Source organism: Henckelia pumila, chromosome 4 (genome assembly GCF_033568475.1).
Source record: "Henckelia pumila isolate YLH828 chromosome 4, ASM3356847v2, whole genome shotgun sequence".
In the NCBI taxonomy this organism is placed as follows: domain Eukaryota; kingdom Viridiplantae; phylum Streptophyta; class Magnoliopsida; order Lamiales; family Gesneriaceae; genus Henckelia; species Henckelia pumila.
Genome location: NC_133123.1, coordinates 125,525,582 through 125,597,670, shown reverse-complemented (window position 1 = coordinate 125,597,670; position 72,089 = coordinate 125,525,582). Strand labels below are relative to the sequence as shown.

The following is a 72,089-nucleotide window of genomic DNA, read 5'->3' as shown; positions in this document are numbered from 1 at the left end:
GTTCGTTCATCAGTTCCTGGGATATACAACAAGAGCAGTTTAATCTATTGGTGTCCACAATCTCGTTTCGAGATTTTAAGGTAAAATTTACATTGTTTAAATTTTATGTTATCAATTTTAATCGTAGGAATTTGATACCCATATGGAATCGTTCCATATAAAAATTTTAAAAATTCCGCTGCACCGGGTATCACTTTCTTTTTCGATCTGGAGAACGACCGTGTTCCAACAGTGGTATCAGAGACAGGTTGTTCTCGGATTTTACGATTAAAATTTATTCGATTGTACCGGCCTCGATTTTTTAGAAAAATAAAACGAAAATTTTAAATTAAATTTCAAGGCAGCGATTTGATCGCTGCCCAAATTGCTGCCCACCTCCACGTGGGCAGCCCTGTCCCACGTGGAGGCCGGGCTGCCCGGGATTGTCTCGGGCAATCCGGAAATTTTAAAATTTAATTTTTTTTTTATTTTTTGAAATTTTTGAAATTTCAGTTTTTGGTCCGATTGAAAATTGTTTTTGATTGGTTCACGAGGCATCGGATCAAATTTTTTGAGTCCGAAATTTTAAAAATTGATTTTTGGATAAATTTGAATTTTTGGAAAATTTATAAATTTTATCCATTAAATTAGATTTTATAAAATTAATAATTTTGGTACAATTGATAATAAAATATGATTTTATGTATAAAATTGGATTTTATATGTAAAATATGATTTTATGGATAAACTAGATAAAATATGATTTTATATATAAGATAAGATTTTATGTATGAAATATGATTTTATCTATTTATATTTATTGCCATTGCATGATATCCAATAAATTAATTTTTGAATTAAATATTATTGGATAAGGATGATCGATTGGCATGACCAATATTATAGGTGTATGTTAGGTTGTTTACATTTGATTTTAATTATTGTTGTTGGATTTATTAATGGGCCTGTTTTATGGCCCAATATGAATTGTCATATGTAATAAAAGTGGGCCTGGTTTATGGCCCGTTCCCACCCCTTAAATATGTATCCCCTGCTTGTCATCGAAATTTATTGTAAATTTTAGACTTAGTGGGAGATGAAGATTTGAAGACAAAGGTGGGCCCAGCAGACAATAAAGACCGAAGAAATGTAAATTGAAAGCTCAATGTAATAGGATTGCATTGCATACTTGCATATTACCTAGGATTGGACTTAGACTCGTGATTGGCAACCACGGGTCGATTAGTAATGGAATCGATCATCCTAAAATAATATATGATATTATTATTGTATGCATGTTTAGACAAAATTGTATGAATCCCGCAAGCATACAAATTTTAAATGATGAGACAAATTTTCGAAATTAAAATCCCTCATTTTAAATATGATTTAAAATTGATATCAAGATAAACAAAAGGGCATTTAAATATTGTTTAAATGTTCCTACCTTCCATCAACGATCAATGTATGAGATGCTACCCGCGGATACGGTCCGGCTCATATTATTGGGGGGGCCCGTTCGTCGGAAAGCTGTACATTGGATCGACACATGTTGTAAGTTGGGTGGAACTCCCATGTGATTTGCTCATATTATTGGGGATCCACATGGCGACCGTCCATCACAACTTAATATTGATGGGCCATCTTGACGTGTCACAATAAATGACGTCATATTATTGGGCCCTTATTGGACATGGGGTAAAAACATGGAGGTTGCTTTGGAAGCAATTGGGCTCTACCTTTTGAAAATTATGGTTGACTGATATTATTCGGGACTATAGTTTGTCAATTGGACTCCATGTTTCCACTAAAGAAAATGTTTTTCGTTTTCACTAGAGGGTAGTGAAATCGTTAAAATAGTGGGAGTGAGATTCATAAAATAAATTTTGCCTTATTTTATGTCTTAGTAAATTAATTTAACAATCACTGATTATTGTCTGTTTCTTTTCAGTATTTCATTAAGATGAATTCGCGCAATCCACTATTCTCGAACAAAACAAACTGACTGGCGCAAACTATTCGGAATGGTTCCATAAGTTGAAGATTTTCTTGACCTCGGAGAAGATGTTCTACGTGTTAGAAAAATCTCCTCCGAAGGAAGCACCAGCTGATATAAGTCCGGAAGAGTTGGCCAAACTTTATAAATGGTGGGACCATGATATCAAGGCCAAATGCTATATGCAAGCTTCGATGTCTGATGAACTCCAGAGGCGATTTGAGGATACCGTGAATGCTGCTGACATTCACGCACAACTCAAGGAACTTTTTGGGGCTCAATCGAGAGCTGAAAGGTTCGCTACTGTAAAAAAGTTAATGACGTGTCGCATGCGTGAAGGGACTTCGGTCCGTGATCATGGGGTACGCGTGATTTGGCTCATTCAGAAGTTGGTAATGCTTGAATTGGTATTGGAGCATGAACTCAATATGGACTTATTACTTCTCTCTCTTCCTTCATCGTTTGACGGTTTTGTGGTGAATTTCAATATGAACAAGATAGAGGCCTCCCTTGAAGAGATGGTCAATATGCTTGTAACTTATGAAGCCACTTTAAAGAAGGATAAACCGGTTCTCTTGGTGGGCTCCTCTTCTTCTGCTAAGAAAGGGCCAAGTACAAAGGGTAAGAAACGTTCTGCCCCATCCAAGAAAACCGGACCCGAGAAGAAAAACAAGACAAAGGTTTCAAAAGTGGAAAAATCCAAGGATGTTTGCCATCACTGCAAGAAACCCGGTCATTGGAAACGTAACTGCAAGGAATATCTCGAGCAGTTGCGAACTGCGAAGGGTATGTTTTATATTGAAATAAATGTTTCACTTAATACTACTTCTTGGATATTGGATACCGGATGTGGATCTCACATTTGCAATGATTTGCAGGTGATGACAAGAAGTCGCAAGCTTAGGATGGGTGAGACCCAGCTGAGGCTCGGAAAAGGTTCTCGAGTTGAAGCCAAAGCTGTGGGAGACATTTGTTTAATTTTGCAGAATGATTTTAAGTTATTTTTGAGAGATTTTTTATATGTGCCAGATTTGGTTAAAAACATTATTTCTATTTCTATGCTTGATAGAGATGGTTTTTCTTGCAATTTTGTGAATGAGATTTGCAATATTTACAAGAATGAATGTTTAATTGGATGTGGACAACTTGAAAACGATCTATATAACTTAAAATTAAAAGACGTTCCAATTAATTATGTTGATAAACCGGTAACAACAAATAAAAGGAAAATTGATAATCAAAACCCGGCAAACCTTTGGCATGCTAGGCTAGGTCATATTTCTTCAAGGAGGATGAACAAGCTAGTGGGAGAGAGCATGTTTGATATGTCTGATATTAACTCTCTACCTACTTGTGAGTCCTGCCTCAAAGGAAAAATGACTAAATATCCTTTCAAAGGGAAGCCAGAGCATAGTCAAAATCTATTGGATTTGATCCATACAGATGTTTGCGGATCATTTAGTATTGGTACAAAATTTGGTCACACCTACTTCATTACCTTTACTGATAATTATTCTAGGTATGGGTACTTATATTTGATGAAATATAAGTCTGAATCATTTGAAAAGTTCAATGAATTCAAGGCTGAAGTAAAAAACAAACTAGGTAAGAGTATTAAAGCACTTCGATCAGATCGAGGTGGAGAATACTTAAGTACCGAGTTCTTGGATTATCTAAAAGAGAATGGGATTCTCTCTCAGTGGACTCCTCCTATGACACCTCAGCTGAATGGTGTTTCGGAGCGTCGCAATCGAACCTTGTTGGACATGGTTTGATCTATGATGAGCTTCACTGAGCTCCCACCTTCGTTTTGGGGCTATGCTCTTGAAACGACGATATTGTTGTTGAACAACGTCCATACTAAAGCAGTGGACAAAACATCATACGAGTTATGGAATGGAAAAGCTCCTAAATATTCGTACTTGAGGATTTGGGGATGTCCTTCTTACGTGAAGCAGACAGTGGGAGATAAGTTGGATAGTCGATCCACCTTATGTTATTTTGTATGGTATCCGAAGAATTCAATCGGATATTATTTCTATCATCCTACTGAAACAAAAGTGTTTGTTTCAAGGAATGCCACCTTCTTGGAGAAGGAGTTCTTATTGGATAAGAAAGACAAGATGATGGAACTCGAAGAAATTCGAGAAGAACCCGAGATACAAAATAACGATCCTATACCTCAAGAATCATCACAAGACACGCCTATTACTAGAAGATCCGAGAGGACTTCTAGGCCTCCTATTAGATATGGTCTTCTTCTTGAAGGGGATCAAAGTGAACCCGACATTGGATGTGATCCAAAAAACTTCAAGGAAGCAATTTCTGATGCGGATTCGAATTTATGGCTTGAAGCTATGCAGTCGGAAATAGATTCGATACATACAAACCAAGTTTGGTCTTTAGTAGATCCTCCCGATGGAATTGTTCCAATAGGGTGTAAATGGATCTACAAGAGAAAACTTGGGCCTAATGGTAAGGTACTGACCTACAAGGCACGATTGGTTGCAAAAGGTTACACTCAAAGACAAGGTGTTGACTATGATGTAACTTTTTCACCAGTTGCAATGTTCAAGTCCATAAGAATCCTTATTGCCATTGCTGCATGGTATGACTATGAGATATGGCAAATGGATGTGAAGACTGCATTCCTTAATGGAAACATTAAGGAAGAGATCTATATGATGCAGCCCGAGGGATTCACATCCATGGGAAGCGAGCATAAGATATGTAAGCTTCAGAGATCGATCTATGGTCTCAAAGAGACATCAAGAAGTTGGAACCAGAAATTTGATGAAACAATAAAGGACTTTGATTTCATCAAGAACTCGGAGGAACCGTGCGTGTACAAGAAATTAGTTAAGGATGCTGTGACATTCTTAGTACTTTATGTTGATGACATCTTACTCATTGGGAATGATTTAGGGATGTTGCAGTCAACAAAGATATGGTTGTCAGGTAGATTCTCGATGAAGGATTTGGGTGAGACGTCCTATATTCTAGGGATACAGATCTATAGAGATAGATCTAAGAGAATGATAGGACTTACTTAAGCTACCTACATCGACACTATATTGAAAAGGTTTTCAATGGATGAGTCCAAGAGAGAACATCTACCTATGTGTCATGGAGTCTCTCTATCCAAGTCTATGTGTCCCAAGACTGACGAAGAGATAGAGAAAATGACACACATACCATATGCGTCAGCCATAGGGAGTATCATGTATGGGATGATATCTACCAGATCGGATGTGGCATTTGCTCTGAGTGTCACGAGCAGATATCAAGCCAATCCCGGTCAAATGCATTGGAAAGCCGTGAAGGATATTCTTAAGTACTTGAGAAGAACTAAGAATGTATTCATGGTTTATGGAGGAAGAGATCTGAAATTGGAAGGCTATACCGACTATAGCTACTAAAGTGACGTGGATGACTCGAAGTCAACCTCTGGATTTGTGTTCATGCTCAATGGCGGTGCTGTCTCTTGGAAGAGTTCCAAGCAGGACACCACAGCAGATTCCACCACTGAGGCAGAATACATTGAGGCATCAGCTGCTGCTAAAGAGGCCATTTGGATGAGGAATTTCGTCCAAGAGTTGGGCGTTATTCCTGAAGCTGTTGGTCCAGTCCCGATGTACTGTGACAACACGGGTGCCGTTGCTCAGGCAAAGGAACCAAGGTCTCATCAAAGATCCAAATACGTACTGAGGAAATACCACATCATCCGGGAGATCGTGGAAAGAGGAGACATCACTGTCGAGAGAGTGGCCTCTGCAGACAATATCGCTGATCTACTTACTAAGCCCTTGCCAGGACCATTATTTGACAAACATCGCGAAGCAATGGGACTACGTAGTATGACTAGTTGGCTTTAGGGCAAGTGGGAGATTGAAAGAGTTGATGCCCCGCTAGCCAACTTATGGCTAAGGGCTTTGAGAGTCTCTTTTTGTAAATAATCTTTGATTAATATAATATACATTCTTTAAATGACGTTCACTTTATCTTATTATTATATAATGATATTCTGTTGCTATTTTGATAAAAACCTTGAATATACTAAAGTAAGATGAGATAGTGAATATAGAGAGATCACTGTCATGAAACACATCTTATGTTCACTGTATATTCTAAACAGTTCCTAGTCAATAGAGCCGTCCACAAATAAGGATAAGGATTGCTCGAGATTGAGACTAGCATTTGCGATGCCGAGTACCACGTTTCATTGGTATGGAACATAGAGATGTTCGAAGCATACAAATGGATATTCATATGATGAATGATCGAACTACCCTATTCGGACTTTTCAAGTGGTTATCACTTATCGAGTGGATATAGTCCGCGGTTTTGGTTGTACACCATTAGTCCTTATTACTTGAAACATAATTGAGACTCTATATGCTAGTACTGTACTTTGATTCATTTACCGACTCTATTAGGGTCATCAGGTGTCGGGATTGGGTACAGTTACGACACATATAGGAGTCGATGCTTTGTTGTCAAGGATTCACCGCACACTTGCGAGTGTGGATATCCTATGCAATCTGAGGAGATATTAGTGTGACGAATCTCTGGCCAGAGTACATGATGTGTTTTAGATTACTTGGTTTCCTAGTAGCACATGCGATGTCACTATTTGATCTTCAAGATGAATTTCATAGTTATCGAATCTCGAACGACTCTCGATTTACCAATGGTAATTGATTCGATCGGGATATATGGACGAAGGGACCGTACTGTACGCTAACCAAAATCTATTGGTTCTTGCAGGAACTATCAGTGATACCTAGGGAATTATGGGGCGATGTTGCTAGGCGCTCTTACCATGATTCGTTGGGTAAGTCGGAAATTGTTGTTCCGAGTCACAAGGAGTTGTGAGCCCACGGCTAGCTGTATCCCTGAACCATTGAGGGTCACACAAGTAATGGATTTCTAATCTCCGTTGAGATAATTAAATTTAAAGAGTTAAATTTAGTGGATAAAGAAGTAGGACTTCTTATTTAAGAATAAAGGGAGTAAGATTTCCTAAAATGACATAGTGATGGAAATTTTTGGAAATCACTGAATTTGGATTCAGAAAATTTATCTTGACTTTAGATGCAGAAATGGTTTCTGTGCACATTGGTGAAATTGGTTTTTCAATCTGAGTCACGATAAATTTTATATTAATTTCTGAACATGCGGGCTTTACTTGTCAGGCTTGAACTTATGACTAATGGGCCCTAAGCTGTTAGCAGCCCATATTATAAATAAGTTATTGCAGTGCAGAAATTACACAACACAAGGCATAAAATTCGAAACCCTAGAGCTCTCTCTCTAGAGATTTCGGCCGCTCCCCTCCCCTACTGTGTTCGAGAATTTCAGTCTGCAAATTTCGAATTTGCAGTCTGATTTAACAGATCATAATTGTTCTATCTCTTCGTAGAAACTTTTGATAGACTTTCTAGTGCAGTCTATCAGAGGGATTAAACTTTTGTTCGTGGACCTGATTGAAGAAACGTTCGTTCATCAGTTCCTGGGATATACAATAAGAGCAGTTTAATCTGTTGGTGTCCACAATCTCGTTTCGAGATTTTAAGGTAAAATTTAAATTGTTTAAATTTTATGTTATCAATTTTAATCGTAGGAATTTGATACCCATATGGAATCGTTCCATATAAAAATTTTAAAACTTACGCTGCACCGGGTGTCACTTTCTTTTTCGATCCGGAGAACGACCGTGTTCCAACATAGAATTCCCTAGATCTGAGTTAGAAGGCTAAGGAATTGAGAGAGAAAAGAGGAATTGGTGCACTTCAAAAATGAGCTCGGCACCCCCTATTTATAGACGGAGTTTGGATCGTTCGAACTGGACTTCGGGTCGTCCGAACTGGGCTTCGGGTCGTCCGAACCCGATATTATGTCATTGCTTACGTCAGCATGATGACGTCATCCATGACGACTATTGGCAGCACGTTCAGAGCGTCCGAACCACTCTTCGGATCGTCCGAACCCTGACTTCGGACCGTCCGAACCTTGACTTCGGAGCCTCCGAACTCGATGACCCTCAAACCATTTTCAAGTGTTCTGAATCCAATTCCGGACTCCGTTAACCCATTAAGAGTTCTCTTAATCACGTTTACTCTTAACTAGTAGGATTAATGAATTGATTAACACTTAATCACTGATTTCGGGTACGGGCTACTACATTCTCCCCCACTTAAGATGTTTCGTCCTCGAAAATAGATTTTAAGTACTGAATGTAAAACAGAAATCAGAAACATTCTTTATTCCAGTCAAACGCTTACAGAGTTTACAACTGAATACAACATAAAGAATGAAATCAAAATAACTCAGGATGGTCTTCACGCATCCTGTCCTCAAGTTCCCAAGTAGCTTCTTCAGTGACTCGGCGCTGCCACTGAACTAAAACCAAAGGAATGACTTTGTTCCGCAAAACCTTATCCTTATAATCTAGGATACGAATAGGATTCTCAACATAGGTCAAATCCTTGCTCACCTGAACCTCAGACCGCTACAGAATATGGGACTCATCCGCCACATACCGTCGCAACAGAGATACGAGGAACACGTCGTGAATACTGGAAAGATGCGGTGGCAAAGCTAGTCGATAAGCCAAATCGCCAATGTATTCCAAAATCTCAAACGGACCGATAAATCTGGGAGACAACTTGCCCTTAAGGCCAAATCTGAGAATCTTGCGGAAAGGTGACACTCGCCATACAGATAATGACGCCAGATCTTCAAAGAGAACACAATGGCTGCTAACTCCAAATCATGGACTGGGTAGTTGTCCTCGTGAAGCTTCAGCTGTCTAGAAGCGTACGCGATCACATGCCCATTCTGAGTTAGGATACAACCTAACCCCTGAAGAGAAGCATCAGTGTATACCACATACCCTCCAGATCCTGACGGTAATGCCAACACCGGCGCAGAAGTCAACCGCCGTCGAAGCTCACAGAAATTCTCCTTACACTCGGAGGACCACTCGAAATCCACACCCTTGGGGGTAAGCTGAACGATTTCATACGGGTATCAAATTCCTACGATTAAAATTGATAACATAAAATTTAAACAATGTAAATTTTACCTTAAAATCTCGAAACGAGATTGTGGACACCAACAGATTAAACTGCTCTTGTTGTATATCCCAGGAACTGATGAACGAACGTTTCTTCAATCAGGTCCACGAACAGAAGTTTAATCCCTCTGATAGACTGCACTAGAAAGTCTATCAGAAGTTTCTATGAAGAGATAGAACATATATGATCTGTTAAATCAGACTGCAAATTCGAAATTTGCAGACTGAAATTCTCGAACACAGTAGGGGAGGGGGGCGGCCGAAATCTCTAGAGAGAGAGCTCTAGGGTTTCGAATTTTATGCCTTGTGTTTTGTAATTTCTGCACTGCAATAACTTATTTATAATGTGGGCTGCTAACAGCTTAGGGCCTATTAGTCATAAGTTCAAGCCTGACAAGCAAAGCCCACATGTTCAGAAATTAATATAAAATTCATCGTGACTCAGATTGATAAACCAATTTCACCAATGTGCACAGAAACCATTTTTGCATCTTTTAAAGTCAAGATAAATTTTCTGAATCCAAATTCAGTGATTTCCAAAAATGTCCATCACTATGTCATTTTAGGAAATCTTACTCCCTCTATTCTTAAATAAGAAGTCTTACTTCTTTATCCACTAAATCTAACTCTTTAAATTTAATTATCTCAACGGGGATTAGAAATTCATTACTTGTGTGACCCTCAATGGTTCAGGGATACAGCTAGCCGTGGGCTCACAACTCCTTGTGACTCGGAACAACAATTTCCGACTTACCCAACGAATCATGGTAAGAGCGCCTAGCAACATTGACCCATGATTCCCTAGGTATCACTGATAGTGCCTGCAAGAACCAATAGATTTTGGTTAGCGTACAGTACGGTCCCTTCATCCCTATATCCCGATCGAATCAACAACCATTGGTAAATCGAGAGTCGTTTGAGATTCGATAACTATGCAATTCATCTTGAAGATCAAATAGTGACATCGCATGTGCTACTGGGAAACCAAGTAACCTAAAAAACATCATGTACTCTGGCCAGAGATTCGTCACACTAATATCTCCTCAGATTGCATAGGATATCCACACTCGCAAGTGTGCGGTGAATCTTTGACAACAAAGCATCGACTCCTATATGTGTCATAACTGTACCCAATCCCGACACCTGATGACCCTAATAGAGTCGGTAAACGAGTCAAAGCACAGTACTAGCATATAGAGTCTCAATGATGTTTCAAGTAATAAGTACTAATGGTGTACAAACAAAACCGCGGACTATATCCACTCGATAAGTGATAACCACTTGAAAAGTCCGAATAGGGTAGTTCGATCATTCATCATATGAATATTCATTTGCATGCTTCGAACATCTCTATGTTCCATACCAATGAAACGTGGTACTCGGCATCGCAAATGCTAGTCTCAATCTCGAGCGATCCTTATCCTTATTTGTGGACGGCTCAATTGACTAGGAACTGTTTAGAATATACAGTGAACATAAGATGTGTTTCATGACAGTGATCTCTCTATATTCACTATCTCATCTTACTTTAGTATATTCAAGGTCTTTATCAAAATAGCAACAGTATATCATTATATAATAATAAGATAAAGTGAACGCCATTTAAAGAACGTATATTATATTAAACAAAGATTGTTTACAAAAAGAGACTCTCAAAGCCCTTAGCCACAAGTTGTCTAGTGGGGCATCAACTCTTTCAATCTTCCACTTGCCCTAAAGCCAACTAGTCATACTACGTAGTCCCATTGCTTCGCGATGTTTGTCAAATAATGGTTTTGGCAAGGGCTTAGTAAGTGGATCAGCGATATTGTCTGCAGAGGCCACTCTCTCGACAGTGATGTCTCCTCTTTCCACGATCTCCTGGATGATGTGGTATTTCCTCAGTACGTGTTTGGATCTTTGATGAGACCTTGGTTCCTTTGCCTGAGCAACGGCACCCGTGTTGTCACAGTACACCGAGACTGGACCAACAGCTTTAGGAATAACGCCCAACTCTTGGACGAAATTCCTCATCCAAACGGCCTCTTTAGCAGCAGCTGATGCCGCAATGTATTCTGCCTCAGTGGTAGAATCCGCTGTGGTGTCCTGCTTGGAACTCTTCCAAGAGACAGCACCGCCATTGAGCATGAACACAAATCCAGAGGTTGACTTCGAGTCATCCACGTCACTTTGGAAGCTAGAGTCGGTATAGCCTTCCAATTTCAGTTCTCTTCCTCCATAAACCATGAATACATTCTTAGTTCTTCTCAAGTACTTAAGAATATCCTTCACGGCTTTCCAATGCATTTGACCGGGATTGGCTTGATATCTGCTCGTGACACTCAGAGCAAATGCCACATCCGGTCTGGTAGATATCATCCCATACATGATATTTCCTATGGCTGACGCATATGGTATGTGTGTCATTTTCTCTATCTCTTCGTCAGTCTTGGGACACATAGACTTGGATAGAGAGACTCTATGACACATAGGTAGATATCCTCTCTTGGACTCATCCATTGAAAACCTTTTCAATATAGTGTCGATGTAGGTAGCTTGAGTAAGTCCTATCATTCTCTTAGATCTATCTCTATAGATCTGTATCCCTAGAATATAGGACGCCTCACCCAAATCCTTCATCGAGAATCTACCTGACAACCATATCTTTGTTGACTGCAACATCCCTACATCATTCCCAATGAGTAAGATGTCATCAACATAAAGTACTAAGAATGTCACAGCATCCTTAACTACTTTCTTGTACACGCATGGTTCCTCCGGGTTCTTGATGAAATCAAAATCCTTTATTGTTTCATCAAATTTCTGGTTCCAACTTCTTGATGCCTGTTTGAGACCATAGATCGATCTCTGAAGCTTACATACCTTATGCTCGCTTCCCATGGATGTGAATCCCTCAGGCTGCATCATATAGATTTTTTTCCTTAATGTTTCCATTAAGAAATGCAGTCTTCACATCCATTTGTCATATCTCATAATCATACCATGCTGCTATGGCAATAAGGATTCTTATGGACTTGAACATTGCGACTGGTGAAAAGGTTTCATCATAGTCAACTCCTTGTCTTTGACTATAACCTTTTGCTACCATTGTGCCTTGTAGGTCAGTACCTTACCATCAGGCCCAAGTTTTCTCTTGTAGATCCATTTACACCCTGTTGGAACAATTCCATCGGGAGGATCTACTAAAGACCAAACTTGGTTTGTATGCATCGAATCTATTTCCGACTGTATAGCTTCAAGCCATAAATTCAAATCCGCATCAGAAATTGCTTCCTTGAAGTTTCTTGGATCACATCCAATGTCAGGTTAACTTTGATCCCCTTCAAGAAGAAGACCATATCTAATAGGAGGCCTAGAAGTCCTCTCGGATCTTCTAGTAATAGGCATATCTTGTGATGAATCTGGAGGTATAGGATCGTTATTTTGTATCTCGGGTTCTTCTCGAATTTCTTCGAGTTTCATCATCTTGCCTTTCTTATCCAATAAGAACTCCTTCTCCAAGAAGGTGGCATTCCTTGAAACAAACACTTTTGTTTCAGTAGGATGATAGAAATAATATCCGATTGAATTCTTCGGATACCCTACAAAATAACATAAGTTGGATCGACTATCCAACTTATCTCCCACTGTCTGCTTCACGTAAGCAGGACATCCCCAAATCCTCAAGTACGAATACTTAGGAGCTTTGCCATTCCATAACTCGTATGGTGTTTTGTCCACTGCTTTAGTGTAGACGTTGTTCAACAACAATACCGCCGTTTCAAGAGCATAGCCCCAAAACGAAGGTGGGAGCTCAGTGAAGCTCATCATAGATCAAACCATGTCCAACAAGGTTCGATTGCGACGCTCCGAAACACCATTCAGCTGAGGTGTCATAGGAGGAGTTCACTGAGAGAGAATCCCATTCTCTTTTAGATAATCCAAGAACTCGATACTTAAGTATTCTCCACCTCAATCTGATCGAAGTGCTTTAATACTCTTACCTAGTTTGTTTTCTACTTCAGCCTTGAATTCATTGAACTTTTCAAATGATTCAGACTTATATTTCATCAAATATAAGTACCCATACCTAGAATAATCATCAGTAAAGGTAATGAAGTAGGTGTGACCAAATTTTGTACCAATACTAAATGGTCCGCAAACATCTGTATGGATCAAATCCAATAGATTTTGACTACGCTCAGGTTTTCCTTTGAAAGGAGATTTAGTCATTTTTCCTTTCAGGCAGAACTCACAAGTAGGTAGAGAGTTAATATCAGACATATCAAACATGCCCTCTCCCACTAGCTTGTTCAACCTTCTTGAGGAAACATGACCTAGCCTAGCATGCCAAAGGTTTGCCGGGTTTTGATTATCAATTTTCCTTTTATTTGTTGTTACCGGTTTATCAATATAATTAATTGGAACGTCTTTAATTTTAAGTTATATAGATCGTTTTCAAGTTTTCCACATCCAATTAAACATTCATTCTTGTAAATATTGCAAATCTCATTCACAAAAATGCAAGAAAAACCATCTCTATCAAGCATAGAAATAGAAATAATGTTTTAACCAAATCTGGCAAATATAAAACATCTCTTAAAAATAACTTAAAATCATTCTGCAAAATTAAACAATTGTCTCCCACAGCTTTGGCTTCAACTCGAGAACCATTTTCGAGCCTCAGCTGGGTCTCACCCATCCTAAGCTTGCGACTTCTTGTCATCACCTGCAAATCATTGCAAATGTGAGATCCACATCCGTTATCCAATACCCAAGAAGTAGTATTAAGTGAAACATTTATTTCAATATAAAACATACCCTTTGCAGTTCGCAACTGCTCGAGATATTCCTTGCAGTTACGTTTCCAATGACCGGGTTTCTTGCGGTGATGGCAAACATCCTTGGATTTTTCCACTTTTGAAGCCTTTGTCTTGTTTTTCTTCTCGGGACCGTTTTTTTTGGATGGGGCAGAACGTTTCTTACCCTTTGTACTTGGCCCCTTCTTAGCAGAAGAAGAGGAGCCCACCAAGAGAACCGGTTTATCCTTCTTTAAAGTGGCTTCATAAGTTACAAGCATATTGACCATCTCTTCAAGGGAGGCCTCTATCTTGTTCATATTGAAATTCACCACAAAACCGCCAAACGATGAAGGAAGAGAGAGAAGTAATAAGTCCAAAATTGAGTTCATGCTCCAATACCAATTCAAGCGTTACCAACTTCTGAATGAGCCAAATCACGCGTACCCCATGATCACGGACCGAAGTCCCTTCACGCATGCGACACGTCATTAACTCTTTTACAGTAGCGAACCTTTCAGCTCTCGATTGAGCCCCAAAAAGTTCCTTGAGTTGTGCGTGAATGTCAGCAGCATTCATGGTGTCCTCAAATCGCCTCTGGAGTTCATCAGACATCGAAGCTTGCATATAGCATTTGGCCTTGATATCATGGTCCCACCATTTATCAAGTTTGGCCAACTCTTCCGGACTTATATCAGCTGGTGCTTCCTTCGGAGGAGATTTTTCTAACACGTAGAACATCTTCTCCGAGGTCAAGACAATCTTCAACTTATGGAACCATTCCGTATAGTTTGCGCCAGTCAGTTTGTTTTGTTCGAGAATAGAGAATAGTGGATTGCGCGAATTCATCTTAATAAAATACTGAAAAGAAACAGACAATAATCAGTGATTGTTTAATTAATTTACTAAGACATAAAATAAGGCGAAATTTATTTTATGAATCTCACTCCCACTATTTTAACGATTTCACTACCCTCTAGTAAAAACGAGAAATATTTTCTTTAGTGGGAACATGGAGTCCAATTGACAAACTATAGTCTCGAATAATATCAGCCAACCATAATTTTCAAAAGGTAGAGCCCAATTGCTTCCAAAGAAACCTCCATGTTTTTACCTCATGTCCAATAAGGGCCCAATAATATGACGCCATTTATTGTGACACGTCAAGATGACCCATCAATATTAAGTTGTGATGGACGGTCGCCATATGGATCCCCAATAATATGAGCCAATCCCATGGGAGTTCCACCCAACTTACAACATGTGTCGATCCAATGTACAACTTTCTGACGAACGGGCCCCCCAATAATATGAGCCGGACCGTATCCGCGGGTAGCATCTCATACATTGATCGTTGATGGAAGGTAGGAACATTTAAACAATATTTAAATGCCCTTTTGTTTATCTTGATATCAATTTTAAATCATATTTAAAATGAGGGATTTTAATTTCGAAAATTTGTCTCATCATTTAAAATTTGTATGCTTGCGGGATTCATACAATTTTGTCTAAACATGCATACAATAATAATATCATATATTATTTTAGGATGATCGATTCCATTACTAATCGACCCGTGGTTGCCAATCACGAGTCTAAGTCCAATCCTAGGTAATATGCAAGTATGCAATGCAATCCTATTATATTGAGCTTCTAATTTACATTTCTTCGATCTTTATTGTCTGCTGGACCCACCTTTGTCTTCAAATCATCATCTCCCACTAAGTCTAAAATTTACAATAAATTTCGATGACAAGAAGGGGATACATATTTAAGGGGTGGGAACGGGCCATAAACCAGGCCCACTTTTATTACATATGACAATTCATATTGGGCCATAAACCAGACCCATTAATAAATCCAACAACAATAATTAAAACCAAATGTAAACAACCTAACATACACCTATAATATTGGTCATGGCAATCGATCATCCTTATCCAATAATATTTAATTCAAAAATTAATTTATTGGATATCATGCAATGACAATAAATATAAATAGATAAAATCATATTTCATACATAAAATCTTGTCTTATATATAAAATCATATTTTATCTAGTTTATCCATAAAATCATATTTTACATATAAAATCTAATTTTATACATAAAATCATATTTTATTATCAATTGTACCAAAATTATTAATTTTATAAAATCTAATTTAATGGATAAAATTTATAAATTTTCCAAAAATTCAAATTTATCCAAAAATCAATTTTTAAAATTTCGGACTCAAAAAATTTGATCCGATGCCTCGTGAACCAATCAAAAACAATTTTTAATCGGACCAAAAACTGAAATTTCAAAAATTTCAAAAAATAAAAAAAAAATTAAATTTTAAAATTTTCGGACTGCCCGGGACAATCCCGGGCAGCCCGGCCTCCACGTGGGACAGGGCTGCCCACGTGGAGGTGGGCAGCCAATCGCTTCCCGTGGGCAGCGCCGATCGCTGCCCTGGGCAGCGCACTCGCTGCCCGATTGCCCTGGAATTTAATTTAAAATTTTTGTTTTATTTTTCTGAAAAATCGAGGCCGGTACAATCGAATAAATTTTAATCGTAAAATCCGAGAACAACCTGGCTCTGATACCACTGTTGGAACACGGTCGTTCTCCGGATCGAAAAAAAAAGTGATACCCGGTGCAGCGGAAGTTTTAAAATTTTTTATATGGAACGATTTCATATGGGTATCAAATTCCTACGATTAAAATTGATAACATAAAATTTAAACAATGTAAATTTTACCTTAAAATCTCGAAACGAGATTGTGGACACCAACAGATTAAACTGCTCTTGTTGTATATTCCAGGAACTGATGAACAAACGTTTCTTCAATCAGGTCCACGAACAGAAGTTTAATCCCTCTGATAGACTGCACTAGAAAGTCTATCAGAAGTTTCTACGAAGAGATAGAATAGATATGATCTGTTAAATCAGACTGCAAATTCAAAATTTGCAGACTGAAATTCTCGAACACAGTAGGGGAGGGGGGCGGCCGAAATATCTAGAGTGAGAGCTCTAGGGTTTCGAATTTTATGCCTTGTGTTTTGTAATTTCTGCACTGCAATAACTTATTTATAATGTGGGCTGCTAACAGCTTAGGGCCCATTAGTCATAAGTTCAAGCCTGACAAGCAAAGCCCGCATGTTCAGAAATTAATATAAAATTCATCGTGACTCAGATTGAAAAACCAATTTCACCAATGTGCACAGAAACCATTTCTACATCTTTTAAAGTCAAGATAAATTTTTTGAATCCAAATTCAGTGATTTCCAAAAATGTCCATCACTATGTCATTTTAGAAAATCTTACTCCCTCAATTCTTAAATAAGAAGTCCTACTTCTTTATCCACTAAATTTAACTCTTTAAATTTAATTATCTCAACAGGGATTAGAAATCCATTACTTGTGTGACCCTCAATGGTTCAGGGATACAGCTAGCCGTGGGCTCACAACTCCTTGTGACTCAGAACAACAATTTCCGACTTACCCAACGAATCATGGTAAGAGCGCCTAGCAACATCGCCCCATGATTCCCTAGGTATCACTGATAGTGCCTGCAAGAACCAATAGATTTTGGTTAGCGTACAGTACGGTCCCTTCATTCATATATCCTGATCGAATCAACAACCATTGGTAAATTGAGAGTCGTTCGAGATTCGATAACTATGCAATTCATCTTGAAGATCAAATAGTGACATTGCATGTGCTACTAGGAAACCAAGTAACCTAAAACACATCATGTACTCTGGCCAAAGATTCGTCACACTAATATCTCCTCAGATTGAATAGGATATCCATACTCGCAAGTGTGCGGTGAATCCTTGACAACAAAGCATCGACTCCTATATGTGTCGTAACTGTACCCAATCCCGACACCTGATGACCCTAATAGAGTCGATAAACGAGTCAAAGCACAGTACTAGCATATAGAGTCTCAATGATGTTTAAAGTAATAAGGACTAATGGTGTACAAACAAAACCGCGGACTATATCCACTCGATAAGTGATAACCACTTGAAAAGTCCGAATAGGGTAGTTCGATCATTCATCATATGAATATTCATTTGCATGCTTCGAACATCTCTATGTTCCATACCAATGAAACGTGGTACTCGGCATCGCAAATGCTAGTCTCAATCTCGAGCGATCCTTATCCTTATTTGTGGACGGCTCAATTGACTAGGAACTGTTTAGAATATACAGTGAACATAAGATGTGTTTCATGACAGTGATCTCTCTATATTCACTATCTCATCTTACTTTAGTATATTCAAGGTCTTTATCAAAATAGCAACAGTATATCATTATATAATAATAAGATAAAGTGAACGCCATTTAAAGAACGTATATTATATTAAACAAACATTGTTTACAAAAAGAGACTCTCAAAGCCCTTAGCCACAAGTTGGCTAGCGGGGCATCAACTCTTTCAGCTAGACCCAGAAAACTACGAATCTCAGCAACCGTCGTCGGATGCGACCAATTAAGCACCACCTCAATCTTGCTTGGATCAACAGAAATCCCCTCCCTGGATATGATATGGCCAAGAAAGACCACTCGATCCATCCAGAACTCACACTTACTCAGCTTGGCGTATAACTGCTCATCTCGAAGAGTCTGCAGTACCAACCGCAAGTGAGAAACATGCTCTTCGGTATTATGCGAATACACCAAGATGTCGTCAATGAAGACCACGACAAACTTGTCCAAATACTCCCTGAAGACACGGTTCATTAGATCCATGAATATAGCTGGCGCATTAGTAAAACCAAATGGCATCACTAGAAACTCGTAATGCCCATAGCGAGTACGAAATGCAGTCTTGGCTACGTCCTGATCTCGGACTCTCAACTGATGATACCCAGATCTCAAGTCAATCTTGGAGTAAACTGAAGTTCCCTGCAGCTGATCAAACAAGTCATCAATACGAGGCAACAGATACTTGTTCTTCACAGTGACTCGATTCAACTGACGATAGTCAATGCACAGCCGCATCGACCCATCCTTCTTCTTCACGAAGAGAACAGGAGCTCCCCAAGGAGACACACTAGGATGAATGTACCCCTTGTCCAAAAGATCCTGTAGCTGATTCTTCAACTCATGCATCTCTGACGGAGCCAGACGATACGGTGCTCGAGAAATAGGCGAAGTACCCGGCATCACTCTATGCCAAACTCGACTTCCCTAACAGGAGGAAAACCCGGAATCTCATCATGAAAAACGTCTGGGAATTCATCCACAACAGGAATAATCTCTATCCCGATGCTCTAAGCGGACAAATCAACTGCATAGATAAGGTAGCCTTCCCCGCCAGACTCTAGAGCTCGACAGGCTCTCAAAGCTAATACCAAAGGCATCGGGGGTCGCGCTCCCTCTCCATAAAAAAACGAGCTATCACTCCCCTCCGGATGAAAGCGTACTAATCTCTGATAGCAGTCCACTGAAGCTCGATAGGTAGTCAACATATCTATTCCCAGAATGCAATCAAAGTCGTCCATCGCAAGAACCATGAGATTTGCAATCAAAATGTTATCCTCGAACTCTAAAGGGCAACCCATCACTAGATGCTTAGCCAAAGCAGATTGGCCCGTCGGAGTAGAAACAGACATCACTACGTCTAGTGCAATGCATGGTAACTTATGCCTCTTAACAAAACGTGCAGAAATGAAGGAATGAGATGCACCAGTGTCAATAAGTACAAGAGCAGGTATACCATAAAGCAGAAATGTACCTGCGATGGCTTTCTCATTCTCCTCCACTGCCTGATCATGTCCCAGGGCAAACACCTGGCCAGAAGCTCGTGGCCTCAAATGAGAACTCCCAGCAGGTTGTCCCTGCGACCTCTGCTGAATGGTGGCCTGAGAACCAGATCCTGAACCAGAACTAGAACCGCCTCCCCTAGATAGGGGACAATCCCTCCGGATATGACCAGTCTCTCCACAATGAAAAAAAGCCTCAGAAGCTCTACGGCACTTGTCGGATGGATGGTTCTTCCAACAATGATCACACTTGTCCTTCTTACCGAAACGGACAACACCAGCAGAGCCAGAGGAAGAAGAAGTAGATCCGGACTTCTTGAAAGATTGGGCACGGGGACCCAAAGAACTCGCAGGTCTCGACTGAGAGAAAGAACTGTTTCGCCGAATGCTGTCCTCCGCCTGGTGACAACGGCTCACCAAACCCTCATAGGACATGTCGTTGCCAACCGCCACACAGTCATGGATCTCAGGGTTAAGGCCCTGAAGGAACAAATTATACTTCATCCCAGAGCTGTCAGCAATCTCGGGGCAATAGGATAGCAGATCAAAGAACTTATGCTGATACTCATCAATGGACATGGCTCCCTGTCGCAGACTCAGTAGCTCGCCCGCCTTCGACTGACGGAGTGCAGGAGGAAAATACAGCTTCTGAAAAGCTGTGCGGAACTCAGCCCAGGTGGCCACTCCTCTCGCCGCAACAAAAGGTGCAGAAGTAAACCTCCACCACCTGTGCGCACGTCCATCCAAAAGATAACCCAGGGTCTCCATCTTCTGCTCCTCGGTGCAGTGGAAAGTCTGAAAAGTCATCTCCATGCGGTCTAACCAGTTCTCCGCATCCTCTGGAGACTCACCTCCAATCAAGGGCTTAGGCCCCGTCTGCAAGAATCGACGTACACTGAAACGATCCTCATCTTGATGATGATGGCGGCGTTCCCGACGAGGCTCTCGGTCGGCATCACCCCAACACCCACCAATACTGCCATGAGAACTCTGGTCGTCACGATCTGCCATCTACAAAATTAACCTAACGGTTATCTTAATGTAGAATCTAAATCCCAAGAATACATTGCATGCTATGATACCATAAATGTAGTGACCCTTACCCGGATCACCTACTAAACAGAACTTAGGCATGCAATTAACTTAATAAACAGATATCAAAATAAACAGCGGAAACATTACTAAAATTACAATCCCAAGGCAAGAAATCTGTAAATACCCAAATATAATACAACCAAATCGAATAGCTGTATCAATCCAATGACAACAGAAATAAAACCTAGGCGAAGCTCCAGTTGACCAACCACTGCCTAGCCCTTCTTGGATCCACCCGCCTCATCCAATCGCAAACCTGCCCCATGGAATAGGGTGTCCAGAAACACAGATTATGAGACATGAGCATAAAATGCTCAGTACGAGAGTATGAGTATACATGCATGCAAAGTGAACTCCCTATAAACTCGAGGTCAAGGATCAGATAACAGAGACAGACCAGGCCCTGGTATGTAGCATGCTGTGCCGTCGCTTCAGGAGGTGGCTCCTATACCATAATACCAGTGGATATGCCGGACCCAAATCGATGGAAGTCCAACCACTAACAGGATAGGGAAAAACCCTACTAACAGACATCTCGAAGGAGATAGCTCAGTATGCAAATGAATGCAGCATAAATCAATGACATATAAATCATGCAGTCACATAATACATGCATACTCAATCAGGATATCTCGAACAGTACTTTCGTACCTCAAATCAGTGCAAGCTCTACCAACTCTAGGTCCACGCCTATAGTCTGCTCTACACTGCCAAATGATAATACTATCATTAAAGTGCTCTAAAAGGTTTAACTAACCTATTGCATACTCCTAAATATTTATAGGAAGCAAAAGCTATACCTTCGTCCGTCGTTAGCCCTTTGCTGTCTAGTGCCTCAAAACTAGGCCAAAGCTCCGCTACGACGACTGGATCGCTATGTCACTTCCGGATTCCCCACGGGACGCCTAGAATTCCCTAGATCTGAGTTAGAAGGCTAAGGAATTGAGAGAGAAGAGAGGAATTGGTGCACTTCAAAAATGAGCTCGGCACCCCCTATTTATAGACGGAGTTCGGGTCGTCCGAACTGGACTTCGGGTCATCCGAACACGTTCGGGTCGTTCGAACCCGATATTACGTCATTGCTTACGTCATCATGATGATGTCATCCATGACGACTGTCGGCAGCACGTTCGGAGCGTCCGAACCACTCTTCGGATCGTTCGAACCCTGACTTCGGACCGTCCGAACCTTGACTTCGGAGCCTCCGAACTCGATGACCCTCAAACCATTTTCAAGTGTTCTGAATCCAATTTCGGACTCCGTTAACCCATTAAGAGTTCCCTTAATCACGTTTACTCTTAACTAGTAGGATTAATGAATTGATTAACACTTAATCACTGATTTCGGGTACGGGCTACTACAGTGCTACATACCAGGGCCCGGTCTGTCTCTGTTATCTGATCCTTGACCTCGAGTTTATAGGGAGTTCACTTTGCATGCATGTATACTCATACTTTCGTGCTGAGCGTTTTATGCTCACGTCTCGTACTCTGTGTTTCTGAACACCCTATTCCATGGGGCAGGTTTGCGATTGGATGAGGCGGGTGGATCCAAGAGGGGCTAGACAGTGGTTGGTCAGCTGGAGCTTCGCTTAGGTTTTATTCTGTTGTTATTTAGATTAATACAGCTGTTCGATGTGGTTGTATAATATTTGGATATTTACAGATTTCTTGCCTTGGGATTGTATATTGTTTATGGTTTCCGCAGTTGAATTCTGATTACTGTTTTGATTAAGTTAATTGCATGTCTAAGTTCTGTTTAGTAGGTGATCCGGGTAAGGGTCACTACAATTAGGTTGTCCCATTGAACCTAGTTCTTGGGATCTCCAGTCAGCATAGGTTGGGTTTTCCTTCGCACCGATTTATTCCATTAGCTTCAGTCTCATTCCTTTTGAAGATTTTTCAACTAACTCTCTGTTTAACCCTTTGGCTAACGGATCCGCTATATTATCATTTGACTTTACATAGTCAATAGAGATAACTCCAGTTGAGAGTAGTTGTCTAATGGTGTTGTGTCTACGATATATATGTCTAGACTTTCCATTATACATCTTGATTTGTGCCCTTCCGATCGCAGATTGGCTATCACAATGAATGCAAATAGCCGGTATAGGTTTCACCCATCCTGGAACATCTTCTGGAACATCTTCTAAAAATAGACGCAACCATTCAGCTTCCTCAGCACACTTATCAAGTGCAATAAACTCAGATTCCATCGTGGATCTGGCTATTACAGTTTGTTTAAAAGATTTCCAAGTTGTTGCTGCACCTCCTAAAGTGAATACAAATCCACTTGTAGATTTTGAGTCTTTCATATCAGATATCCAGTTTGCATCACTGTATCCTTCAATAACATCAGGATATCTAGTATAGTGCAGCCCATGATCACGAGTGTATCTTAAATAACTTAGCAATCTGATAATTGCTTTCCAGTGTTCAGTTCCTGGATTACTCGTGAATCTACTCAATTTGCTTACTGCATAGGCTATGTCTGGTCGTGTACAACTCATTAAGTACATCAGACTACCAATGACTCGAGAGTATTCTAGTTGGGAGATACTCTCACCCCGATTCTTCGATAGATGTTGACTTGAATCTATCAGGGTTCTAGCCAATGCAGAGTCATCCTTATTGAATTTCTCAATTATTTTTTCCACATAATGTGATTGACTTAGAACCATCCCTTCTGATGTTCTATGGATTTTAATTCCAAGGATGACATCGGATAATCCCAAATCCTTCATGTCGAATTTTGAGTTCAGCAGTTTCTTAGTGGATTTGATCATTTTATCATTGCTTCCGATGATAAGCATGTCATCTACGTAAAGACACAAAATGACGTAGCCACTTTCAGTGTTCTTTACGTATACACATTTGTCACACTCATTGACTTTAAATCCACTTTCTAGCATGGCTGTGTCAAATTTTTCGTGCCATTGTTTTGGTGCTTGCTTTAAGTCATACAAAGACTTCACCAATTTACAAACCTTATTTTCTTGCCCAGGTGCAGAAAATCCCTCAGGTTGTTTCATGTAAATTTCTTCTTCTAAATCTTCATTTAGAAAAGCAGTCTTTACATCCATTTGGTGTACTTCAAGATTTCTCAAGGCGGAAATTGCAAGTATCACTCGAATTGAAGTTATTCTCGTTATTGGAGAATAAGTGTCAAATTAATCAAGCCCTTCACGTTGACGGTAACCCTTGATTACCAATCTGGCTTTATACTTATCTATTGTTCCATCTGATTTCATTTTTCGTTTAAAAATCCATTTATAACCTAGTGGTTTGCTTCCCGGAGGAAGTTCCACTAGTTCCCACGTATGATTTTGCAAGATGGATTCTATTTCGGAATTTATAGCCTCTTTCCATTGAGGTCCTTCAGATGAATTCACAGCTTCCTTGAAGCTTTGAGGTTCACTTTTCATCATGAAAGTGATGAAATCCGGACCAAATGATTTCTCAGTTCTAGCTCTTTTGCTACGTCTAGGTTCAACCTCGTAGTTAACCTCTTGTTCTTTTTCCATTGTCTCATGTAATCTTTTGGATGAACTTGGTTCTTCAGTAGATTTGCAAGGGAACACATGTTCAAAGAACGAAACATTTCCTTATTCCATTATTGTATTCTTATGAATGGTAGGAATTTGAGATTCATACACAAGGAATCGATAGGCCCTACTATTGTGTGCATATCCTATGAAAATGCAATCAACGGTTTTTGGTCCAATTTTTACCTTTTTCGGATTAGGTACGACTACCTTGGCAAGACACCCCCACACTCGCAAGTATTGGTAGGAAGGTGTTCTTCCTTTCCATAATTCATATGGACTTTTATCTTGTTTCTTCCGGGGTATCTTATTTAAAAGGTAATTAGCTATCAGAACAGCTTCCCCCCACATGTTCTGTGATAAACCAGAACTCAGTAACAGTGCATTCATCATTTCTTTCAAAGTGCGATTCTTTCGCTCTGCGACACCATTTGCTGAGGAGAATAAGGTGCAGTTCTTTCGTGTCTGATACCATGTTGAGCACAAAACTCAGCAAATGGTGATTCATACTCACCTCCAAGATCGCTTCTTAGCACCTTAATTTTCTTGCTAAATTGGTTTTCAACTTCACTTTTGTAATGGACAAACTTTTCAATAGCTTCATCTTTACTTTTAAGAAGATACACATAACAATATTTTGTGCTATCGTCAAGAAAAGTAATGAAGTTTCCACCACGTGTTTGTACTCCTTTTAAATTGCATAGATCAGAGTGTATCAAATCAAGGGGTTCACTTTTCCTTTCAACTGTTTGAAAAGATGATCTTGTTAGTTTTGCCTCAACACAAGTTTCACATTTGTGTTGTGTATCAATTTTGAATGTAGGAATACTTTTCAAGTTAATTAATCTACGAATCGTACCATAATTAACATGTCCTAGTCTACCATGCCAAAAATTGGAAGACTCAAGCAAGTAAGCAGAAGATTTCATCTTATTGATCACAGGCTTAATAGCCATTACATTGAGTTTGAACAACCCATTGCTTACATAGCCTTTCCCAACAAACATTTCATTCTTAGACAAAACAACTTTATCTGACTCAAACACAATGCGAAACCCATGCTTGTTAAGCAGAGATCCAGACACCAAGTTCTTACGGATGTCTGGCATATACAACACATTGTTCAAAGTCAGCTCTTTTCCAGAGGTCATCTTCAAAATCACTTTTCCTTGTCCCTTGATTTCAGAAGTTTCAGAATTCCCCATGAACAGCATTTTCCCGTTCTCGGATTCCTCAAGATTTGCAAACATCTCTTTGTCAGAGCAAACATGGCGAGTGGCACCAGTGTCAATCCACCACTCCCTTGGGTTTGAACCAACCAAATTTACTTCAGAAATGACAGCACAGAGGTTCATGTTTGAAACCTCATGGGATATGTTCTCCACCATATTCACCTCTCGGTTTCTCTTTGGCTTCTTGCACTCAGAGGCCTTGTGATCAGTACCATCATAGTTGAAGCATTTTTCGGAGAACTTCTTCTTCGTAATGCCTCCTTTTGGTCCCATCTTAATCCTTTTGTTCGAAGGATTGAAGTTCTTCTTTTTCGAGCTTTGTCCATGATCGACAACATTTGCTTTAGCAGCAACCGGAGAAAACAGTCGTCTTTCAGAACTCTTGTTGTCTTCCTCGATATGAAGTAGAACAATGAGTTCTTCAACATTCATCTCCTTTCGCTTGTGTTTCAAGTAGTTCTTGAAATCCTTCCATGCCGGTGGTAGCTTCTCAACAATGGCCGCCACTTGGAAGGATTCGCTCAACGTCATCCCCTCAGAGTGAATCTCGTGAAGAATCACTTGGATCTCTTGAACTTGGCTGATAACTGGCTTGGAATCCACCATCTTAAAATCCAGAAAGCGGCCTACAAGAAACTTCTTGGCCCCCGCATCCTAGGTTTTGTACTTTCTGTCAAGGGATTCCCACAGCTCTTTGGCCGTTTTATTTTCGCAATACACATTGTAGAGCGAATCTGCCAATTCTATCAGTACGTAATTTTGGCATAGGAAATCAGAATGATTCCATGCCTCCAAATCACTGACGGATTCAACATCTCCCTCACCCTCCTTGAGCTTAGGAGCATCCTCCGAGAGGAATCTGGCCAGGTTCAACGTCGTCAAGTAGAAGAGCATTTTCTGCTGCCACCTCTTGAAGTCTGCACTAGTGAACTTCTCAGACTTTTCTCCGTGACTGTTAGGAACAGGAACGGCAGCACCACGTGGGGCAACAGGAGTATCGACACGATTTGGAACCGTGACAATAGGGGCAACCGGAGTAGTCTTACTTGAAGCAGAAGCCATTTCTGAAATAAATCACGTAATGAGTACTAGAATCTGTTTTAAGATTGTTATTCAATATATGTAAACTCAAAACGCGAATATAACAGAAACAATATACTAAGAACGAAGTAAGATCGTATAACAATTCAGTAGTATATTGAGCATGTAAATACTGTAAAGTATAAACAGAATGAGTAAGGAAACAGATAAGCAAACGGAGGCCTGTAACTAGTACAGTTTCCTTAAAACAGATTCGTCCCCTCCTGAGTGTGCTTTGAGGATTACACGGACGTCTGTCTCCCAGGATACAACGGAGAAACCTTGTAGAAACCTAGCATGAAGGCACTACACCGGCGAACTGAGAATGTACCTGAACAGTATCACGACAGAGGAGGAATACAAGAGCAGCTGCGTAGCAGAGTGCAGGAATTGCAGAGAATCTGAGGGCTCTAAATTCTGTGTGTTATGAAGAACTACATACTGCCTCTATTTATAGGGGCACACTGTCTAGGCGGACAGTCACAGGCTGGGCAAATGGAACACCAAAAGTCTGGCATCTGAAGCACCAACAGAAATCCAGCTGAAGGGTCTCATCCAGAATCTTCTCAGGGCATGTGGAAGGTTAAAAATCGAAAATAAAATAGCAAAAGGTGGCCAACACTGGGTAGGCGATTTTGCCTTGATCAGTCCGACATTCGACGCACCCAGGTCGCGCTCGTACGCTTGCACACAAGTCAAGCCTTTTCCAGTGCAAATCGGGCCCTTGATTTGCACCCCCCACCCCTGCGCAGGCGCGCGTGAGAGAGAGCCTCTTGACCAATCATTCTTACACCTTCATAAAATGTAACACCATATAAGCACACCTATGCCAAGTTATTTTTCCAATGTGGGATACTCATATTCCACTCTTAACCATCCACTTTAACAAGCCCAAAGCTTAACCAATTTTTTATTCACATAATGAAAGCCCATTTAGGCATAAAGCCTAATCTAGTCTAACAGAACTCTCGTCGAGTTAGTGCCGATGAAATAATGTTGGTCTTAGACCAATCCAAAATATTATGTTTGAGAGAAGCTAGATTTTGCAAATCTTTGAAGGACTTGGTTTGTTGAAAGTGGACCACTGTCCTATAATCAACCCCCTTGTCAAAGCTTTTCATTCTAACTTCAATTACTAAATTTACTTACTCCATTGTCAAATTGATAGCCGTCTAAATATTACACAGAGTTATTTTTAGTTTTTCTTTGCCCTTACTTTGTGGATTGAGCTGAGCCATACCAGATTCCATGATGATGCCACTTCTTTCTGAAATTAAGATATTACCAGGAAGTTAAATTGACTTAATAGTTGGAATAGGTGCTGGACAAAGGGGAGGAGTGTTGATGTGCTTGATCATCTTTTTTGATCCGGTTTTTTTAAAATGATTTCGGAGGAGAGAAAACTTTTTTGATTGGTTTTTAGTCGTGATCATCTTATTCTTCCATCTCAGAATCAGTTGAGTTCAAGATTAGTTTCATTTTGGTCTAATCTCTTTTGGTCTGAGCACTTGTGATCTTCTTTGCTGCTTCTTCATCGCACCAATTTATTTTTTAACTTCGAGAAAATCCTCAACAGACAAGATATTTTTGGACTTTTGTACTGCAATTGACCTTTCATTGAGCACTTTGTGGACATGGAGTGTCTTAGAGGTAGGGGTGGGCACGAGTCGGGTTATTCGGGGTTCGGGTTATTCGGGTCGGGTACCCGATTAGTTGGGTAGTGTTTTACACTACCTGAAACCGAACCGACACCCTCAGGTACCCGCCTAGTCGGGTCACCGATTTAGTCTGTTTCAGTTTTCGCTTTAAACAAAAATGAAGAAAAATTGATACTATAATTAATCGTCAATGTTCCAAGATAAAATTAGCATCGTTAAACAATTACATAGAAAAACAAAAATGCAAAACAATCACAAATAAAAAATTTTCAAAAGCATCAGTCTTTCTGTGAATACTTTATATTTGTTCAAATTTCTAAAGCAATATATTTGGGAATCTTTCGATCTTCACTATCTTCCTTGGCCTTTGATTGAACTCTCAAAGATGAGGATAGGAACACTATTGCTTTGAATATTTGAATCAATGTTGTGTGTTATCAATGAGAGAGAGAACTAAATCCCATGGAAGAACAAGGGCGGCGCGGCTCCCTTCTCATATCTCACTTTTGAGTTCTGAGCCTATCTAGGTTACAACTTACAATTACAAACTTAAGCAAGACTTTTCTCAGCAAGATAATGGGCTTTACTAATAGCCCATATAATTATATTCTTTTAATAAATATATATATAAATATTCATCGGATACCCGATCGGGTAATACGGGCAGTGTTTCACTACCCGTAACCGAGCCGAATAAAAAAAATTGGGTTTGGTAATTACCCGAACCTGATTTAAAAACCGAATAACTTGATTTTGCCACCCGATCGGGTTCGGGTCTGGTCGAGACCCAAGTTACCCGATCCGATTGCCCACCCCTACTTATAGGGTCCCAGGTCGGTAATAGAGGTGAGAACCTTGAAAAGAACTGCCGCCCAGTTGATCTTGATGCCAGTAGTTATGGCTACCATGATTTCGAACTTCTCCAATGTAATAGCATCGAAAGATCCCGCTTTTGTCATTAGAGATTTGGAGATGATATCAGCAAGAAGACGATACTCGAGTTTAATTTCTCTTTTCTTGCATGATGATTTGATAGGAAATCCATTAAGAGAAAAACTTACTCTCATTTCCTTAATTAATTCCGGTGGCAGATTAGTGAAATCAGTGATACTTTCATTCGGTAGCTTGAACGTTCCAGCAAATATTTCTTGTGTGATAGAGATTGGAACATCCTTAATCGATCTATAGAGTGTATCATTTTCAACTCTAGCTGAAGCAAAGAATAAGAACAGAGCTTTCTTGTATTCCAAAACTCAGAAATGTGGTCAGTCCAGAATTTTGAAGAGTGCAGAACATATAAACCATCCCAAGATCTTGGAGTGTAAGGACATTTTCAAATTCAACTTGAAGTATGTTTCCTGTGTACAAAGACATTTTGTATATAGTAATTGTTGTGAATAGTGAGAAATATTCTGAGAGAGATTGGGGTTTTGAATCGCTTGAGAATTAGAAAATTTTGGGAAGATATTAGGTTTGCAAATCAAAATTAGGGGCCTATGTACGGTGTTGTAGAGACTAACGTGTAAGCATAATTTTCAATCCACGTGTCCGAATATTTGTGGATGAGATTAAAATTTTGTAAAATTGAAAAGTTTAACATATGAGATAAATGAAATTTATTTTTTAAATGATTATATTTGATGTAATTTGACCTCTTAGAACACGATTGATAAACTCAATTTCTTATTAAATAAAACAAGACAGTTGTATGATACAATAAAACATTTTAAGCCATACTGTTTCAATGGCTTCTACACTCACTTAACAACTTAAAATTAAAATTATGAAAATTGAAAACATAAAAGAAGCGATAATTGATCGATCAGAACACTTGTTAATTGATCTAATTATTCAATTTGAGATGAATATCAGCTTGAGTTTGTAGTCAGAACACGACTGATAAGCTCAATTTCTTATAGTCATAACACGACTGATAAGCTCAATTTTTTTTATGTCTTATAAGATCAATTTATAAATAAATCAATCGGGCTTAAATGAAACCATAAAATATAATTTTATTCATAGCAAGACCATATTGTTTCAATGGCTAATACATTCACTTCATGATTAAAATTAAAATTTATTGTGCAGAAGAGCTATCGGAAACCACAATTACATGGATAGGTTTACGAGCTGCTTCTTCTTTGACGCATTCTAGAAACATCTCATATGTTTTCGAGAAAGGAAATTCCTCGAGCAACATGTCCCTAATGTATTCTTCTGTGGTGTCTTTGAAAATCCTAATCATAAACTCCTTCATCTGCCCCTTCAGCTCTTTCACTTCCTTCGTCGGGTTCTTCTGTTTCTCCCTGAGATTAAGATACATTGCCTCCATGCTTTTCGGCGATGGAGGAACTGACCATTCATTGTTTTGAATTTTCTTGATTGGTGTTCTTTGTGCCATTATCATAGAGGCAAATGGTAAGATCGATGATGAATTGGTAGTACACAAAAAGTTTAAATAAGATAATTTTTGATGCTTTGTATTACTCAGTCATCCCATATTTCCAATGCATGTTGGAATGGAACAATAGTTATTGATATTAATTATGTATGCCACATCTTTGATTACAACAAGTCACTACAAGTAATATGATCACATATGCCACACATTACATGAGTAACAATGATTAAATATAATAATTTCAACTTAAAACATATAATTTAATATTAAAATATTACGGATCATACTTCAAGGTTTTGTCAAGAGAATAAGTGAATCGAGTATGTTTGTGATAATGTAATTTTTTCGACGTATCATGATGAACAGTTACCGATGATAATGTAATTTTTTCGACGTATCATGATGAACAGTTACCGAGTATGTTCGTGATAATGTAGTTTCTTCGACGAATCATGATGAACAGTTAACGAGTATGTTCATGATAATGTAATTTCTTTGACATATCATGATGAACAGTTACTGAGTATGTTCGTGATAATGCAATTTCTTCGACGTATCATGATAAACAGTTAATGATTATGTTCGTGATAATGTAATTTCTTCGACCTATCATGATGAACGGTTACCGAGTATGTTCATGATAATGTAATTTCTTTGACGAATCATGATGAACAGTTAACGAGTATGTTCGTGATAATGTCATTTCTTCGACGTATCATGATGAACATTTACCGAGTATGTTCGTGATAATGTAATTTCTTCGAGGAAGCATGATGAACAGTTAACGAGTATGTTCGTGATAATGTAATTTCTTTGACGTATCATGATGAACAGTAGTAGAGTATGTTCGTGATAATGTAATTTCTTCGACGTATAATGATGAACAGTTATCGAGTATTTTTGTGATAATTTCATTTTTTTGACGTACCATGATTAACAGTTACCGAGTATGTTCGTGATAATGTAATTTCTTTGATTTATATTAGCAAAAAAATCCAAACCAATAGATATCTTATGGATAAACTTTTCCGTACAGACTAAGCGTAGAAAGCAGAACACTCACAGTGTACCTTAGTGTCAGGGAATGTCTGTGGAAAAGACAAGCTAAAGGCATTAATTTGAATTCGAAAAACTCGTTTCCTGTCGAAGTATAAATACTCGGCTTTGGGACATTTCAAAGCACCGTCATCTTGAAAGAGCACTCGCAAATATACTCTCATTATCAGAGGTAAACTGAACACATTCATTCTACCCATACACAATAAATACCGAAGAAAAGCTTACTGAAGATCATATTCAAAGAAGCCGAAGAACACAATAAAGCATTTGTGATTAGAAGATCAATCAAGTGCTAAGTGTTGTGTTGTAATCAGTGTTATGTTAGTGTGATCAATTGAGGTGCTGCAAAGCTCGTTGTAACAACAAGCAGTCATGAACTATGTTCTTGAAGTGTTTCTAGGAGTTCTGGGATAGGCAGTGTGTGTAATTCCTAGTTTTGGAGTGGGATGTTGCAAATTGAATGTAATAGTCAAAGTCTTCTAGAATGAATCATTCTGAGGTGGAAGAATGAGTGACGTAGGAGTATTTGAAATATCCGAACATCCATAAACAATCACCGTGCAATCTTACTTTTCAGTTCATCACTCACACACGCAGTCAATCCATCATATCTCAAGTTTAATCTCTAGTTTGCATTATTTCGCACAAACTAACTTGTTTGCAAATTAGTATCTTCACATGAAAAGACAAGGATTCAGTTGACTAACCTCAACTAAATCAATTTAAGAAGTTTTTCTAGGGTCAACTGCTACAGTACTTTTGTGACATAATTTTACTTATCAGTTGAGCATAATTACTCAATCAGCAATCACCGATCCCATCAAAGTGGTATCGAAGCAGTCTACACATTCTAATCGATCCTATCAGATTACTGCAACTCAATTATTTTTATCATCATCAGCTCAATTTTTTTTTACTCAGATCATCTTTCTTTTCTGGGCAGAAAAAATTATTACAAATATTTTAATGAAAGTAAAATTATTAGTACATAAAAAATTGTTTAGTTATGATACGTAACAAATCGAGATTTAATGTACTGTGCTGGTCCATATGAATTTTAGTTTGATTACCGCAGCTCAATTATTTTTATCATCATCAACTCAATTCTTTTACTCGAATCATCTTGATTTTCTAGGCATAAAAAATTATTACAAATATTATATTTTTAATGCAAGTAAAAATATTAGTAAATAAAAATTTGTTCAGTTATGATACATAACAAATGGAGATTTAATGAACCATGCTGGTCCATATGAATTTTAGTTTGATTAGCGTAGCTAAAGTATTTTTATCATCATCAACTAAATTATTTTACTCGAATCATCTTGATTTTCTAGGCATAAAAAATTATTAAAAATATTATATTTTTAACGCAAGTTAAATTATTAGTACACAAAAATTTTTTCAGTTATGATACATAACAAATTGAGATTTAATGAACCATGCTAGTCCATATAAATTTTAGTTTGATTACCACAGCTCAATTATTTTTATTATCATCATATCAATTCTTTTACTCGGATCATCTTGATTTTTTGGGCAGAAAATATTATTGTCCAGTTATGATAAATTTCAAATGACACACTAATTTACTTGGATACTTTGTGTACCAATGACTTGTTGATTCAAGTCCAACACGTCCATCTCTTGTGCATAATTTCTCCTACCTCTCCCTGCATGGCCTCCACGACGTCCTCCTCATGTGCCCATAATATTTTTCTTTTTTCTTTCTGCATTAGCTTTACTTTCAGATATGAATAGATTAGTCCTCGATCTACCACGGGGGCGGGTAACTTGAGGATCCAACACAGGTGTACCTCCAAATGAATTTTCCTCTGGCATGTTTTCTAGTGATCGTGCTGACCTAGCAAATTGAGCTGTCATGTTTTCTACTGACTGTGCTGACCTAGAAAACTCTATCTTCTCACCACTGCCAATGGATAAATCGGTACATTCCTGAAACCATCGTTCAACTTCTTGGAATTTCTTGTAATCGTCTGTCATATGTCACCTCTGGAAAAAAATATACTTGAATGTCGTATAAGGACATCTTTATCCCATTTCCTTAACGGATATCTTTCATTGATAGTATGAATGTCTTTCAAAGACATTACCTTGAAAATATGACAACAAAGAATTCCCTTGAATTCAAACTTCCTGCAATTGCAATTTATATACTCCCCATTCGGTCTTTACTCTACAGTGTATGTAAACTCCTTATGATACCAGTTGTTGACTATGATTCTCTCTAGAACTTTGTATATTTCAATACCAACGTGATTGGCTGCTTCAATTGATTCATCTTCAGTTGGTGGAATAATATGACAATACAATACCCCAGTGATCTCCCTTTGAACTAAGTTTAAAATCGAATTTGTTTTTGACCTTCGAAATTAATTGATTCTCCCACTCAAACTGTGATACGCATTTAATTACTTTGCTCTTTGATTCAAAGTCTGCACGAAACTCCTTCTGAATCTTATTTTGCGATCTCATATTGTTCAACAAATTGTTTCAGAATACTCATGATAGAGGGAATATAGCCATCATAATAAGCATGCATTCCCTCACTTAATTGTGTAGAAATCATGTCTGCCCAAAAGTGTGATTCAAGTAAATAGACACCCACTTTTTCCTCTCACCGTATAGTGTTATCAGCCAGTCACTTTCTTCCATTCTATGACTCCGTAAAAATTCAGACCATTTACACTCAAAAGTATCAATCGTGATGTTATCATACACCATTGCTTTGAACTCAACAACTGTCTTGTCAAAATCAATCACATTCTTGAACTTCTGGGATATTTTCGACATAATATGCCACAAGAAAAATCGATGAATAGTGTTGGGCATCACTTCCCTTAGGGCAATTTAATACTCACACACTGGTCCGTTAATATAGCGGTAGGATGAATGTTTCCCATTGCCTCAAGCCGATTCATGAAGAGCCACTTGAATGATCTTGCATCTTCATGGGTAACCAAAGAAAACCCTAATAAAATGGAGTGAGCATGATGATTGATGCCGAAAAAAGTGGCAAAAGGCATCTTATATTTATTGACCAGGTAAGTTGTGTTGAATCTTACAACATCATGAAATTCTTCATATGTAGCTTTGCTTCGAGGATGAATCCACAACACATTACATAGTTTGCATTCATCATCAACATCCATCAAATGAAATAAGTTCCTATCCCTCTGTTGCATTCTCATAAAGAGCTTGCGAATGGCCTCAGCATCTCCATCACCAAGTGTGAGACCTCGGTTCTAATCATCTAAACTCGAGTAATAAAATCATACATCGAATAAACCAATGCTCAAAATAAATCAAGCAAGGAAAAGAAGAAAAAAAAATTATTTTTTTAAATAGTGCCGTGCTCGGGCGGTAGAAAACTACCGCTCGGGCGCGGCCAAAACCGCAAACTTTCTTCTTTGCTCCAATGGGGGTGCGCTCGGGCTGCCAAATTTGGCCGCCCGGGCGCCCCCTCCTGCAGACCCATTTTCAAAAAAGAAAACTCTGAATTTGATTTTTCAACAGTTAATCCATTCCACAACATGTCGGGATAAAAATTACACTCTCTGTCAATATAAAACAACATTTCTCGAGTAATCAAAATGATACGGTTCAAAACAAGAACAAGCTCTAACCATGCATCAATACAATAACGAGTTCCACAAGTTATTCGCTTCTAAACTGATCCTCACTTCTATCCATCACAACTGATCTAGCCATGCTTTCTCTGACTCAATCGTGCCCCACCTGTTGCCGAGTACACATACAAAAACAAAAAAATGGTCGGATAAATCCGGTGAGAATAATATTCCCAGTAAAAGCAACATAACATGCAATATCAAGTAATATCTCATAAACATTATACAATATCAACATATTCAAATGTTAAGATGAGTAAGTGCATGTCTTTAAATCCAGGATATCAACTTTGATAAACGAAGGAATTTCTGCTATTCTTTTGGGATCCCGAGGATGAGATCACGTAAACAACCCACCCACTCTCCCGATCGAGGTGGTGTAACGTATCTCCATCTTCTAGACTTTGGTGCGACTATAAGGAGTATGCTGACACTAAGTAAACTTCTACAACCCAGGCCACTCGAATATACCCCCAAAACGTCTAAAATAAAAGGGTCGTGCTGCCCGCTAAAATCAAATAATTAGGCTCAAGATGAATGCATATAGAAATCTCAAAGAATTAAATCATAAATCAATTAAGAGCATAAATTCAAACACAATACAAGTTCCCACTCTAGAATAAGTAGTCACGCAAGTATGTGATTTAGGGAAACTCAAGAATCAATCTATCTTGAGTGTTCTATCCCTTATAACCGATGTCTGCTTATACCTTTTTCTTAATCAAATAATGCTCCAAATCTGGAAAAACAACAAGAGATCTAAATCAAAATCTATCCAATCAATAAATCCAACGATCAAGTAAATCTCTTTATCGATCTTCGGCCAACTCTTCGACGATACGAATTCTGCTAACTCCGAGCTCAACAATCTTTAACCCAATCTGTACGGAGATACATAAGAGCTCAATATCGTTCAAACAACTCAAATCAACTATAAAAACTCAAACAAACTCTCAAATCCCCAAAAATTCAAACCGACGGCATAACGGCTAAAAAAAACTACCAACCGAAAATTCATCAAACAACAATAACAACAATCTAATTCAACTCCCAAATTCATCAAACAATCAAAATCTCATCAAAAACAACTCCAAAACATAAATCTCATATTTGACAAAGATCTAATATCTTCCAAAAATCATAAAAATTCCAAACATCGCTCTTTTTCTGATCTGACTTCGAATAAACGCTACATGCTAGCTCAAGAACAACATCTCCAAGAATAATCTAATTCCATCGACATCCAAAAATCAAATTATAGCTGATCAAAGAAAAACTTACGATAGAACGAAGTTCTCGCAGCCGTGATCGCGAATATGTCTTCAGATTAAAATTCTATCGGATAGATCGAGCAAAACCCGAACATCAAAAGCTTGAAGATCTCGTTTCTTGAGCTTAAATTGAGGAGAAGGCGTGAGGAAGGAGGAGAGGAGACTAGTCAATGCCATAAGATTGAAGATAATATATAAAATCCCATTTTTGCACTTTAGTCCCTGAAAAATCCAAAATTTGCAAAATATTCCTTGGTCAATATAAAATCAGTCCTCGAATCCTATAATCTCCGAATAACTCTAATAAACTCAATTAAGATAAATTCGGAGCGTTACACCAAGTCTCAACCTTTTTTTGTTATCGATAAAATTCCTGCAATCTTTAGGAAGACATCCTAAATTCTTTAGTCTACCAGCTTGAACTTCTAGTAGCCTGATATTCTTTGCATGGGCTGAGACCTGCAATGTCGTTAGCTTCTAACTGTCTCTTCATGTTCTCTGACAAAGACCTATGTCTTGACATTAAAATTGACATTTAAGGATCGAGATCATGGTTGTGGTTTATGCATATTTTCAAAACCAGCCAACACCCATTTCCTTGCTTGATTGTGTTAACTTTAACTGGGCAATTTATTATTTCTGAAGAAATTTCGAAGCGTCTTTTTCTACCCCTATCATAAATAATCACTGAATACTTATCTTCTTCATTAACCTTGTGAGCTGCTATCTTTGAACGCTAAACCCTTTGTGTCGTGCATGGTCTTGATAAGCTATAAACAACCTATCAATACTATCAAATATCATACCAGGCGAGGTCCGACTTCAACATTTAAATTATTCAACAAAGCTTCCACAATCTGGGTACTGTCTACTTCGTCTGAGTTGCATTGATGTTAACATTCTGAATTTTTCTCGAACATACTTTCGTCATTAGAACCAAATTTTTTTTTTGAAGAAGAAGAAGAACCAAAAATTTCGGCCATCAAAGAATATCTATTTCTAAAGTTTTCGTTTTCCATTGTTGTCTGATGGAAAAGAAGAATAATAAATTTGGTGTTTGTTGTGATTTTTTACTTTGTGATAAGTTTGATTTGGGAATTACCGTGTTATGAGTAAATGTCATTAACAATTCTCAAGTTATTTTCCGGTTGGATTCAAGTTAAATTGGCAAAAATGTGGTTTGAAATAAGGAAAGTTTCAACGTACCCCATGAGACAGGTGTATGTATTTTATTTGTTCAAATCATGGAGGTCCCATATAATTCAGTGGGACCCATATGATTTGAACCAACCAGTGATTGTCACCTATCCCATGGGGTAGGATCTAGCATACCCTTCAATAATCAGGAGTGTGATTAAGAGTTAATTTGTGATTTGTTATGAGTAACTATTATTCATAATTGCCAACTATTTTTCTAGCTGATGAGATTCTAGCCATTTAGATTTATAATATATATGACAATTTTTCTTGGACTTATATATATATATATAATATAATATATGACAATTTTTCTTGAACTTTTGCTACACGAACTTCAATAATATTGAAAGTTTCCATACAGACTACCGTTAATTAAAAAGTCAAATTTCATTAATTAAGATTAAAACTGTAAATGCATATTCCCAATAGGCCAATACTGGTGCGTCTTGCATGTATATATATATTCAAAACTTGTTGATTAAGTCTTTTGATTTCCCTAATAGCTCACAGTAATTATTCCGTTACGTTTACACTTGCAACCTTTCATATTCTCGACTATTTATTATTGATCATTATATTATATTATATTTATATAAATATTTGTAAGATCAAATTTATGACTGAGATTTGTTAAATAGATTTTTATTATAATAGACAGAACCTAGCTAGTAATAAAGTTTTATGTGAAAAGAGATAAAAGGGTATAATTGTACACGCATGAGAATATTATTTATATATATATATATATATATACACACACACGCACATATCTTACTAATAGTAATAGTATAATACTATTTAATTAAACTTTTATGTTCTTAATTAATTAATTTGATGAATCACGTAACGAAATTACAGTAATACCCATTATTTTCCCTTTATTACATTGTTTTTTATGCTAATAAAAATTTCACCCTTATTATCATAAAATAATATCTATTTTTAAAATCCTCAACCATATCTTTATTTAAATTTAAAAATATTTAGAAATCTTCAATCTTATCTATATATATTTTAAAATATAATCAAACTTCTATATAAGTATATATATTTTAAAGTTTTTAGACACCCCATCGTCTCTAATAAAAAAGTACGAAAAAAAATCAATAATGATTACATAAATATTTCAACTTTATTATATTATATAAGTATGCATCTTAATGTAGAAGGACACCACTATATATAAAATCTGTACAACAATAGAGAAAAAGAAAATTTATGACAAATTACACGAGTTTTGTTAAATAAATTGTGATTATGATAGAAAATAGATATTGGTAATAAATTTTTGTACAAAAAAAAAAAGTAAAGGGTATGACCGACCATACACGCTTGATAGATGTACATTTATATATGAAGCAAAAGTTATTCAGTATTTGCGCGTAACAACTTGAATTTTTCGAAGGATTATGGGTTCCCAGGATGAAATCGAAGTGGAAGTTTCTGCTGAGAATAAAAATGGTGATGCCCATAGAATTATCACAATGGAAAACTTTCCCAGAAAAATTTTGCATTCAAAGGTATGAAATTTCAATCCCATTTTTTTTTTCTTTTTCTTTTTTTGTTTTGTTTTGTTGTTTTCAGACGTTGGTTACTTGATTTCAGGCCAAAATTTATTCATATTATAATACATTTAAGATGCTGTTAAACTCGTTGATTGTAGCATGAAATAGCATGTGGGAATTGGGATGGTATCGTTATTATATATGTAAATATTATGTATACGATATTTATTTATCATGTTCAATGAATTCCAAGAAATGCTTATAATTATTGTGTGTGTATGTATGTGTGTGGTTTTGTTTTGTTTTGTTTTTGTTTTTGTTTTTCGAGTTATGGTTACAATGGAGTATCTCGGTGTCAAAACGGGATGGCTGAGGTAGCAACCCAACATTAAGGTTATCTCCAACCACAAACACAATTTTGATGTAAGTTTTGCATTAAAATAGTGAAACTTTTGCACCAAATAAACATCTATCCCCAACCCATTTACACCAAATCTTACACCAAAAAATTTATTCTCGAAATATTCTTTTTATATTATATATATTAATTATTATTATTCAATATATTTTTACAAATTATATAATTAAAGATTTATATTTTAAAAAAATATTTTATCGTTAATAAATATAAATAATAAAATTTAAGTTTATTAAATTAAATTAATAACAAAATATTTATTGATTAAATTAAATAATTATAACCTAATTTTTTTTAATATTTAGTTATTATTAAAATAAAATATTACAAAATATTTAATTAATACTTATATTTATAAAAAAAACAAATCAAAAGTATTTTAATTTTTTTTAAAAAAAATAAAAATTTTGCACCAAATTTGGCGCAGCCAATGGGGGCACCATTTTGGCGCAGGTTATGGCCCAGCGTTGGAGCTGTCCTAAGCGGGGCGGACCGGCTCAACTCCAAGGCGAGTTGTGAAAACACCAGATGGAACAGGTCAACCCGGCGGGTTTATGTGTAATTTGGTAGATTTTGACGGACCAACCCGCAACATACCATTAGGCAGAGGCAGGTCGGGCTGGCCTACTTTTTAGGTGGGTTGTGAAATTATCAACTCATCTATTTTATATGGCGGGACGTGCCAACTCGACAAATCTAGTCCGTTTTGACACATGTCACACATCTAATTTGAGCTATAAACAACGGCAGAAATGTCTAGTTTTAGAATCGTGTATTTCGTAAAATTAGTAAGATTTTAAAATCGTTCATAAAATTATATGTAGCAAGTACTCCTTGTTGTCTAACATCCTCCTCCAATTCATTCTATTGACATCCCTTCGAAAACTCCTATGTTTATTCTCCTCTCCATGTATTTATTGTCTTAATTAATTATCACTATTATTTTTGAGGGGCTTGCAAGCACCCACCCACCTCTAAAAATATGCATGCAGCAGCAAATATATAAGTCCCAAAAATCCCCCCGTATCTCTCACAGTCTCATTCATTGTCAAATTCTTGCTTTGCTCTTTCTCTCTCCCATTGTCCACCCTTTTATATCAACACATAATCATAATGAGCATGGAGGAAGACGAGGAGGTCCCGCGGTTTAAGAAATCGAATTCCAACCCCAAGAAGATGGTAATTAACGTGTACTGATTTTAGAAATCCACTGTTATATATTTTTGGTTGAATGCAATGTTGTTTTATGTATATATGTTTATTTATGTAATCAAATCATTCATGTAATTATGAAGATGCCGATTATAATAAGCTCTTTGTTTTGTTTGTTTGCTTAGGAATATGATGCAAAAACAACTGTGCTCCTAGCTTATCAAACACTTGGAATCGTGTATGGAGACCTAGGGACTTCACCGCTTTATGTGCTTCCCTCTTCTCTACTTGAAAATCCCACAAGAGAAGATTTTCTTGGAATTTTTAGCATCATCTTCTGGACGTTGACCGTTATACCCTTGATCAAATACGTATTCATCGTCCTTCGTGCGGATGATAATGGAGAAGGCGGTACTTTTGCCTTGTATTCGTACCTATGTCGCCATATAAAGTTCCGAAACAACCTCACCATTCAGGGTACAAGGCTCCCATCTGATTCAAATTTGAGGTATTATCAAGAAGGCAGCACTATAAAGAATAAAAGCAAGGCTTTTATTGAGAAAAGTAGCAAAGCTCAGTTTCTTCTGACCTTTTTTGTGCTTCTTGGCACTTGCATGGTCATTGGTGATGGAGCTCTTACGCCAGCGACTAGTGGTATGCATTATAACAAAATCGTAATGGAAATGTTCGATCGTACATGTTTGAATCTTGTTGATTTTTGTCAAGAAAATAGTATCTCTTTTTCTCTGTTAGAAAGTTAACAATAAGAAGTGTAAGATCTAAAGCAGAATATATATGGATGTGTTGGTATATGTTAAAATGTAGAAACTATAACTAAACTCTAGATTTCACACACTTATTTCTACATTTGAAGCCCTATAGAATCCACCCTGTTAACATTTGATTAATTGGTCTTGAGATATATTTGAAATTTCTATTTACTTCTTCCCTTTCCAACTTGAATGCGTTTTCCCCCTTTGCTGCAGTTCTTTCTGCTCTTTCAGGAATTCAGACACTGTCCCCAAAGATTACAACCAGTAAGATATAAGATGTGTTTACTTGTATTTTACAATACCATGATAATGATGCAAATCCTAATATTTGTTTCATTTTTCCCTTTTCAGATTATGTTGTCCTTATGGCAGTTATTCTTCTCTTAATTTTGTTCTATTTCCAAAGATTTGGAACAAGTAAAGTTAGCTGCTCTTTCTCTCCAATAATGTTTTTGTGGTTTACTACAAATGCTGCAATTGGAGTCTACAACATTATCAAGTACCATCCCTCAATCCTCAAGGGAATTTCCCCTTATTACATGCTCAATTTCTTTCAAAAACGAGGCCGGACCGGTTGGGAGCTCCTGAGTGCAGCCTTTCTGTGCACATCTGGAGCTGAAGCAATGTTCGCTGATTTAGGCCACTTCAACAAAAGATCGATCCAGGTTAGAATGAAAACCATCGCTGATCAATGTATTCATTATAATCTTACATAAGTTCCACAAGTCGTTGTGGAGCCATTTATAACATTGCAAGGCTTTCCCTCCTAATACATCAAAATTTCGGGTTTGAAAATGTACCTTTGGGATTCTTGTTACAGTTCAAGTTAAGAGAGTATTGATTTTTCGATGCAGTTGGCTTTCTCTGCATTTGTTTATCCGTCGTTGGTGTTATGTTACGCTGGAGAAGCGGCTTACTTGGTCCAGTTCCCAGAAAAATTGAGCACAGCATATTATAGCTCCATTCCCCCTCCGGTGTACTGGCCAATGTTCGTGATCGCCACCGTATCTGCTGTTGTTGCCAGCCAATCTATGATATCTGCAACATTTTCTATCGTCAAGCAATCTCTTGCTCTCGGATGCTTCCCTCGAGTTAACATGCTCCATACGTCCTCGAAGCACGAGGGTCAAGTCTATTCTCCAGAAGTCAATTTCATTCTTGGGATTCTTTGTATTGCTCTTGTTTTGGGATTCAAACAAGGTGTTGAAATAGGCAATGCATATGGTAAAGATATTTCCCTATGATATCTTGGGTTCATGTTATGATTCAAGATTTCCTGATTTTTCTTTTTGTCATACAGGCGTTGCAATCATATGTGTGATGCTTATAACCACATGCTTGGTGACACTAGTGATGTTGGTCATTTGGGACACAAATTTCTTTCTAATCTTGGCCTTTTTCGTCCCGTTCCTTTTCGTCGAAACCTGTTTCTTATCAGCAATGGTAAACAAAATCCCACTGGGGGGATGGGTTCCGTTCGCAATAGCGGCTTTCTTTATGATCATCATGTTATCTTGGACCAGTGGAAGAAGCAAAAAAACAAAATTTGATTCTGAAAGGAAGCTCGGATTGGAAGAACTCCACAGGATCTTATACGAAAGCGACCTTCACCATCCTTCCGGCATATGTTTGTTCTGTGCTGATCTGGTAAATGGTGTCCCGCCGATTATCAGACACTACATTCACAACACGAATTCTCTTCGGGAAATAACCATCATCGTGACCATTAGAACTCTTCCGATCAAGACTGTGCTTCCGGAAGAGCGGTTTGAGGTTGCGAAAGTGGGATTCGATGGAGTGTACCGATGTTTGATTCAGTTCGGCTACAAAGATGAACAAAGTTTAGCAGGAAATGCCGTTGGATTGATCGTGGAGAAGCTGAAAGAGTTGGCAGAAAGTACAGAAGAAGCTAAGAAACTGGATTCTGCACTGGCCAAAGGGGTCGTCTTTGTCACGGGAAGAACGGTTCTGAAATCTAAAGAAAGCAATGGGTGGCTGGATCGTTGGACTATAAATTATCTCTACAGATTCTTGCAGAAGAACAGCATCTCGGCAGTCACATCACTCAGAATTCCTCCGGAAAATTTCTTGCAAGTTGGTATGTTGTATGAAATATGAGTGGACAGGGGAGTTAGAAGGGGTTCATTGCAATATTTTGAATTCTGGTTCTTGGAATTTAATCTTTTTGTTTAGTTTCATTAATAGGAATGCGTGTATGATTCAGTACTTGTACGTGCTTGATGTGTTGAACAATGCCAGGATCATATATTGTCTGGAATCAGGATCAATTAATTCCATTTACTTTGATTCGAGATATTTCTTGCCAATAAACAATATTTATGAAAAATTTCCTAACAAATTGTTTTGAGACTCGAATTAATAACAACATGCAAGAGAACAAATATAACAATATAGAAATAGTACGATATTCATCTCAAAGATTCCATTGCTGTTTGTTTATATTTGGGTGGAAAACTTTTTCCTGAAAGCAACCTGCAAAAACATAATGAATATACAACAAATTTATCTTTTCAAAAGTTTCGTAGTTAAAAGTATTAAGTTATGCCCATCATCCAAGAAGTCAAGGAAATTGGCCAAGGAAACAAACGAGATTTTTAGAAAGCTGAGACAAATAAATAGTGCCTTGGATTGCATTTAGATTGAAACTTTTGAGGTTGTGCTTAGATGAATGGATTTGAGATTTTCAAAATTAAAAATCTACTTCATATAAAGTTATACAGTTTCAACAATAGCAGTGATGAATTTCAACGACACACAAAATGAATTGGAAATTCATCAATCAAATTCTTCTTCAAATGAATCAAATCAAATCTCAAATTCTAAATTAAATCGATCAATTTCAACGACACACAAAATGAATTGGAAATTCATCAATCAAATTCTTCTTCAAATGAATCAAATCAAATCTCAAATTCTAAATTAAATCGATCGACCCAAGTACAAACAAATCCACATCTGAAACCATGGCATGAATTTGACTCAATTCCCTCATATGGCTCGAGTATATTTTATGCTTCAATTTCAAATATATTCTCCAACCTAATCGTTTAATTTAAAATGATTTCTAAAATTCAAATATTTCCATCAAAACACACCTTAAATCTTGTATCTTGATAATTCCCTCTCCCTCATTTCCAAAGTGGGTTCTAAATAGTTACATGTACCACACATTGGCAGTTTGAGGCAGACCGTACATTTTCATTTACAAAGCGAAAAAGAAGAATCTGAATTTTCCTTAAAACCTTTTACTACCAACAAATACAACATGTAAAACATAAAATACACTTCCATCATAAACCAAAACTTAAATAAATACCAGCCAAGATCTCTAATAGAGAAAAGGAAAAGTTCAATCTTATAAGATCGATGATTTCAATTGAATGACAGGTAAAACTTCCCGTCCATCTTCATAGCCAGACAAATCCTATAACAATATTGATGCCAATAAAAAGGCGCATTTTTCACACATGATACACTAGCCTCCCTAGCTTTTATACATCAACCACGTCCCCGACCTCCACCTGCCATTAAAAAGATTGATAAATTATTCTACGCTAGCAAACAAAAGGAAAGCAACTTCAGCTGTTGATTATACATAATAAGAAAATAGAGAGCTCTCATTTTCAAAAGTTTACAACATTCTCCAGATCGTGAGTGCCTCTATTTCTAGGATTCATTACCGAGTTATTTCACTTTGTTTGCGAATGAGGATTCAATACTCTTGTACAAATGGGAACCATTGAGCTCGGTTCCAACCGTTGGAAAACAGATTTTGGTTGAACTTCACGAGGAAAAAAAATTAAGAAAATAATTTTTCATTCATACCCCTGTTACCGGACGGTTTGCTGCCAGACAAACCCTTTCCTCGGCCTCCTCGGCCACCTCCATCATCTATACCACCACGCCCAATTCCTTTCGAGGATCTTCCAGCTGAGTTGTCATCTCTACCTCTTCCTCTTCCACGTCCAACTCCAGGTGGTTTTCTGTCTGAAGTGATAAATTATCATAACAAAATTAGATCATTGTCAGGTTTTCAATTAAATAGCAATGCTAAAAATTAAGACATAAACTTCAATCCAATGAATGGTGAAATCTGAGGTAGACACAGCACTTTGAAAGTTTTCAAAAATAGATTTAAATACCTGATCTCTTGGTTTCTTCCTGAACTTTATCAATGACCTGGGAAAATAATTTCACCCGGAATTAGCATAAAAATCCGCAGCATAATAATAAATCAATTCATGGCCAATAGCAAAGAGAAACAAGATAGTGGTATCACGCAAATTGGTTTTTTGAATATTAATTTAGTGTCATTTTAGCTAGTGAAATGGTGGCTACAAAAAACCAAAGCCAGACTACTTTCAAAAGCAGAATTGCTAAAGAAAAAAATAACGGAAGAATTTTTTTTTTTTAAAATAAAGAGGCTCTAGTCAGCTATCGACCAATCCCTGTTTTTATCATCAGATAGTTGCACTTCAACAAAAGGTGTCCAAATGATGTTAGTGCCACTGCACAGAGGCAAAGATACCAAAAGGCCTCCAAAGGACAGTTGACAAAAACACAATAAACAACCTTTTGGAGCACATTGATGTCTGATTTGGCTAAGGTACATCATTCCAGAGCAGCAAAGTGAAGAGAAAAATATAAATGCAATAATAATCAAGACTATTAACAATTTGAACAAAGGTTTATGTCCATAATTAATTGAAAACACCCTATAGAGCATATTGCCTAATGCATTCACCATTCAAAAATGAAGGATACTGGTTTCTTTAATGACTTAACTGTGGACGTTCCAATGACTGCCAATAATAAACCAACTGAAAAAGGCTGGAAGATGTTACTCATCAAATCATTAAATAAACACAACAATAAACATATCCTTGGAAGTTCCCCTACCATAAATAACACAAAGCATAAACCAGGCCCAAGGTAGCAAAAGCAGTTCATCCCCATTAAAGAGTATGATTTTGATATTAAGATAACGGTAATTGCTCGATTTCCATTATAATGAACATTGTAATATGTGGGCAAAAGCACCATTTAAGTTTGAATAAGTAACACAAAGAAAGTACTAAAAAATAAAAATCTGAAAGTTAAACGTACCTCATCTGGAACACGGAGGTACTTAATTGTATTGCCACGAATGTAGCATTCTGGCATTCTCCAAAATCTATCTCCATCCTACAAGTATCAACAACTTTAAGTACAACCACAGTAAACTAACATAACTTATAAAGCATAAATAGATAAACACACGCACTACCTTTGAGGTACAGATGACTTCTCGAAGATGGATATTCATCCAAGTATCACAATTCACCAAATGCCCATTATAAGTTTCTCCGTTTTTCAGCTCCACCAACTGCCATCATATCAGATATTTCCCAGTGAAGTGTATTAAAACGCAAAAACCAAAAAAAAAAACAGAAGATAAAATATCTATGTATAAAAATTCAAACCAAGGCAAATAAATCTTTGACAATTCCCAGGAACTGTTAGCTCATAAATTATGTCCCGTAGGTTAAAAAATCAATCTTGGAAAAGCAATTATTCAAATTCATCATGCTAACATCTAGTTGGTTAATGCCATAGCAGTGTCAGAATTTTCAGTTAATCCAATTTTTAACAGCAAGTATTTTTTTATCATGTGGTCAACACATTTCACTGTGACTCTGCCACCACAGAGTATCCCCTACAACAGAACATAACAAATAGTATAAGAACCGACATTAACAAGTAATTATCACCAAGCTCAACAATAATGTTCACATTCATCAAGCTAAATTTATTATATGTCCGTCTATTGCAGCATCTTTATCCAGATTCACACGATCTAATGAGAAAATTTTGAACTTTAAACACAAACCGTCCTTCGTACAAACCATTGAAGATCACAGAAGAGACCGTGAACGTCAATAAAAAACAATAAGCAAAGGTACGGAAAAATTACCATGGGATGCCCTTGTGCAGTCTTAAGCAACGACAGCGGAAGCTGTAAAACAAGAAGGAAAATAAAAGACCGTTCACCATTGGGAATCACATAAAAATAAAAAACCCAAGCCCTAACTTTTACTTGTAACAAAAACTTACCATATTTCTGATGGTATCGAACTACTGATCGAATTCTGCGAAGAAAAAACGAAGTCAATTTAAAATCAATGGTAATAAATATAAATCAGGAAAAAAAAAAACACACACACACACAACAATAAAATCATCGGTCAATTAGAGAAATAGAAACGGTACCAGAGAGTTCGCTATGGGAACACAGTGGTTCTTGCTCACGTTTACGGAACTGCAGCACAATTTTGCGAAGAAGAACGAAAAACAAACTACCTCGAAAACCCTAACGGATCGCTAAAATAATGCAGAGGTGAGGTTTTGTTCATTAGAGTTTCAGCAAGAAGTTGTTTTGACCTCCCCAGTGATATGAATTACACTGGGAAAAGGTCATTTTTTAAAAAAACAATGTTAAGTTAGCATATATGTTAGAATTTGTATTATAAAATTTGGATTTAAAAAAAAAATCAAGAAAAAAATTTAAATTTTTTTTATTAAAAATAAATTTATTATTTTACCCAAAAGGTTGGCCCCGAAGGGACCCCATTCCACATGAATCAGATGCCCATTGGCTCATGCGGTGGTTAAATCGAGGGATGTGCGCGAGCGCAGGGACCTAAAGGAGGAAGCAACATGACCCAACCCCTAGAGCATACCCCACAATATTTCAGCAGGGAATATGCTCCACACGAGGATCGAACCCACAGCGTTAAGAAATATCTTCTTCACGTCACCTCAGGTCTTACCAACTCGCCTATGCCCCTGTGGGCTTTATTATTTTATGAACTCAAACTCACGAAATCCGACCAAATTTATTAAAATTTTATTTAGTTAAATAATGAAACCTCTCAGATATCAATCTGTTTTTGAAATATTATTTTTGCTAAATACTAAAACGATTTTTACAATTTCAGATCTAATTCCATGAATCCAAACACACGATGGGCTGAACAAGGAAACCATGAATTGAATTTAGGAAGTTTACATTCCTCCGTCTTTCTTCACAACAGTACAATTGGAAATTATTTCTCCACCAGCCAAGTCTCAAAGCCCAACTGACAGTTCTAAACCGATTAATCCAATTCGTAGTTAAAAAAAATGAATCAGTTTGTGCCACTTTCATCAGCACATACAATCGCTTCACGATCTGGAGAAGGAATTTTTCCTGCATCAAACAAAGAAAAGGACAAAAATGAGAATGAAGAATTAATGGTTAAAGACCAAGATTTTGAAATGTTTTCAGTTGAAGAAGCAGCGGATGAAGACTTCTTAACTAATGCCCAACGATCTAGTTATTTCTGATTATATAATCAAGTAGGACCTCAATCTCTGACAATGCAGAACTTGAGGCGATAAGGTCAACTGACGAAGATCTCGATGATGATTTGAATAGCACTCTGACTGAAATTTAAGTATTACTACTGTCACTCTCTAAGGACATTCAAGAGATCAAGAACGATAACACAAAATCGAAAGTCACATTTCTATCATCCGCAACTCAATGACAAACGAAGTAGTCATGTTGCAGAGACAATTTACTTTGTTAAACCAATTTTGGACAAGTTCAACACATTAGACTCTTTTTTTGTCTCAACTGAAGTTATCTCACTCCTCGCTTGAAAGCAAAATGATATTTTTTCTACAGAAGTTCACTCTCTAAAAGAATCACTGGCCACTAATTTTTGGGGCATGACAAATCAGATAGAGTCTATCACTTCACTCACGCGACAAATTGTGTACCATCAAGCACTTCCGCAATCCGGTCAGTCGAGAGATAGCCATCAGGGCCAATCTAACAAAAATTCTTCTACGAGTCGCATTCACAGAAATCCTTCTACGAGTCGCACTCACAACACTCATCGTCACTATCTGAGTCAAAGATAGACATTCAGTGCTACTTATTTTATCTAGACTTGTTTGCCGAACTATCATTATTTAATGACATCGGCCTTTTGGAAAACTTTATTTTTTGTGTTGTGTCTGTAAAAAAATGAAATTTTAGTAGTTCAGTTTATCAGTTTTTATTAGTTTACCACAAAATCAATTTCAAAGAAAAACTAAACTGAAAGTTTTGATGAATCTAAGTTTTGTCCAACGCCGAAAAGGAGGAAATTGTTGGAGATTTTAAGTTTTGATGTTTTGCAATCATAGATCCAAATTGAACGAACGTCATCAAGTCGTTAAACTGATATCTTCATGCAACTGAACTTGGCTCGAGTAAAACGCTCGAAAGTTACTAAACTGCTCGCATAATAATAGGAAATTAAATTGCTCATGCACGTAGTTGATATGATATATCAGTTTACCCATGCGCTCTGTTGTTAAAATGTTATTATCTTCAAACACTCTCAGTTTATCTCTCTGCCACTAAACTGAAGTTCGCATGATCAGAGTAACCAACATTCAGAGAATATTCAGAACTGACACTCAGTTTACCTCAGCAGATAAAGTTATCCGTACACTGTCACCCTGCAACAAAACGTCGCGATTTCAGAGTGTACCTTTTTGCAGAGAATGTTGACATGACAAATACAAACAGTGCAACGGGAAGAATTCAAACATTTCAGATGATATTTGAAATTAGGACCGTTGGAACCCAATCCTGTAAAAAGACACTTCGATCAGTTGAGGAAATCTCTTGAACTCTCACGCATCTTTGAACACGAACTTGCATTCGAACTAGTTGATCAAAAGCTTTCAAAGCACTTAGCAAAGACTGATCAAGAAACTCGAAACACACTATTCACAAGATTTTATTCGATCATTGTAGGATCAGTTTGTGAGTTTTTAATTGAGTTGTAACTTCATTTTTTTACACTCAGTCGAGGAATGTATTTGTGTTGTTTACTAGGAGTTCTGAGATAGACGATTGTGTACAAGTCCTAGTCTCGGAGTGGGATTTTTGCAAGTTGATTGTAAAATTCAAAGTCTTCTAGTGCTATCCTTCTAGGTGACGTAGAAGTTTTGAAATCTCCGAACATCCATAAACATTTATTTGTGTCTTTCATTCAATTTACCTCATTCCTTTCAGTCTCGCATTTACTTTCATACTTAGTGTTCAGAATAATAAGAATTCAGTCGTTAAACCATTTGAATTCTAATTGTTGCTGATCTTATTAGGTTTCATTTATAAAATGGAAAATAAAAATAAAAATTTTAGCATTTTAAAATTTCTTTGCTTATTTATTAAAAGAAATGAAGTGTGTATAATATTTTAAATTTTCTCCTTAAATTTATATCCTTACAATATATTCAGAATGAAAAATATGATGTTTCAAGTAATAAACACATCATAAAAAAATTTATGGGTGAACCACTCAAAAAACACTTCATTTTTTTTTAAATAAAGAAGCAAAGAAATGTTAAAATGCTAAAAATTTTATTTCTATTTTCCATTTTCTAAATGAAACCTAATAGGATCAGTTGAGTGTAGAGGGGGTAAATACAACTCAAAAATTTCTCAACTAACAACAATTAGAATTCAAACGGTTTAGCGACTGAATTCTTACTATTCTAAACACTAAGTATGAAAGTAAATACGAGTCTGAAATGAATGAGGTAAACTAGGGGTGCAAACGAACCGAATCGAGCCGAATAATGGTAAAATTTTAAGGCTCGAATTCGGCTCGATAAGAATATATTCGAGTTTGAGCTCGATTCGAAGCTCGATAAATTTAAATATTTTGACTCGAGCTCGGCTCGAAATGAAGTTCAAGTTCAGCTCGAAACATTCGAACCTATTCGTGAACTATTGCTCGGATATTATGGTTCGAAAAGCTCAAAATGTTTGAAAAAGTTCGAAATATATATATATTTATTATATAATTATATTATATTATATTAATTAAATATTAAGGCTAGCGAACTATTCGCGAACTATAAAACCGAATAATTTTGGCTCGAGCTCGACTCGAAAAAAAGTTCGAACATGTTCGAATTTGGTTCGAGTTCGATAAGCTCGAATACGAATCAAATATTTATCGAACGGGCTCGTAAAGCTCATGAACCGGCTCGGTTCGTTTGCACCCATATTTACAACTATCAAAATTTTTTGTAATCGGCTCACTTGAATTATTATATTTACACCAGTATCTCACCCGTGCGATGCACGGTATGTAATTGTATGCAATTATAATTAGAATTTATAGATTTTCATTAACTATTTAAAAATTATCATTCTAATATAATTAATATTCAAAATTTAAATTTTATTATAAAAATATTTATGTCATTTGAGATAAAAATCAACTGTAGTACTGTAACATTTATTTAATACTTTGAAGAATAATAATAACTAAATATATAAATGTAACATAAAACTCAAAATCATAACCTAAATTAAATTAAATTAAATGATATAATAAATAAATAAAATGCAGTACTGTATGTTTTTTAATAATATAAATTTAAAATCATATCTGAAATAATATAATATAATATAATATAATATAATATAATATAATATAATATAATATAATATAATAAACCACTTAAATGTAATTTATATTTTCAAAGAAAGTCGTATTGAAATTTGATTTAATTTTTTTTTTAAAAAAACATCACATTTTTTATTATGTATTTATTTGTTATATTTAAGGTTGTATACGTATGTAACACATATACTTTGATAAATTTTTCATCTATTAAATTTTTATTTTGACATAAACTTACTGTTTTAATTACACTTTTCTGCACAAGAATCTATGTTTCTTTTAATTCATATTAAATTGTAAATGTGAATTTATCCATTCTTTTAACTCCAAGAATATTACGCAACAATCTGTGTTAGACATGCATTTATTTTATATATCAATTATAACTTTAAAAATGAGCTGAACTCTTCAGATTCACTTTTGGCAGTGCAAGCAGTGACAGAGCAAACTGGTGATCTGAGTTATATTGGTCTGTGTGCATCGGAGATTAAGGCTATTATGTCAGACCTGTATATTGTTTCTTTATTTCATGTTAGGCGTTCGGCCAATGAGGTGGCCCATTTTTTAGCAAAATTTGATGTTTCTTCCCCTGCACCTTTCTGTTGGGTGCCTGAGACTTTTTCTAGTTGGCTGGTTAAACTTGTAATATCCGAAATTTTTAGTATTCAATAATATTGCAGGTTTCGTGTCAAAAAAAAATGAATAAATATTCTCAAAGTCAAAATAATAGTCTTTACAATTACAAATATTAATTATATTGTGAACATTTTAAAATATTTACATTAAACTATGTTGATGATAATTATGACAACCACAATAATATCAATTTACGGAAAGCAAGTATATCATAAATTCATGATATTTATTCATATGTTAATTATTTTTTTTTTAATTTTAAATTATAAAAGCAACAAAAAATTCAAACCGTAACCAAAATTAAATAAAAGGTTATAATCAACAAATTAAATGTAGTTAATGTTTTCAAAGGTTTTATCATATTTAAAGTCAAAATAAAAACTAAAAGAAATTCATATTTTTAATTACTTATTTTTATTTATCTTCAAATATTTAACATTGTACATTTAAACATCTTGAAAATTTTATCTTTTATTAAATTGTCATTTGGGGTAAAGTTATTGTTTTTGGTTTTATTTCATGCACAAAACTCCAAACATTATTTTAACTCATATTAAATGATCAAATTTGAATATGCATTTTTAAATCCATTTATTTTTTTAAAAAAATGTTAAGGGAAAATATATGTTAGGCAACATTTAATTTTTTTAGAATATGTATCATGTATTTTTATATAAAAATAACTCTTTACAAAAAAAAAATGAAAAATGTAATTATAAATGTTAAAAATATTTTATTATTTTAGATAATAATGAGATAACATATAAAATTAATATAAAAACATTGACTAAAATAAAATAAAATGATATAATCAATCATTTAAATTTAATGTAATTTTCAAAGACATCATATTCAAATTAAGAAATTTAAAAAAAAAATCACAATTTCATATGCATAGTTATTAGTTTTTTTTAAATATATTAAAGTAACATATGACTGAAAAATATATCAAAATTAAAAAATAATATAATGAACAAATTAAATGTAGTTTATAATTTTAAAATTAGAAAATTAACATAAAATTCAAAAACATAGTCTAAACACTCATTCATTTTCCTTAAGAGGGGACATAGGGTTGAGTGACTACTGATCCTGTTCCTCTTTTTTTCCCTTTTTCACACAGTGAGGAGAAATTATCGAGAAATTTCACTCTGTTCATTAGAATTTAGGATTGAGATATCGAACCCAAAATACCGAATTTTTTCGATATTCAGATATTTTTTCGGTATACGAAATTTTTTTCGTTATCTATACGATATCAATATGAAATTTTTCTAAATCAAAATTTTAGAATTTCAGTATCGATACTGGTATGAATTTTTTCATTCCAATATTTTTTATACGGTATACCGAAAACCTATCCCTACATTAAATAATATTCTAAGGTTGAATTAAAAAATAGAGATTTATTTTTACACATGAAATCCACTAAAAAAAATATGGACCTCACATGATTTGATAATTATCTACTTTTATATGCATTTTTAAGACTATCTTGTCTACCTTACTGTGCCTATGATCTTACCTTCCCCTCAACTCACGTATGTGCTAAATGCTAATATATAGATCGTGGAGCTTGGTTTTTCACCGTGAATATTTTCAGGTAAAACACCAATCTACTTATTGTCAAGCTTTATTTTCTACCTGTTTTACTCTTATCAAGTTCTTATCAAGTTTATATTATAACTAGCGCTCAGGTGCATGCACTTGCACAATTTTATTTATTTATTTGTTTTTGTGCACGTACTTGTACAGTCCTTTTTGTTGTCAAAGTTATCTTTGAATTAATTCAATTTTTATATAAAGTTGGTACATTATTATAGAATAGAGGCAATACTAGTAAATTTGTCAAAGGGTAATTATTAAAAATTGAGAAAGGATTAAAATGGTCATTATTAAAACTGCTGGGGCTAAGGTGATAGACTTGCATCAAACTGCCAAAGGGGTAGTTATGAAATTGAGAAAGGGTGAAATGATAATTACCAAAATTAACAGGGATGATTTTAATATAGAAATTGGTACATTATTATAGAATAGAACAATACGATAATTAGTAAAATTGTCAAAGGGATAATTTTTAAAATTGAGGAAGGGTAAAATTGTAATTATGAATACTGCTAGGTTTATAATTGCATAAAATTGCCAAAGGGGTAGGGATGATTTTGACAATTGGCAAAAAACCAATTCCAATTAACCTACCAATTTTGTCTATTTTGACTCAACTTTAATATAGTAACTAGTAAACATGGCACACGTATGCGTGTGCAACGAAAAATTTTAAGTATTTTATTTTTCTGAAATTTTTTTGAACTTTTGATTAATATGTTATTGGAAAAAAAAATTCAGATGAAAAAAGAAATGTAGAAGCCAAATGAAAAATATGATAAAAATTGAAAAGTCGTGAGATGATTGAAGTTAATGTATTATAAAAAATAAGTTTTTTTTATGTGAAAATGGAGTTAGTAGGAGATTTTATAGTGGGGATTGTAGATAGGAAGGGTAATTATTATGGAATAATATAAGAGAAGGAGGGGCAAAAATGGAACAAAAGATGGTGTCCACATGAGCGGTTTTTCTAGGTACCTCAAGTATTATAATATAGTATAGAAGTATAGATAATATAGTATAGATAGTATAGATAGATAAAATTCTCCCGGTTCATTTTGTAATTTTTTTATGTGTTTGCTTTTTCCTCCTTTTCTTCAACTCAAATGGATGGATAAATAATATGACAAAAATAACGTGAGATGAGATAAGATAAATTATACATAGATTAATAATACGAAAAAACAAACCGTACCTAAAGAAACTGACCCCCTTTATCTTTGACTTGAATTGAATTGAATTTCACCGAGAGATGAATAATATATTGTTTCATACGGTTTTTTTTCTTACTTGCACGATTATTATATTTGTTCACTATTTTATGTCTTTGCAAAATCAAAATCAAAATCAAAGATAATAATTATAAATGTCATCTATATCATACTTATCGTATATATATATATATATATTGTTGCGAAAAAATAAAAATTTACGGTAAAAAGTAAATATTCCAAAACTCAAAATATATCAAACTCTACATTTTATAATATTTTTCTCTCAACTCAATTGTGTTTTTCATCCCAAATGAAGACCTATTTATAGATCCACATTTGAAATTAGTCCAAAAATTAATATATCATCATCTACATCATCACACACTAATTTTCCACATTTTACAACTCAACATTCAACATTCAATATTCAATATTCAACATAATAATAATAATATATTTTTCAACACTTCTCTTTGTGATGATGATCGTGATATGATGACTGTCTTCATTACGTGTTTTATACTGCCTCGTTAAAAATCTTACTAGGAAAAACCCAGTGGGATAAAAATCATAGTAAGGAAAAAAGAGTGCAGCCACGTAAACCCCTCCTCATGTTAACATGAGTGATTCTTCACATAATATTGACGTTTGAAGTGCCTTTGTGAATAGATCTGATGAGTTCTCACTTGATTGAATGTAACAAATATCAATATCTTTATTCTTCTCAAGCTCTTGAGTGTAGGCAAAGAATTTTGGGAGGATAAGTTTGATTCTGTCACTTTTGATGTATCCTTCTTTCATTTGAGCAATATATGCAGCATTATATTCATACAGCGTCACAGGCTTCTTGTCTACTAATAATCCACAAGAAATTTGGATGTGTTGTGTCATTGATTTTAGCCAAACACATTCACGGCTTGCTTCATGTAGCACAATAATCTCAGCGTGATTTGATGTAGTAACCCAGATTTTATTTTAAGATAATAATATGATAATCATGATTAAGGGTCCAGTCTTAACTGCTGAACTGATGAGCAGCTAGAGAATATGAGCACCTAGGGAAACATGAGCAGCTAGGGAATATGAGCAGCTAGGGAAATATGAGCAGCTAGGGAAACATGAGCAGCTAGGGAATTTGCTGCTAAGGATTATACAGCTAGGGATTCTTTAGCTAGGGAATTCTCTTGCTAGGGATTCTACAGCTAGGGAATTCTGCTGTTAGTCTGTTAGGGAATTTCGTTACTAAGGAAGTTTGAAAAGCTGCTAGGGAATCTCGAACTGCTATTAAGGAATCCCAACCTGCTGCTAGGGAATCCCGAACTGCTATTAGGGAAGCCCGAACCCTCCAGGACAGGCAGGCAGGTGTGTGGACGCTTGCATGAATGACAGTTGATGCCTAAGCATGAGCTGTCAATAATGGTAGTGACTCAGCTCAAGCATCTGATACGTGGCGTGCTTATAGGAGCTCGGATGTCTCGACGTCAGCTCAAGAATCCCGATCACCCCAAATATTTGTCTATAAATAGGAGCTGGGGATTCAGTTATTTTTCACATCACTTCCATCTCACTTCATATCTTAGCTCGGGAAAGAGTAGCTCGGGAATTCTGGAAGGAATAGCTCGGGAAGGAAGAGCTCGGGGTCGGACCAAGAGACCAGTTTGGGTCAAGCTTGAGACCAGGTCAGGTTGGGAGTTGACCTAGGACAGCTAGGGGTTGTCTTTTTCCAGCTTATTCAGACTTCGGTGTTAAGTACGTACACATTGACTGAGATTGCCAACGAGTATACATGTTTATATATTGCATTTATTTGGCATTATTATATGACATGATGTATGATTTACCGTTTTCCATATTCATATGTCATGTGCATATACACGTTGAGCCTATACCTTGTTATACCTGATTATAGAGCCACTCAGCTCTATACTTGATAGTCTATCACTGAGAGTACTGCGACAGCGGGGGCATTTATGTCTGTCTACTCTGGTGTACTAGACGAGTGTGGTTGCACCCAGAGGTTGATCCGTGCGGTGGCAGCACTCATGTGGCGCCGGTACTGAGCATGACTTTTCGGATGACCCTTTACCAGTCATCATGTTGCATGCATTATATACATATGTTTACTCATGTCTATGTACTGGGCGTTAGCGCTCACATCCTAGTTGTTATCTTGGACACCCTATTCCCTGGGGCAGGTCGCAGGATGGACGAAGTTGGTAGTTCAAGGCAGGACTAGGGAGCAGGAGCCTTGAGGAGTTTTTTTTATGCAGCAGGATTCGATATAGCTGTATAATGTTTACTTTTAAGATTTTTGATTTGGTTGTATCACTACAGATTTAAGCTTGGACTTATTTTACTAAGCTGATATGTAAATTATGGTTATGTTTCTGCACGTTTTACTCTGCTAAGTATTTTGCTGTATTAAGTTTAATGCATGCTATTAGTTTCCAGTTAGTAGGTGATTCCATGCAGAGTCACTACATTTTTGGTATCAGAGCATGCATAGATTTTGGGATTAGTACTTGGGATTTAGTCTAGTAATTCTTGCGTATTGGGATTTTAATGTGCAATTCTTTTCAGGATATGGCTGACGAGAGTCACGGTAGTGTTGGCCAGGGATGTGGTCATCAACATCGTCGCCATCATCATCAGGATGATCGACATCGTCCTCATGAGGGTAGACGTCGCTATACTATTAATAAGTTCATGCAGGTAGGACCAAAACCCTTGGTGGGAGGCGAGAATCCTGAACAGGAGAGGAGTTGGATGTCTAAACTCGAGAGTACTTTTCGTGCTTTCGAGTGCACTGAGGAGCAGAAACTGGAAGTTATAGAATTCGTTCTAGAGGATCGAGCACGTTTTTGGTGGGATGCCAAGGCTGCTCAAGCACGTACTGAGAGAGGACAGGTGACTTGGGGGGATTTCTGTCAGCAGTTCCAGAAACTGTATTTTCCTCCGGCTGTTCGCCAAGCACGATCGATGGAGTTGCTTACTCTGAGGCAAGGATCAATGACTATTGATCAATATTTGCAACGATTTCTTGATCTGCTACCTTTCAGTCCTCATATCAATGAGAGTGATGCGTCGAAGTATGATATCTTTCTACAAGGTTTGAACCAAGATATCTACTCGTAGGTTGTCGTATGTGATGACCTGGTATCTTATGAGACTTTGGTGAACCGTTGCCGTCTTGTGGAGACTAGCAACAGGCGGGGATACCTGATGATGCCAGCACAGCCTAGTGGATCTTTTGAGCCTCGAGCTCAATCTATTGTGCCATCTGTACCTACGTCTTCTTCTATTCCTACTAATTCGTCTGGTTCTCGTGGTTCACGAGGTACATTCCGCTTTGGGAAGAAGAAAAAGAAGAAGAAGGAGTTTTGTAGCCACTGTGGTGGGAAGCATCCTGCAGCTTTATGTCGGATAGCTACTGGTGCTTGTTATATTTGTGGTCAGCAGGGACATCTGCGGAGAGATTGTCCTCAGCGCATGGGTTCTGCTAGTGGATCGGGATCCCAGGTTGGATCTCAGGCTTTTACTTTTTTCCACGTCAGCAGCCAGCACCATAGAGTTCTTCTGGTTATCGTCCCCAGACTCAAGGGCAGGTGTTTGCTCTGTCTCAGGAGCAGGCTACTGAGGGAAGCGATCGCATGTTGGCAGGTAACTTTTTGTTATGTGGTATTCCTGCACTTGTCTTAATTGATACTGGAGCATCGCATTCCTTTATTTCTAGTCGCTTCGTTAAGAGACATAGATTACCTTATGTATCATTAGATATGGATTTAGTTGTATCTACTCCGTTGGAGCAGGAGGTAGTAACTAAGCGTCTAGTGATGGGTTGCCTTCTAGAGTTTGAGGGTAATGTGTTAGCGGCTAATTTGATGATATTAGCGATGACAGATTTTGACTGTATTTTGGGAATAGATATGCTGACTTTGTATCACGCTACTGTGGATTGTTATCAGCGTCTGGTACAGTTTCATCCTGTTGAGGGTGATAGCTGGTACTTTTATGGTGAGGGTGCGCGACCTCTGATGCCACTTGTTTCGGCTCTGAAGGCATGTCATGTCTTGGAGTCAGGTGGGGAGGGCTACCTCATCTATGCAGTTGACATGTCTGCGAGTAGTCCGGGTATTGATCAGCTACCGGTTGTCAGCGAGTTTCCTGACGTATTCCCTGATGAGATTCCTGGTTTTCCTCCGGTTCGAGAGGTTGAATTTGGTATTGATCTAGTACCAGGAACTACGCCTATATCCCGAGCACCTTATCGTCTGGCACCATCAGAGATGAGGGAATTGAAACAGCAGTTACAGGATCTACTTGATAAGGGATATATTCGTCCGAGTGTTTCTTCGTGGGGAGCACCTGTGTTATTTGTCAAGAAGAAGGATGGATCGATGCGATTATGTATTGATTACAGGCAGTTGAATCGTGTCACCATCAAGAATAAGTATCCTTTGCCGCGGATTGATGATCTGTTCGATCAACTACAGGGTAATTCTGTCTATTCTAAGATAGATCTGAGATCTGGATACCACCAGATGCGGGTATGAGACTCAGATATTTCTACGACTGCTTTCAGGACCAGATACGGGCATTATGAATTTCTGGTGATGCCATTCGGTTTGACGAATGCACCGGCAGTCTTTATGAATCTGATAAATCAGGTATTTCGAGAGTATCTGGATAGATTTGTCATCGTCTTCATAGATGATATTCTTGTCTATTCTCATGACAGGGATGAGCATGCACAACATCTAAGGATTGTTTTACAGACGTTGCGAGATAAGCAGCTGTATGCGAAATTGAGCAAGTGTGAATTTTGGCTTGATCGGGTAGTGTTTCTCGGTCATGTGATTTTTAGTGAAGGAATATCTGTTGATCCTAGTAAGATAGAGGCAGTGCTGAACTGGTCTCGTTCGATGATGGTTGCTGAGATTCGTAGTTTCTTGGGTCTAGCTGGATATTACCGTCGGTTCATCGAGAATTTTTCACAGTTGGCCAGGCCTTTGACTCAGCTTACTCGGAAAGATGTTACCTTCATTTGTTCCTCGGATTGTGAGGAGTCATTTCATGAGCTGCGTAGACGTCTTACTACTGCACCTGTGCTAGCTCTACCTTCTGGATCAGGAGGTTATGTTGTTTATACTGATGCCTCTGGTCAGGGGTTAGGATGTCTTTTGACACAGCATGGACATGTTATTGCCTATGCTTCTCGACAGTTGAAGACGCATGAGAATAATTATCCAGTACATGATCTCGAGTTAGCCGCCATTGTATTTGCGCTCAAGATTTGGAGGCATTATATTTATGGCGAGAAATTTGAGATATTCACGGATCACAAGAGTTTGAAGTATTTATTCACTCAGGCAGAGTTGAATATGCGACAGAGACGCTGGATGGATCTTTTGAAGGATTATGATTGTGAAATCAAATATCATCCAGGTTCTGCCAATCTTACTGCTGATGCCTTGAGTCGGCAGGTGAAACTTTCTGCACTTCAGACTAATGAAATATCTCATATGATTCAAGAGTGCTGTTCATTGAGTTTTACGCTCAATCACAAGAAAGGGAGGAATGGGATTCGTTTGTATACTATTCTATCTGAGCCAGCATTGTATTCTCGGATCAGAGATGCTCAGATATCTGATGTTAAGACTCAGCGTTTGGCACGTCTAGCCAATGGAGTTAATACATCTGGATTCCATTTTCAGGCAGATGGTTTATTGTGCCTATCTAATCGAGTGGTTGTACCTAATGTTGCAGAGCTCAGGAATAATATTCTTTCTCAAGCTCACAGGAGTCGATTATCAGTTCATCCTGGTAGCATGAAAATGTATAAGGACTTGCGAACTAGATTCTGGTGGAAAGGGATTAAGCGAAGTGTTTATCAGTTTGTTTCGAGATGTTTGGTTTGTCAACAGGCCAAGGCTGAACATCGACGACCAGGTGGATTACTGCAAAATCTTGAAATTCCCGAATGGAAGTGGGAGCACGTGACTATGGATTTTGTCACCCACTTGACTATGAATACACGTCAGTGTGATGCTATCTGGGTTGTCATTGACCGGTTGACGAAATCAGCACATTTCATTCCTTACAACCGGGAGTATTCTTATGATTGCATGACACGCTTATCATCCAAGAGATAGTGCGATTGCATGGGATTCCAGTGAGTATAGTCAGTGATAGAGACCCGCGATTTACCTCACGTTTTTGGGGTAGTTTTCAGCAGGCGTTGGGTACCACTCTGAGTTTAAGTACTGCATATCATCCGAAGACTGACGGGCAGTCAGAACGGACGATTCGTACGCTAGAGGATATGCTACGTTCTTCTGTCATGGACTTTGGCTTATCTTGGCAGGATCAATTACCTTTGATTGAATTTGCCTACAATAACAGTTATCATCGTAGTATTGATATGGCACCTTTCAAGGCATTGTACGGTTGACGGTGTCGTACTCCGTTATTCTGGGATGAAGTCGGGAAACGACAAGTCGAGGGTCCTGAATTGGTGCAGCAGATTGTAGACAAGGTAGATTTAATCAAGCATAGGATCAAAGTTGCTCAAGATCGGCAAGCCAGTTATGCTAATATTCACCGTCGGCCACTTCAGTTTGAGCCTGGTGAATATGTGTTCTTACGAGTATCACCTTTCAGGAAGGTGATGAGATTTGGTGTGAAAGGCAAGTTGTCTCCTCGTTTCATTGGGCCTTTCCAGATACTGGAGAAGATCGGAGATGTTGCATATCGTTTGGCCTTACCGCCATCTCTTTCCAGTATACATAATGTTTTTCATGTGTCGTTACTTTGACAGTACATAGCTGATGAATCTCATGTGATTCAATCTACTGATATTCAGCTAGAGCCAGATTTGTCTTTTGTTGAACGACCAATCCGTATCCTAGACAGGAAGGAGAAAGTTCTTCGGAACAAGACTATACCACTTGTGATGGTACAGTGGCAGCGCCGAGGTATTGAAGAAGTAACTTGGGAAACAGAGAGTCGTATGCAAGCGGAATATCCTGAGTTGTTTGCTTTATACTTTTGATTACCATGTATCAGTATAATTACAGTTTGTTGTAATAAGACATGGTTTTCTATTTCATATTGTTATCTTAATTTGTCTTTAGATTTTATTTCGCGGATGAAATATCTAAAGGTGGGGAGAATGTAGTAACCCAGATTTCATTTTAAGATAATAATATGATAATCATGATTAAGGGTCCAGTCTTAACTGCTGAACTGATGAGCAGCTAGGGAAACATGAGCAGCTAGGGAATATGAGCAGCTAGAGAAATATGAGCAGCTAGGGAAACATGAGCAGCTAGGGAATTTGCTGCTAGGGATTATACAGCTAGGGATTCTTTAGCTAGGGAATTCTCTTGCTAGGGATTCTACAACTAGGGAATTCTACTGTTAGTCTGTTAGGAAATTTCGTTACTAAGGAAGTTTGAAAAGCTGCTAGGGAATCCCGAACTGCTATTAAGGAATCCCGACCTGCTGCTAGGGAATCCCGAACTGCTATTAGGGAAGCCCGAACCCTCCAGGACAGGCAGGCAGGTGTGTGGACGCTTGCATGAATGACAGTTGGCGCCTAAGCATGAGCTGTCAATAATGGTAGTGACTCAGCTCAAGTATCTGATACGTGGCATGCTTATAGGAGCTCGGATGTCTCGACGTCAGCTCAAGAATCCCAATCACCCCAAATATTTGTCTATAAATAGGAGCTGGGGATTCAGTTATTTTTCATATCACTTCCATCTCACTTCATATCTTAGCTCGGGAAAGAGTAGCTCGGGAATTCTGGAAGGAATAGCTCGGGAAGGAAGAGCTCGGGGTCGGACCAAGAGACCAGTTTGGGTCAAGCTTGAGACCAGGTCAGGTCGGGAGTTGACCAGGACAGCTAGGGGTTGTCTTTTTCCAGCTTATTCAGACTTCGGTGTTAAGTACGTACACATTGACTGAGATTGCCAGCGAGTATACATGTTTATATATTGCATTTATTTGGCATTATTATATGACATGATGTATGATTTACAGTTTTTCATATTCATATGTCATGTGCATATACACATTGAGCCTATACCTTGTTATACCTGATTATAGAGCTGCTCAGCTCTATACTCGATAGTCTGTCACCGAGAGTACCGTGATGGCGGGGGCATTTATGTCTGTCTACTCTGGTGTACTAGACGAGTGTGGTTGCACCCAGAGGTTGATTCGTGCGGTGGCAGCACTCATGTGGCGCCGGTACTGAGCATGACTTTTCGGATGACCCTTTACCAGTCATCATGTTGCATGCATTATATACATATGTTTACTCATGTCTATGTACTGTGCGTTAGCGTTCACGTCCTAGTTGTTATCTTGGACACCCTATTCCCTGGGGCAGGTCGCAGGATGGACGGAGTTGGTAGTTCAAGGCAGAACTAGGGAGCAGGAGCCTTGAGGAGTTTTTTTTATGCAGCAGGATTTGATATAGCTGTATAATGTTTACTTTTAAGATTTTCGATTTGGTTGTATCACTACAGATTTAAGCTTGGACTTATTTTACTAAGCTGATATATAAATTATGGTTATGTTTCCGCACGTTTTACTCTGCTAAGTATTTTGCTGTATTAAGTTTAATGCATGCTATTAGTTGCCAGTTAGTAGGTGATTCCATGCAGGGTCACTACATTTGATGAAGTTGTTACGAGTGTTTGTTTCTGTGAACGCCAAGAAATTACGGTGCCTCCACGAGTAAATATATATCCGGTTTGGGAACGTGCCTTATGTGGATCAGATAAATATCCAGCATCAGCATAACCAATGATACTTTGATTGGTGTTTTTTGAGTACAAAAGTTCCAAATCTGTCGTTCATCGTAGATAACGGAATATATGTTTAATTTCGTTCCAGTGCCTCTTTGTTGGATATGAACTGAATTTTGCCAATAAATTTACAACAAAAGATATATCAAGTCTAGTGCAATTTGCAAGATACATAAGGACACCAATGAAACTTAGATATGGTACTTCTGGACCAAGAATAACTTCATCATCTTCACATAGACGAAATGGATCCTTTTTTATGTTTAATGATATTACAACCATTGGAGTACTTAATGGATTTGATTTATCCATATTAAAATGTTTAAGGATCTTTTCTGTATAATTTGCCTGGTGAACAAAAATTCCACATTCTTTTTGTTCGATTTGCAAACCCAGACAGTACTTGGTTTTTCCAAAATCCTTCATTTCGAATTCTTCCTTAAGTACATTATAACTTCTTGAATTTCTTTATTCGTTCCAATGATATTTAAATCATCAACATATACAGCAATAATTACACATCCGGATGCTGTTTTCTTGATGAAAACACATGGACATATTGGATCATTTACATATCTCTTTTTCATCAAGTGTTCACTTAGCCGATTATACCACATTCGGTCGGATTGCTTTAACCCATATAATGATATTTACAATTTTACAGAATAAAATTCACTGGGTTTTGAACTTTGTGCTTCAGGCATCTTAAATCCTTCAGAGATTTTTATGTATATATCACTATCAAGTAATCCGTATAAGTAAGCTGTAACAACATCCATAAGACACATTTCCAAATTTTCAGACACTGCCAAACTAATCAAATATCGAAACTGTAGTGACCCTACATGGTATCACCTACTAACTGGCAACTAATAGCTAGCATTAAACTTAATATAACAAAATACTTAACAGAGTAAAAACGTGCGGAAACATAACCATAATTTACATATCAGCTTAGTAACATAATCCAGGCTTAAATCTGTAGTGATACAACCAAATCGAAAACTTCAACAGTAAACATTATACAGCTATATCGAATCCTGCTGTATAATAAAATCCTCAAGGCTCCTGTTCCCTAGTCCTGCCTTGAACTACCAGCTCCGTCCATCCTGCGACCTGCCCCATGGAATAGGGTGTCCAAGATAACAACTAGGACGTGAGAGCTAACGCCCAGTACATAGACATGAGTAAACATATGTATATAATGCATGCAACATGATGACTGGTATAGCCTTTTGGTGAGGTCTTGGCCTAGTCCCCCTCCTCCGTTAGATTTAAAAAAAAAAAAAAATGATGACTGGTACAGGGTCATCTGAAAAATCATGCTCAGAACCGGCGCCACATGAGTGCTGCCACCGCACGGATCAACCTTTGGGTGCAACCACACTCGTCTAGTACACCAGAGTAGACAGACATAAATGCCCCCGCCGTCACGGTACTCTCAGTGACAGACTATCGAGTATAGAGCTGAGCGGCTCTATAGTCAGGTATAACAAGGTATAGGCTCAACGTGTATATGCACATGACATATGAATATAGAAAGCGGTAAATCATATATCATGCCATATAATAATGCCAAATAAATGAAACATATAAACATGTATACTCGCTGGTAATCTCAGTCAATATGTACGTACCTCTAGGCTAGTTCAAGTAAAGTAGGATCCTAGGTTCCAAGCCTCTATTCAAAAGTTCACCGTATCACTACATAAATTTTATAAGCCTTAACTAAGCTAATAAGTACTCCCAAAACTTAAATAGATTCCCGAACCATACCTTCGTCCGTAGTTAGCCCTTTGGAGTCGCTAGTCCCAGATGACTATAACCACACCTTGGTTATTCCAGAACCTCTATTATAACCGATAGGGCCCTCAAGTGTATATCTCACACTATATAACTGAAGAAAAAAACTCGGAAATTTGTAATTCAGAATGAAATCGAACGAGCCCTATTTATAGGCAAAATTCCCGGCCAGGATCGGAACTTCCGATTTCAAGATCAGAGCTTCCGATCCAGCTCATTGCGTGCATGCAGGACATGCCAGGATCGGGGAACTTCCGATCGGACGATCAGAGCTTCCGATCTGCTCTATGTTAAACACTTGTCAAAACTCGCGGCTGAGTCATCGAGCATTGCTGGCAGCTGGAGATCGGAACTTCTGTTCCAGGATCGGAGCTTCCGATCTCTGTGCTTCCGATGAGGTTCCGAAGTGGCTAGGATCGGAGCTTCCGATTTGGGTTCAGAGCTTCCGATCCGGCCCAAAGTCAAAAGCCCAAATTCTCTTCCGAAGTCGAATAACACTCCGAAATTGATTAATTACCAACCCTTAATCATGTTTAACATATTATTATCTTAAAATGAGTTCTGGGTTACTACATTCTCTCCACCTTTAGATATTTCGTCCGCGAAATAACATCTAAAGACAAATCAAGATAACAATATGAAACATCAAACCATTTTTTATTACAACAAATTTAATTACATCTTACATGGTAAATCAAAAGTACAAAGCAAACAACTCAGGATATTCCGCTTGCATACGACTCTCAGTTTCCCAAGTTGCTTCTTCAACACCTCGGCGCTGCCACTGTACCATTACAAGTGGTATAGTCTTGTTCCGAAGAACTTTCTCTTTTCTATCTAGGATACATATAGGTTATTCAACAAAAGACAGATCTGGCTCTAGCTGAATATCAGTAGACTGAATCACATGAGATTCATCAGCTATATACTGTCGAAGTAACGACACATGAAAAATGTTATGTATACTGGAAAGATTTGGCGGTAAATCCAAACGATATGCAACATCTTTGATCTTTTCCAGTATCTGGAAAGGTCCAATAAAACGAGGAGACAACTTGCCTTTCACGCCGAATCTCATCACCTTCCTGAAAGGTGATACTCGAAGGAACACATATTCACCAGGCTCAAACTGAAGTGGCCTGCGACGAATATTAGCATAACTGGCTTGTCTATCTTGAGCAACTTTTATCCTATGCTTGATCAAATCTACCTTGTCTACAATCTGCTGCACCAATTCAGGACCCTCGACTTGTCGTTCCCCGACTTCATCCCAGAATAACGGAGTACGACACCGTCGACCATACAATGCCTCGAAAGGTGCCATATCAATACTACGATGATAACTGTTATTGTAGGCAAATTCGATCAAAGGTAACTGATCCTGCCAAGATAAGCCAAAATCCATGACAGAAGAACGTAGCATATCCTCCAGCGTACGAATCGTCCGTTCTGACTGCCCATCAGTCTTCGGATGATATGCAGTGCTCAAACTCAGAGTGGTACCGAATGTCTCCTGAAAACTACCCCAAAAACGTGAGGTAAATCGCGGGTCTCTATCACTGACTATGCTCACTGGAATCCCATGTAATCGCACTATCTCCTGGATGTATAAACGTGCCATGCGATCATAAGAATACTCCCGGTTATAAGGAATAAAGTGTGCTGATTTTGTCAAATGGCCAACGACAACCCAGATAGCATCACACTGACGTGTAGTCATAGGTAAGTGGGTAACAAAGTCCATAGTCACGTGCTCCCACTTCCATTCGGGAATCTCAAGATTCTGTAGTAATCCACCTGGTCATCGATGTTTAGCCTTGACCTGTTGACAAACCAAACATCTCGAAATAAATTGATACACACTCCTCTTCATCCCTTTCCACCAGAATCTAGTTCGCAAGTCATTATACATTTTCATGCTTCCAGGATGAACAGATAATCGACTCCTGTGAGCTTGAGATAGAATATCATTCTTGAGCTCCGCAACATTAGGTACAACCACTCGATTAGATAAGCACAATAACCCATCTGCCTGAAAATGGAATCCAGATGTATTAACTCCATTGGCTAGACGTGCCAATCGCTGAGTCTTAACATCAGATATCTGAGCATCTCTGATTCGAGAATACAATGCTGGATCAGATAGAATAGTATACAATCGAATTCCATTCCTCCCTTTCTTGTGCTTGAGTGTAAAACTCAATGAACAACACTCTTGAATCATATGAGATATTTCACTAGTCTGAAGTGCAGAAAGTCTTACCTGCCGACTCAAGGCATCAGCAGTAAGATTAACAGAACCTGGATGATATTTGATTTCACAATCATAATCCTTCAGAAGATCCATCCAGCGTCTCTGTCGCATATTCAACTCCGCCTGAGTGAATAAATACTTCAAACTCTTATGATCCGTAAATATCTCAAATTTCTCGCCATAGAGATAATGCCTCCAAATCTTGAGCGCAAATACAATGGCGGCTAACTCGAGATCATGCACTGGATAATTATTCTCATGCGTTTTCAACTGTCGAGAAGCATAGGCAATAACATGTCCATGCTGTGTCAGAACACATCCTAACCCCTGACCAGAGGCATCAGTATAGACAACATAACCTCCTGATCCAGAAGGTAGAGCTAGCACAGGTGCAGTAGTAAGACGTCTACGCAGCTCGTGAAATGACTCCTCACAATCCGAGGACCATATGAAGGCAACATCTTTCCGAGTAAGCTGAGTCAAAGGCCTAGCCAACTGTGAAAAATTCTCGATGAACCGACGGTAATATCCAGCTAGACCCAAGAAACTACGAATCTCAGCAACCGTCGTCGGACGAGACTAGTTCAGCACTGCCTCTATCTTACTAGGATCTACAGATATCCCTTCATTAGAAATCACATGACCGAGAAACACTACCCGATCAAGCCAGAATTCACACTTGCTCAATTTCGCATACAGCTGCTTATCTCGTAACGTCTGCAATACAATTCTTAAATGATGTGCATGCTCATCCTTGTCATGAGAATAGACAAGAATATCATCAATGAAGACGATGACAAATCTATCCAGATACTCTCGAAATATCTGATTCATTAGATTCATAAAAACTGCCGGTGCATTCGTCAAACCGAATGGCATCACCAGAAATTCATAATGCCCATATCTAGTCTGAAAGCAGTCGTAGATATATCTGAGTTTCATACCCGCATCTGATGGTATCCAGATCTCAGATCTATCTTGGAGTAGACAGAAGTACTCTGTAATTGATCGAACAAATCATCAATCCGCTGCAAAGGATACTTATTCTTGATGGTGACACGATTCAACTGCCTGTAATCAATACATAATCGCATCGATCCATCCTTCTTCTTGACAAATAAAACAGGTGCTCCCCACGGAGAAACACTCGGACGAATATATCCCTTATCAAGCAAATCCTATAATTGCTGTTTCAATTCCCTCATCTCTGAGGGTGCCAGACGATAAGGTGCTCGGGATATAGGCGTAGTTCCTGGTACTAAATCAATACCAAATTCAACCTCTCGCACCGGAGGAAAATCAGGAATCTCATCAGGGAATACATCAGGAAACTCGTTGACAACTAGTAACTGATCAATACCCGTACTACTCGTGGACATATCAACTGCATAGATGAGGTAGCCCTCCCCACCTGACTCCAAGACATGACATGCCTTCAGAGCCGAAACAAGTGGCATCGGAGGTCGCGCACCCTCACCATAAAAATACCAGCTATCACCCTCAACCGGATGAAACTGTACCAGACGCTGATAACAATCCACAGTAGCGTGATACAAAGTCAGCATATCTATTCCCAAGATACAGTCAAAATCTGTCATCGCTAATATCATCAAATTAGCCGCTAACACATTACCCTCAAACTCTAGCAGGCAACCCATCACTAGACGCTTAGTTACTATCTCTTGCTCCAACGGAGTAGATACAACTAAATCCATATCTAATGATACATAAGGTAATCTATGTCTCTTAACAAAGAGACTAGAAATAAAGGAATGCGATGCTCCAGTATCAATTAATACAAGTGCAGGAATACCACATAACAGAAAGGTACCTGCCAACATGCGATCGCTTCCCTCTGTAGCCTGCTCCTGAGATAGAGCAAACACCTGCCCTTGAGTCTGGGGACGATAACCAGAAGAACTCTGTGGTGCTGGCTGCTGACGTGGAACAATAAAAGCCTGAGATCCAACCTGTGATCTCGATCCACTAGCAGAACCCATGCGCTGAGGACAATCTCTCCGCAGATGTCCCTGCTGACCGCAAATATAACAAGCACCAGTAGCTCTCCGACATGAAGCTGCAGGATGCTTCCCTCCACAATGGCTACAAAATTCCTCCTTCTTCTTCTTCTTTCCGAAACGGAACATACCTCGTGAACCACGAGATCCAGATGAAGTAGTAGGAGTAAAAGAAGACGTAGGTCCAGATTGCACAACAGATTGAGCTCGAGGCTCAAAAGATCCACTAGGCTGTCCTGGCATCATTAACTGTGCCCGCCTGTTGCTAGTCTCCACAAGACGGCAACGGTTCACCAAAGTCTCAAAAGATACCGGGTCATCACAGACGACAACCTGAGAGTAGATATCTTGGTTCAAACCTTGTAGAAAGATATCATACTTCGATGCATCACTCTCATTGATATGAGGACTGAAAGGTAGCAGATCAAGAAATCGTTGCTGATATTGATCAATAGTCATTGATCCTTGCCTCAGAGTAAGCAACTCCATAGATCGTGCTTGGCGAACAGCCGGAGGAAAATATAATTTCTGGAACTCCCGACAGAAATCCCCCCAAGTCACCTGTCCTCTCTCAGTACGTGCCTGAGCAAATTTGGCATCCCACCAAAAACGTGCTCGATCCTCTAGAACAAATTCTAGAACTTCCAATTTCTGATCCTCAGTACAATCGAAAGCACGAAAAGTACTCTCGAGTTTAGACATCCAACTCCTTGCCTGTTCAGGATTCTCGCCTCCCACCAAGGGTTTCGGTCCTACTTGCATGAACTTATTGATAGAGTAGCGACGTCTACCCTCATGATGACGATGATGATCATCATGATGATGATGGCGACGATGATGATGACCACCTCCCTGGCCAACATTACCGTGACTCTCGTCAGCCATATCCTGAAAAGAATTGCACATTAAAAATCCCAAATGCGCAAGAATTACTCAAGACTAAACTAAATCCCAAGTAATAATCCCAAAATCTAAGCATGCTCTGATACCAAAAATGTAGTGACCCTGCATGGTATCACCTACTAACTGGCAACTAATAGCATGCATTAAACTTAATATAACAAAATACTTAACAGAGTAAAAACGTGCGGAAACATAACCATAATTTACATATCAGCTTAGTAACATAATCCAGGCTTAAATCTGTAGTGATACAACCAAATCGAAAACTTTAACAGTAAACATTATACAGCTATATCGAATCTTGCTGTATAATAAAATCCTCAAGGCTCCTGCTCCCTAGTCCTACCTTGAACTACCAGCTCCGTCCATCCTGCGACCTGCCCCATGGAATAGGGTGTCCAAGATAACAACTTGGACGTGAGCGCTAACGCCCAGTACATAGACATGAGTAAACATATGTATATAATGCATGCAACATGATGACTGGTACAGGGTCATCTGAAAAATCATGCTCAGAACCGGCACCACATGAGTGTTGCCACCGCACGGATCAACCTCTGGGTGCAACCACACTCGTCTAGTACACCAGAGTAGACAGACATAAATGCCCCCGCCATCGCGGTACTCTCAGTGACAGACTATCGAGTATAGAGCTGAGCGGCTCTATAGTCAGGTATAACAAGGTAT

At 37.7% G+C, this 72,089-nt stretch overlaps 2 protein-coding genes and 1 non-coding gene across 5 annotated transcripts; 1 reads left to right on the top strand and 2 right to left on the bottom strand.

The window, feature by feature from the left end:
* Positions 1-39,170: 39,170 nt before the first annotated feature.
* Positions 39,171-43,935, top strand: LOC140866516 (potassium transporter 26-like). Of its 2 annotated transcripts, none has more exons than XM_073271515.1 (6): positions 39,171-39,308; positions 41,049-41,517; positions 41,850-41,900; positions 41,988-42,301; positions 42,491-42,860; positions 42,937-43,935. In XM_073271515.1, the coding sequence occupies exons 1-6, from the start codon at positions 39,198-39,200 to the stop codon at positions 43,752-43,754; spliced, it is 2,133 nt and encodes a 710-aa protein (XP_073127616.1). In that variant the 5' UTR covers positions 39,171-39,197; the 3' UTR covers positions 43,755-43,935. The 2 variants fall into 2 exon arrangements, with proteins under 2 accessions (XP_073127616.1, XP_073127617.1); XM_073271516.1 differs by lacking the exon at positions 39,171-39,308 and adding an exon at positions 40,755-40,890.
* A 934-nt stretch (positions 43,936-44,869) lies between these two features.
* Positions 44,870-48,094, bottom strand: LOC140865641 (sm-like protein LSM4). Of its 2 annotated transcripts, none has more exons than XM_073270352.1 (8): positions 47,907-48,094; positions 47,751-47,785; positions 47,611-47,652; positions 46,924-47,022; positions 46,764-46,841; positions 45,800-45,836; positions 45,483-45,644; positions 44,870-45,178 (listed from the first exon to the last, which is right to left on the bottom strand). In XM_073270352.1, the coding sequence occupies exons 2-8, from the start codon at positions 47,751-47,753 to the stop codon at positions 45,156-45,158; spliced, it is 444 nt and encodes a 147-aa protein (XP_073126453.1). In that variant the 5' UTR covers positions 47,754-47,785; positions 47,907-48,094; the 3' UTR covers positions 44,870-45,155. The 2 variants fall into 2 exon arrangements, with proteins under 2 accessions (XP_073126453.1, XP_073126454.1); XM_073270353.1 differs by having other exon boundaries at positions 47,997-48,052.
* Positions 46,083-46,277, bottom strand: LOC140870251 (small nucleolar RNA snoR127). Its single transcript, XR_012147221.1, has one exon. It is a non-coding gene; the product is annotated as a small nucleolar RNA snoR127 (small nucleolar RNA).
* Positions 48,095-72,089: the final 23,995 nt, after the last annotated feature.

Excerpts from the sequence above, each read along its gene's own strand:
- LOC140865641 (XM_073270352.1), bottom strand. Across the intron at positions 47,023-47,610 it reads CTGCACAAGGGCATCCCATG|TTGGTGGAGCTGAAAAACGG; the intron begins GTAATTTTTCCG and ends ATATGATGGCAG. Across the intron at positions 46,842-46,923 it reads AAGTCATCTGTACCTCAAAG|GATGGAGATAGATTTTGGAG; the intron begins GTAGTGCGTGTG and ends TGATACTTGTAG.
- LOC140866516 (XM_073271515.1), top strand. The coding sequence starts at position 39,198 with ATGGGTTCCCAGGATGAAATCGAAGTGGAAGTTTCTGCTGAGAATAAA. Across the intron at positions 41,901-41,987 it reads GTCCCCAAAGATTACAACCA|ATTATGTTGTCCTTATGGCA; the intron begins GTAAGATATAAG and ends TTCCCTTTTCAG. Across the intron at positions 42,302-42,490 it reads TCAACAAAAGATCGATCCAG|TTGGCTTTCTCTGCATTTGT; the intron begins GTTAGAATGAAA and ends TTTTCGATGCAG.